General features: G+C 34.3%; 7 protein-coding genes across 8 annotated transcripts; 3 read left to right on the forward strand and 4 right to left on the reverse strand.

The window, feature by feature from the left end:
- The first annotated feature begins 2,147 nt into the window (after positions 1-2,147).
- LOC140825789 (transcription factor bHLH35-like) lies at positions 2,148-5,740 on the forward strand. Its single transcript, XM_073187749.1, has 5 exons — positions 2,148-2,300; positions 2,424-2,583; positions 3,014-3,241; positions 3,874-4,044; positions 5,561-5,740. The coding sequence occupies exons 1-5, from the start codon at positions 2,227-2,229 to the stop codon at positions 5,648-5,650; spliced, it is 723 nt and encodes a 240-aa protein (XP_073043850.1). The 5' UTR covers positions 2,148-2,226; the 3' UTR covers positions 5,651-5,740.
- A 312-nt stretch (positions 5,741-6,052) lies between these two features.
- On the reverse strand, positions 6,053-17,880 carry LOC140825788 (DNA ligase 4). Its single transcript, XM_073187748.1, is given in 29 exon segments — positions 6,053-6,697; positions 6,700-7,067; positions 7,622-7,777; positions 8,117-8,281; positions 8,384-8,514; positions 8,658-8,763; positions 8,851-8,924; positions 8,926-8,951; positions 9,050-9,175; positions 9,527-9,724; positions 9,889-9,976; positions 10,214-10,262; positions 10,331-10,426; positions 10,756-10,839; positions 11,671-11,729; positions 11,810-11,844; positions 12,022-12,146; positions 13,162-13,237; positions 13,856-14,011; positions 14,170-14,176; positions 14,274-14,311; positions 14,426-14,505; positions 15,171-15,242; positions 15,538-15,629; positions 15,805-15,879; positions 16,657-16,793; positions 16,906-16,991; positions 17,158-17,249; positions 17,408-17,880. Coding segments are annotated over 29 exon segments (3,627 nt in total). The 5' UTR covers positions 17,747-17,880; the 3' UTR covers positions 6,053-6,206.
- A 1,126-nt stretch (positions 17,881-19,006) lies between these two features.
- LOC140825790 (uncharacterized) lies at positions 19,007-20,828 on the reverse strand. The gene is made up of 3 exons (XM_073187750.1): positions 20,513-20,828; positions 19,397-19,597; positions 19,007-19,299 (listed from the first exon to the last, which is right to left on the reverse strand). Exons 1-3 carry the CDS (start codon positions 20,621-20,623, stop codon positions 19,264-19,266), a joined length of 348 nt encoding a protein of 115 aa, XP_073043851.1. The 5' UTR covers positions 20,624-20,828; the 3' UTR covers positions 19,007-19,263.
- A 5,854-nt stretch (positions 20,829-26,682) lies between these two features.
- On the forward strand, positions 26,683-33,812 carry LOC140825791 (cadmium/zinc-transporting ATPase HMA3-like). 2 transcript variants are annotated; one of them, XM_073187751.1, is made up of 10 exons: positions 26,683-26,954; positions 27,556-27,778; positions 29,854-30,111; positions 30,204-30,301; positions 30,413-30,668; positions 30,760-30,897; positions 31,117-31,444; positions 31,525-31,727; positions 31,868-32,070; positions 32,175-33,812. In XM_073187751.1, exons 2-10 carry the CDS (start codon positions 27,580-27,582, stop codon positions 33,762-33,764), a joined length of 3,273 nt encoding a protein of 1,090 aa, XP_073043852.1. In that variant the 5' UTR covers positions 26,683-26,954; positions 27,556-27,579; the 3' UTR covers positions 33,765-33,812. The 2 variants fall into 2 exon arrangements, with proteins under 2 accessions (XP_073043852.1, XP_073043853.1); XM_073187752.1 differs by having other exon boundaries at positions 31,150-31,444.
- A 2,869-nt stretch (positions 33,813-36,681) lies between these two features.
- Positions 36,682-37,851, reverse strand: LOC140825792 (uncharacterized). Its single transcript, XM_073187753.1, has one exon. The coding sequence runs from the start codon at positions 37,783-37,785 to the stop codon at positions 36,826-36,828; it is 960 nt and encodes a 319-aa protein (XP_073043854.1). The 5' UTR covers positions 37,786-37,851; the 3' UTR covers positions 36,682-36,825.
- Positions 37,852-40,274: 2,423 nt separating this feature from the next.
- LOC140828121 (AT-hook motif nuclear-localized protein 16-like) lies at positions 40,275-41,261 on the reverse strand. The gene is made up of 2 exons (XM_073191104.1): positions 40,948-41,261; positions 40,275-40,663 (listed from the first exon to the last, which is right to left on the reverse strand). The coding sequence occupies exons 1-2, from the start codon at positions 41,256-41,258 to the stop codon at positions 40,318-40,320; spliced, it is 657 nt and encodes a 218-aa protein (XP_073047205.1). The 5' UTR covers positions 41,259-41,261; the 3' UTR covers positions 40,275-40,317.
- Positions 41,262-58,247: 16,986 nt separating this feature from the next.
- LOC140825793 (glycosyltransferase BC10-like) lies at positions 58,248-63,658 on the forward strand. Its single transcript, XM_073187754.1, has 11 exons — positions 58,248-58,640; positions 59,574-60,070; positions 60,268-60,366; positions 61,014-61,114; positions 61,215-61,286; positions 61,656-61,746; positions 62,018-62,098; positions 62,727-62,786; positions 62,898-63,020; positions 63,112-63,150; positions 63,231-63,658. The coding sequence occupies exons 2-11, from the start codon at positions 59,675-59,677 to the stop codon at positions 63,369-63,371; spliced, it is 1,203 nt and encodes a 400-aa protein (XP_073043855.1). The 5' UTR covers positions 58,248-58,640; positions 59,574-59,674; the 3' UTR covers positions 63,372-63,658.
- The last annotated feature ends 6,787 nt before the right edge of the window (positions 63,659-70,445 follow it).

Genomic DNA, 70,445 nt, shown 5'->3' on the forward strand with positions numbered 1-70,445 from the left:
ATAGTTTTTTGAAATACAGATATCTTATTTGGGTCATCCATAAAAAAATAATATTTTTTAATACTTTTTATTTTGGTCATCCTGTTTTTTTTTTTTTTTGAAGTAGTGAAACTCTATTTAATTTGACTTTATAAAATGATTTAAAAAATTTATTTGAGAAACGATAAATATTTTTTAAAAAAAAAATTTTGAAATAAATACTTGATTTATTTTAACAAACGTGAATCACAGAAATACCCCTGGTCCTAGTCACTTGTGTTTATCACGTTGTACAATGTTCCTACTGTGTGCTTCATGAAAGCGTTTGACTCCCAAAATTCGGGAAATTTGGGTTCAGTCCCTGGCCGTCATTTTTTTTTGTGTTCAGTTCCTAGGTATTTTTTTAGTACCATATTTCCACATGAAGTGTACCACATTTCCACATGAAGTGTACCACATTTTGTATGACATAGTACCACAATTTTGTGGGTAGATGTTTTGATTGAGGATTTTTCACCAACTTCCCCCCAAAATTTGCCCATCATATTCCGTTAATTTGATCATCGGTTTAATCGAATTTCATGAAACTCAATAAATCGAATTCTTTAACCTAAGCGACCAAGTTTTTCATTATAATTGAATAAAAAATTAAATGGATTGTTTCAATCAGTAACCGAATTAATCGAAATTCCAAACTAGAAATTATTAGAAAGACCGAACTTAACTTCGAAAGACAGGACCGAAGAGAAAAAAAATTATTAAATTTTTCAAAAAAAATAATAATCGAAAGCAAACATATTAGAGTTAAATAACCAACTTTTTAAATCAATTTAATATGCTATTTTGGTTAATAAAAAGTTGAGTATCTCTTCTATGAGATCTTGTCACATATTTTTTTTCTGATACGAGTATCAATACTTTCAAATAAAAATAATACTTTGGATAAAAAATAATATTTTGTCATAGATCGAATTACATATTTTTGGCACAAAATTTACACATGAGACGAGATCTAAGAGATTTTTTTTTTTTTTTTTGAAATTGTGGTCTCTCGTCGGGCAAATATATTGAGATACCATCACAATGTTTGGCGTGTTTTTTTAGTCGTGAGCAGTCAAGCCTTAATGTGTGGACGAGCTGACTTTGCGTGGAGCCGCATAGTTCAGAAGGAACATAGCAAGTGCATTAGTATACATACTAGTCATTTTACGGTTTTACACTTAAATTTTTCATTTTTTTTTGGAATACCGATTCAGAACAATTTTAATTGTAGGGAGTATAAAATTTTAGAACTATTTTTTACCATATATATTTGATATATTCAAGTTTTTTTTTTAAAATAGCATATATACCCATATATATTGTACGAGCATGCACGTTACGTTATGCGTGTGTGACATGTTTAATTAATTTTTTTATACCAAAATTTTAGTACTGTTCAAAAATTACTCAACTCGGGCCCGAGTCAACCCGAAAACTCTCAACCCGAATCAGAACTCGAATCAACTCGATCAATCCGATTTTAAATTTTTTTAATGAAGATTAAATAAAATTTAAAAAAAATAATTTAAACAGAGAATAACAAATTCTCTATCATTTAAATGATTTTAATTTGAAAATCTAATTATAGAAAAATAAAATATATTTACCAAATCAAATAAACAATTATTTAAAAAATAAAAAATATTTAAAATAAATATTAAATTATGAAAATTTACGATATAAATATATAATAAATATTTTTTCAGACATACAATATATAAAATGTAGGCAATATTTATTAAATATATATTTTTTAAAAAATTAAAATTTCCGGTCTGACCCGAACCCAACCCGACCTGATCATTTTTTTCGATCAGCTATCGGGTCCAACTCGATCTAATCCGAACCCGAAAACCCAAACCCAAACCTGATTATTTTCTGGTCGGGTGAATGAATCGTGTCTGATTTTAACACTCCTAGTCTCAAATTGGCCCATTCATGTTATGACTAATTAGGCATTTAATGTTGCTATCAATAAATATGAATCAAATTATTGCTATATATTAATATATATTGTTTCCAAAAGAATATATATATACACACACACGTGTTTTTTCCCATTTAAATATTATTGAAGACATTAATAGTCCTATAAATACCCACACCTATATTCAAAGCTTGCCTCAAAAAATATTCCCGACACTCCTTCAATCTCCCAAGGAGGAGGCATAGAAAACTCTCCACTTTTCTTTCTAATAAATCAATATGGAAAACTTTCATGATGATGAGTATAAGCATTATTGGGAAAGTATGTACCTACAAAACGAAGAACTCGAAAGGTACGATACACTCTCGTATCTTATCTTATTTTGTATATATCTTGTTTTAATTATATCCGATTTTTTATTTTTTTTTTGAAATGTTGGTTCGATGGGGGTTTTAAACAATTCTATCAAATATAGTTACTTCGATGAAGTTCTTTCTACGTATTACGACTCGAGCTCGCCGGACGGAGTCCACTCATTGTCGGCTTCAAAAAACATAGCTTCGGAAAGGAATAGGAGGAAGAAGCTCAACGAAAGGCTGTATGCACTAAGATCAGTGGTCCCTAATATCACTAAGGTAATGTTACTTTATTGCTATAATATTATTAATTCTTAATTATTGCTTCAACTTGCAATTATATTAATATTTCAACAATTAATTAAGTATATATAATGTCGAGTGAAGCATTTATAGCTGTTCAAATCTTTCATCGACAATGGTATTTTATACGTTATTCTATGTTCACCTTGAAGAAAAAAATTATATAATTTGATCATGATCACACACTTATTATCCATTTAATTATATACATGAAATATAAATATAATAAAATAAAAATACATCCATAACATAAAAATAATGTGATGGTTGATTATTTCTTATCATATTTTTATGACCATATATCACATATTTAATTCAAATATTTAATTCAATGAAAATATCTTAATTTAATGAATCCTCAATAATTGCAATGATCTTTATGATTGGTGAGAATGTGTTGTTGTAGATGGATAAAGCATCGATTATCAAAGATGCGATTGAGTATATCCAAACACTACATGAAGAAGAAAGAATACTTCAAGCTGAGATTTCAGAGCTGGAAAATGGGAAATCGTCAAATTGCCTCCCCATTTGTGATTTTGATCAAGAATTTTGTTCTGAGGCAAAGAGACCAAGAATGGACCAATATGACCATGGATCAAGATTCAATCCATCCCCTCTTGAAGTTCTTGAGGTGGGTTTTATGATTCCATCTTTTAGTTTATTCCCGAAACACGTAAATCCCATTCAAAAAATAAATAAATTGGACTCTAGTAAAAGATTTAATCATTGATTTTTCGCATTAAATATGGAAATTAATAAATTAGCATACAAGAGAGTTTTCTTCACATGCTCATAGATTTTGGTAAAATAATCAGCATAAGAAGGTATGTACGTACGATTCTCATAAGCTTGAAGGTATCATTCAATTATTGAGAAGAAAATTGTTTTGAAGAAATAATCAACTTTACCAGGACAGTGATCGCAATTCGACGCTTGAATTACTATATAATTTAAAATATTTGAATTGTTTCAATATTATCTTCTTAATTTTTAGTAGAACAACAAACATCTAATCCTAATATTAATCTCCCGTTAGCCTATCCCTAGCTACCAAGCTAACTCTCATAAATATATATGATTATAATTTATAGATTTAAGAATGGATATATATGTGCAATTTTCTTGCTTTTAATAAGATGTACTAAATTTTTTATATTGTCATGCGTCTGTGGATAAATGTAACTTATTCAACTATTATTATTATTATTATTATTATTATTATTATTATTATGAATTTAATTTTTATTAAAATTATGGGGGCAGTTGAGGGTATCGAGCATGGGAGAAAAGACAGCGGTGGTAAGCTTGACATGCAATAAAAGAAGAGATACCGTTGTAAGGCTTTGTGAGATGTTTGAATTGCTGAAGCTCAAAGTTATTACAGCCAATATCACTGCTTTTTCAGGAATGCTACTGAAGACTGTCTTCATTCAGGTACGCATTTTTTCCACTTTATATCGTTTAATTCAATATTCTCTATATATTTCATCAATTGAAATTGGTAAATGTTTTTTTAATTGAAAGTAAAGAAATAATCATTGATTTATTTTGAAACCTATTTTTTCCAAGCTTACGCACGACATGAATGAGTCAAAATTATAAAATTACGTTCATAATATATATCATTATCTAGAATTTTATGATATCGTCTCTTAAAATTAACCTTATAATTAATGACGAAAATTTGAGCAGAAAAATCGACATTTAATAATAAAAACAATAGCGTGTCAAAAGAGTTGCTTATATATATATATAAAATACAAATTCGTGCGTGTGTGACTGACTAACTCTGTGCGTGTGTGAAATCTTTGAAAAAGTGATAAATATTTTGTTCGTTTCTGTTCTCGTGAAAAAGATATTTAGGTGGTTTAAATTTATTATTTTGTTCCAAAAAATATATATTTATTATTTAAAATATATATTTAAGTGCATAATATTTTTATGAATCGAAACTCACTCTAAATTCCAGATCTCGTATGATTCCCGTTTTCTTTTAATTATAATCGAGTTTTTCCCCCCCTAAAAAAGGAAGAAAAAATTCCTCCAAAATATCGGGTATAGGAAATTGCTGTACTACAACGTGCCTGTGGACCCTTTTGTCCAAAAGTATATGACCAAAATATTTTTTTAAAAAAAGTATATGAGACACTTTATAATTATATAATCTTAAAAATTCTCCATTTTATCTTATATTATGTCATGTGCGAGTAAAATAAATTGTATCCATGAAACAAAATTTAAATTTTTAAATAAGAAGATGAAAAAAATAAACAAACAATATATAATTTATATGTGTAGTAATTCCATTCATTCTTAATTTTTTTCCTTTGAAATATACCATTTCCCTCTTAATAGTAAGAGTCAGAAGCAAAATACTTTGAATTAATGTAATATTATTTTATGTGATTTGCTCAAAAAAATAGTTTGTGTGACATAAATCTGGAAGATTTAATTTCATTTATGTGGTGATAGTTTGCTAAATTAGATAAAAAATATGAAAATAATTTTTTTTTTTTTATGTTTTATAACTTTAGAAATTGACCGATTAAATTTGTTGCTAAGATTTTTTAGTATACATCTAACATTGATATATTTGATTTGAGTTTAATCCATCAACAGTATTTCACTTGCTATCTATAATTTGAGTGTGTCTCATGTGAGTGAGACGGGTCAACCCTACCCATATTAACAATAAAAAGTAATACTCTTAGCTTAAAAGATAATACTTTTTCATGGATAATCCATTTAATAGATCTGTCTCACAAATATGACCCGTGAGACCGTCTCACACAAGTTTTTGCCCTATAATTTTTCCAGATCAATAATCAATCAAGTATTGTTAAATCATATACATTAAATATACGCTATTTTTGTTATCAAATTTATTTATTTAATATATTTATGGAAATAAATTAAAGTTTTGATTCGATTTCATATTTATAAATTTCAGGTTGACGAGGAAGAAAAGAAGCTTCTGAGAGCAAAGATAGAAAGTGCCATTGCCACAATGAATGATCCAGACAGCCCTATGAGCAACTAATTAAACAATATATATTTAATTTTATGCACAAGATTCACTGTTGAAATAATTTCAGGGAATACTCGATTTTGTCATCCTTAACACACAATTGAATATCTCTACCTTAGAACTTGCATAGTTAGAGAGCCATGAGTCAAAACACTTATTTTTTTCACTATTTCGAAACCTGTAACCTTAATCGTATGGATATGGAAAATATAGAAATGGAAGGAGCAGAGAGTGAGTTTAAAATGATATTAAACGGAATTCAACACAGTTTAACCAAATTAAGAGCTGGTTTAAAGCTGTCATCGATTATTCAATTCTACTGATAAGTTATCCAGATTTTCTAACACCCAAAGTTATACAACATTTGCAATACCTTCCAAAGAGTTGATGGAATAACATGTTCAGAGTGAAGCAAACAACAAAATGTCCATCTTGTTAAGAATACTAGTCAAATTATCTCAAACTCAAAAGACATTAATTAAAAATATAATACAGTGCATAACATATATATAGCACAATACAACCGCAGTCTCAAACAACAATACAGACTTCAAACCGCTGAAGTAGTTTACCAATCTTTAAGCAGTTGGTTAGCGACATCCTTGTAGCTGACTTTCCTTTTCGTAACCGGCTTTGTATCAACATTCGAAGGCAATTTTTCTTCATCTTGAGTTTGATCAGCATCTCGAAATTTAACCTCTTCGACAATGGCAGTAGGAGTATCGGTTTTCTGGGTTGAAAGAATTGGTAACATGTTTAGCAGCATGGCTTGAACCGGATCGAGCGTGTCGGCAACTTGATTGTTGCACTGTGTTCTGCTCCCACTACATTCAGCAACGGCTGGTTCAACAGGTTGGCCTCTTTCTGGTGCTTCAGACTCTTCCACTGTTGCTTCCATTTGAATATCAGGAACGAGCTTTGCTTCACTGACTTCAAAGTTTTTTCTGATAGTTGGCCGATCTGATGAATCATCTAGATCAAACGCATTCTCGTCAATCTTTGCAGGCTTGTTCCTAATCCGAGCCCTTGTTCTTCGAGGAAGACTGCAACCCGATTTTCTTTATCTTTAACCGTCTCAGGAATCCCACAATTCATGTCACTGTTTTCGGATGTGTTTTTCTCATCTAAAGAAGCACCTTCATCTGATTCATTTTCAGATATCTTAGCAGGCTTGTTTCCAATCCGTGCAATCCGTGCGCTTGTTCTTCGAGGCTGTTTAACAATTGCTTTTTCCTTTCTCGTATTATTTCCACTTGAACTTCCCCGTTTCATTTTTATACTTCTGGCAGGCAAGTTGACTAATCTTGGCTTATCTGCGGTAGCATAGGTTTTGCTCCATTTCTCACGTTTGTCAGAAGAAGGAGATGCATCCCTATTTCCCATATTAGAATAGCTACTGTAATCTTCTCTACCAACGTTGTGTTGATCGCTGAAATACCACAATAAATACAGTTTAACATGGAATTCTAGCTGCGAAACATAAATTTTGAATTGAAAATACCTTCAACTCTATTGGCAGAACATATTCACGTATGAATCTGTATGCTTTACATGATCTCCACGTATAAATTTAATTGATAGATGATTATCACATTTTACACTCGTGGTGAAAGTGACGGGTGAAAAATTAGTTTCAGCTAAGATAACCATATGCATTAGGATAGATTACATGCAATGTCAAAAGGTGAGGCTAAATTTAGCAATTTCACGAGATGTGTTTATACTGTTGGATATATTACTGAAAGCTATCCCTGAACTCATGGATTTGACGGAAATTTCCCCTTTTATAGGAAAAATTTTAAAACTGCAACAGATACTCAGGGCATTCAACTCTCACCTTTAAGCCTTGCTAAACACAAGATGCAGAGAGCATAAAAAACACGAGGTAAGAAACACATCAAAGTATTTTTGGTAATCACGAATTTCCATGATTATAAGATAGTGTCGTGCATAAAACATTAATTAGACTATTTCAACACTTACTCTAACTCTGATAAAGACTGGCCAAAGCCCAAGGGTTTCAAACTGTAACTCTCCTCTGGCAACTTCTGGCGCTTCTCAAAGCAGTTCTCCAACCACTCTGACTTGACAATTTGCAAATTTTTACTGCGCAAGAGAGCCCTCTCTGCCTCCATGAAACTGAAAAAAATAACTAAGTAATAATAATATGATAAAAAAAGGACCCATCTACTTAAGGCATTAATCATTATTTTGAACCTCTTTTAAAATTGAATCTCCTACAACTGTTACATGACCCTGAACTCTCAACTCATTTTATGAGGCTTGATAACTGTAATGCCAAGATGCTGTATGGCGATAGTAAATAGCAGTAGTAACTGTGAAGAAAACTTGGAGTTGGGGAAATGCACCGAAACAAATAAGACGCTGAATAATAAGCTATATGATTTAAAATAAATTTATGCAGCCATCAACCGAAAAGTACAATTAGCGTTTATCCTGGCATAAAGTACTGCTCACCTACTCAATAACGTATCAAAGTCCACATCAAGCTGTGGATAAGACACGACTACTAAATGAGTAGCATGGCGAAGAGTCTCAGTAACAGTTCCACCACCAATGGAAACCTCAATTTTCATCCTTCTCATTGCAAGCTCCAATGCAGTTTTCCAGTTCATATTTTTTCTACAACATAATAAAAGAGGATCAAATCTCAACTTCAAAGCAGCAAATACAACTGATATCTAGCTTGGTTCATATTCTAGTGTAGAGAGATAATCGTCTTACAATAATTGCCTTGGGAGATGAAAGTGAATGCAGCAACCATGAAAGCGTGTCCATTCTTCCTTCGGACAGAGCTTTTTCTTGTAATACTCAATTGAGTTGGGATATTCGATCTTACCTATGTCTTTTAGGATCTGAAAAGCAACAAATAAAAAAACAAGATAATTATATAATTTTAATTAAGGCATCATCCATGCACATTTTACTTCCAGTCACTAGTGATAGAGCATGATTGTCAACATAATAACATATAGGGGAATTTGGCAGATTAATATACCTGTTTGAGATCAGCTGTATTAATATCCAAATAGTAAGAGTCAAAGAATTCATCGATTTCTTCTTGCAACCTTTTCTTCGTAATGTCGGAGAGGAAAAGATAGTATCTTCACAAAAGACGAAAATCTTGTAAATAAATAAAATCACAGGGTTATAAATCAATATGGAGGTAAGTGAAACAGTGTTACGCTAACTTTGACTGTAAAGGTAGAAGCATCTTCTTTGAGCAACAATCAATGAACCAAGAGCAATGAATAACATCTCCCATGGTGCTTTGCAGCCTGAAACTTGATTCCTGCAAGATATTTGTACAAAAACGTTAGAATTTTTTGGGTATATAAAAGCACTTGCTTTTTCTGCGTGTTCTTGTGAGAAGAGGAGTGAGAAACTGACCTTTACTCTCAGAAGCTATACAGTGAGTAACCGAACTGTTCAGATTCATGGAGAAAGCACCACCATTTTCAACCACCATTTTGTGCAGAGAATCAAGGGAATGGGACGAAGGTACACTTACAAAGTCTAAAAATGTCAAGGAGGTTCAATTAACGAATAAATTCTTTCACAAAAACTAAATACGTTAATTCTGGCGTAGATGAACCTAAGGAAATTGAAACAGATAAATAATCACTAAATGATTGAGCAATCACACTTTTGGACCCACTAATTATATGATAACAGCCAATTGACTTTCAAAGATTACTATTTCGTCAGACCAGTCTACGGTATTCTTAACTTGGAAGATTATCCCTTCCAAAGTAAAAGATTTCTGATGTATTATATTATCAGTGAATTAACCACACAGCTGTACGAAATATCTAAATCCAAATATATTTCAACACTGGCCATATTTAGCATATGGTCATAGGATACAGAACACCATGTTTGAAAATATTGAAGTCTCTCCCTTAACTTGCGAAACATCTGTCTTTATAAAATGGGAAGGAACGGCAGAAACATTCTTTTTCGCTCCTCTAGACAACTTTGCACGTTTTGGCTTGTTATCCTCAACTGCATTATCTGTCCACTTTTGGGTGGTACCATTGCTTGAATGTACTAACTCAACAAAAGCTGCCATAAGTGAAAAAGAAAATAATCCCTCTAGACAGCTGGTTGAGAGAGTCAAATAGTAATCTGACTGTACATGAAACATCGGATAACGTAACAAGAAATAAAAAAAGATCGATATCATCCATTGAAGATGATGAAATATTAAAATGCAGGGATCCACTGACATTGCACATCAAGGCATTCGTGCCAAGCCTTGTCATGTCTCACTCGATCAATTCGTGGAAATCTCAAGCTATACGGAGCAGCAAAAACCTGAACGCATAAAAAATTAAAATAGGATCATGACACTTGAAACTAGACTCTGCAAAGATGTACTAAAAATGGTTGGAAACCTAGGGAATAGTTACACAATCAAAATGCAGAAACGTAAAGGTACGAGTGATGAACAAATCCAAAGTCGGATGCCACTCAAAGTTCAATATCATTTTAAATGACTTCAGATGACGTGCGTTGCGAGAACGGCAAAATATGTGGTATTTACAAAGGTACCTCGGATCTGATTGTTCGAATGTCACTAGTGATGGAAAGGACAATAGATCTGCAAACAAAAGCACGAAGGTTGAGAAACACAAAGAAAGAGCTGCAGTCTAAACAATTTATGCTAACTTTTCTGGGCTTTCAACCCAAACATCTGGTCTCTCCTTTGAGTTATTCGTAACTTGGTAAAAGCTTGGTGGTGCCTTTTTTGAACTTTCATATTTCCTGCAAAAGGCATTGCTTCGAGATTTTACGAAAAGAAATAATTCAATAACGATCTATGTTGCAAGCAGAAATAAAAGCCTGAAAAGTTTTTTTGTAAATCAAACTTAATTTTCCGCGTAAATACCTGTTTGCTTGCAAATGCCCCACCCATGAATATTATCAAACTTCATGCAAGTTCCATGTTAAAATGTACATTTACTAATCCAACAAACTAAACCAAAGACCAAGAGTCAACCTAAACATTTTCTTTCCAGCAGTCATCTCACCAATTGGCAGCCAAAAAATTGTACAACAATTTTAAGATTCAGACACTATTGATTAACAGTTACCTGAAATATGGCTTCAATTTAGTCACAACAGCGTCAAGCTCCTCGTCAGAGAGCCCAGTACCCACTCTGCAGAAGGAGACAAATCTGCAGGACCACAACAATTAACTCATAACTGAAAACAACACCTGTCTCTGCAAAGGGCTTATCCAGTTTCCCACAACAGATGTCATTAAAATGCCATGGGATGGTCAAAAGGGAAATTATGACCACTGAGACCCAAGGACTGGTGAAAAGGATAAGAAATTAACATTAATACCACAGGTAAAGCACTTGCTTTTCCACTAAGTGACACATTGATTTAAGAATCTGTCAGATATTACAAGTACAACCTCGTAACACAATGATTATGCTGGATGCTTACCAGCTGATTGATGAGTTAAAAATTTACTAAATGCCAAAAAAGATAGAAAGCTACCACTGAAAGATTCTGATGCTGAAAACAATTATAGGTCAGAGACTATCAGCTCGAAGAATAAATACTGAATTAAAAATCATATTACAGACTTTTTCCGCAAGCCATGTCGCATCTGAATCAGTTAGTCTACCCAGTCCTAGTCAAGAAAATGCTATAAGACACTAAATAAAACATAAACAAGGAAGTAATTTCATTAAAAAAAAGAATAAAAAATAGAAGGTGAATACTGAAGGCATCTTTTGCCAGTTCTAACATGCATGTACCTAAGTGCATGGAATGAAAACAAATTCCCAACAGAAATGTGATATAAAGTACAAGTAAATATAAACAAGTAAAAATCACAGTTCTCTCTCGAATCTCAATAGATGAATTATATGTTATATAACAAAAAAAATTTATGAGAAAGTAACTGTAACTGTATCATACTAAATGTTTAAAACACATTCAGAGGGAATGATACATTAAAGAACTTTAAGTTAAAAATTTACAAAAAGACGAACCGTCTAGGATACGTGTTTGGGGCAGGACGCTCTGCCAGACCAACAAGGAATTGAGCAATCTTCAAGCATGTAAGAAAAGCAGAAAGTTTAATTACAGAATATGAAGAAAAACAAGCACAAAATCAAGTATTATCCTCACATCTCCTCCACGACGCCCAGATCCATAGTATCCCCCTGCATAAAATGGCTCAAGTATTATTATTATTATTTTTCGATAGAAAACTAACTTTATTATAATATTTAGAGGTTACACCAATTCCGCGGATGAGTAATCCGCAGCAACGTTACAAACAAGAAAAATAAAGTGCAGCTCTACTCCTCTGTTGAACAAGTTAAAGGTTAGTTTCAAACCTATGATAAGAACATCTAAATCTGAGCCAGCGTGAATATAATCAGGCTTCAACTTCAGCCACTTCCCACTTCGATCACTAGGTTCCCATTTGGAGCCAAGATCTTTCAGAACAATTCCTTCATCTCTGACATTGTGAAAATGAATATTGTATGTGTAAAAAACTAGATGATTTGAGGGGAAATCATGGTTTAGGTACTATCACTGACAATAGTTCATGGATACAAACATGAGTATCATGAGAAAATCAAAGTCCCTACAACACCCCACAATCTCACTTCTGATCCCATCCTTTCATTTATCGCATTCTTAAACGTTTTATTTCAGCAGCATCTATCACTCTTGGCATGCAAGCTGTATTTGTTTATCTATCAGAGTCCACCAAGTGTAGATTCGTTTAAATAACCAACAAATGTTTTCCTTGAGTTGATACAAGTGTAAAATACTTCTCGTTACATGTAGCAAAGACCAGCTGCATCTAAGGTTGAGACAGCGTCATCTTTGACCAGTTTCAGACTGTCAAAGCAGTTTAGAAAACCACCTAGGAGCATCCAGGAACACACATACACACGCATTTTTGAAAGTAACAAAAACATGAAAAGAATCACTACCAAGCTTAATTTGTAACATACAAATATTTCATAAGGTCAATTAACCTCACGGAAAAAAACCATGAAAATCCTCTAACAGGAGTTCAACAAACACACTTGCAAGCAGAAAGTGAGCACCACACTAAGTGTCTACACAATATGAAGGTGTTTGATGTGCTTTAGCATGCATCCATTACTTATCTAGCCACTGGAAGATAAATTTCTTAAAAACAGTAAGAGGTGGGGGAAGGAAGGTAACACAAGATTTGTAAATTTCACATAAACGTTGCATACTAGATAGCATCAACAAGAGGGCACACTATACCCACAGCAAATACAGAAGTATTTCTACGTCAAGATGAATTCCAATGGCCATAAAAAAATCGCATTGTTAAATATGCACAGCAAGCTGCCACGGACATTATAACACTTACAAATGTAGATAAACATATTTAAAGAGAATATTGAAAATTCGTGAACATAAACACCAATGAACTTCTAAAAATGGGTAGTAATTATAAGACTGGACATATAATTGGAAAATTTTCTGACCTGTTCTCAATGGTTTCTTTGAAAAATCTCTCAACATCATCGACATTATGAGCAATTCGTGACCAACAAGGTTCCCCTGACAGATAGAGTGCAGTTAAACAGAAACATACAGCAGCAACCACAAAACATCTAGCAAACAGTGTCCAGAACTAATGAGAAAGATGTAAGGACAAAAAAACTAGTTCCAAACAAAACACCATGAAATTGAGAAGTGAACCGCCAAGACCTCAAGTGGTCAAATCACAACACAGCTCTCATCATAAGAGCAGGTCTCAGGTTCGAGAGAGTTACAAACAGCACTCCCCTGTTTGTAATTTTAAAAATTTAAGAAGTGAACAAATCCTTACCAGTTTTTAAAGTACAGTTTGGCTGCATTATTTGTCTATGTTAGACTGATGGATTTAGATTTTCATTATGGATTTTGAATGGAAGAATTTGAAATAATAATTATTTTATTATAAATTTCACATGCAGCCAACATGGCCTAAATATATTGGGTTTGAATATGTATTTCAAATTCTCCATTTTTTTTATTTGTTGCCAAACAAATATGATGGATTTGCATCTTAGAAGATCAAATCCATGAACCCAAGTGCAACCTTAAGGTACTAGTATTTGTCAGTATGTCTACCAGAAAGAAGTATTGTTACACGAAAGAAAACGTCAAACAGAAGCAAAGCAAAGTATTATATACCAGCAGGGCAATGAGCATTGAGACCGCCATTAGGAACCAAAATCTCCAACCGACCTGCTATAGGTTTGACAATTTTCTTAAGATTCTGGTGTCTCTCCTTCAAGCTTTGGTGGATAACACTGGTATCTCCAACGTAAAGAATGTCAAATGCAACATCTAGTTACAACTTATATTAAGGAAATTTAAAAATAAAGAGTAAGATGTCTGCAAATATAATGTTTTATTTTATCTTGCACGTCATAAATACAGACCAAACTGGAGAATGGCATTCAGGCCTGAATTGCTTGGGGAATTCAGGCGCAACAGAAGGATACAGCACAACTGCATCAGAAGGAAGTGGTCATCAAAACCGAGAATGGAAGCTTCTAGTTTTAAAAAAATTATCTACACTTCATACTTCACATTATATAAAAGACACCTGCCGATCACTATCAAGCCCCTCCTTTGCAGCCTTGGCTGTGATAACAAGAATAAGAAAGATGGAACAGTGAGTATTAATATAGAAAGATGGACCGAGGATACTACATTAGACAGTAAAACAGCAAGCGAAGGCAGGATGCAACAATAAACCTATTTCCTGATTAGAACCAAACTCTGCAAATCGATTCGCTGATTTGTCCCAAACCAACATTTCACCATCAAGAATACACCTGCAATAAAGACGTGCGACTCGTTCATCCAGTTTAATCTCTCTACCTCGATAGTAAAGGAAGCATTAGACAAACTATGGCTCACTTTAAAAAGCATCCAATGGTCATACTTCAGCTGAGGCCAATAGCTTAAAAAAATTCACAGGATACATGTAAATCTTTTTCCTAAACAAGCATAGTGGTTCTCAACCTAGAGGGTGAGGGTGGTAGATGAGGTAGCCGGAAGGTTATATTCATACGTACAGCCAGGAAACAGAGAAAGTTTGATGGCATATACTGAAGACAAGATATATGTACAACTAGGTAGAGAAAGTTCATTAGAATATGCTATGGATCCTATAGTGAAAATGATCTCAACAGATTTTACATGATTCATGGACTATATATCAGTTACAAACTAACAAATTTTGGAGATATAAATTGTTTTTCCAAGCAGAATTTAGCATTTTTCCCCAAACCAAGATGACAACAAAATGTTTTTTCAAGGAACTACGAAAAAAATAACCGGCAACTCTGGCAGCAACAAAGATTCTGTAAGTCTAACTCAGCGTTTTCATAGTATGCTATTAGAAACAGTGAATGACAAATAGTACATAGGGAGGGGGGATAGAGATTGCTCATGGGGAAAGATTAGGAATTTGAAATATGTTTTCTGAAACTTTCACCTGTCAACGAGGATATTCTCATTTATAATATCTGACATGCCATGTATGTATTCCGGGTGATCAAGAAAGTTCCTGCCGTGCAAAAACAGAAAAGGAAATTTCATTCAGGCATCTGACATTGTTTTAAGTCACATATTAACCAGTAACATTAGATGTCAAGCAGATAAAATACACAAGCTATTAATTCTCTGAACTTAATAGTACCAAGGAGCAAAGTACCGTAAACAAGTTAACACAGGCAATTTATAACTACCTAGATTGATTCACCATAGAAAAATATATTCCATTCAAATTCGAGTAGAAACATATATTAAGTACCAATATATATTGAAAAGGAACAAAAAGTTGATTTCAGGAAAGCAACCACCTCGAGAAGAAATTTATCACTGCTCCATTTTTATGGATTTGGATGCGATCACCATCAAATTTGCACTCAACAACTACTTCCTTGCCATGAAGCTATTTGCTTGTAAAATATAAATAAAAATTAGCAGGATACGTAAGGATTTTCAACTTCAATATAATTGCAAAAAAATAAAAGCACAAACATGTGCCTCAAAATTTGAACCAACCATCCAAGTAACAAAAAGTGCATTGATTCCATGTATTTGAAATCAACTAAAAACATGCAGACCTTTTTCCATGCAACAGCGGAATTGCTGACTCTCATAGCTAGTTGAGGGCGAACAGGTTTGCCAACTTCAATATCCTAAACAATTCAAATAGCATTATTTGGGTGGGAGTGTTATCAAGCAAAGAAAGAAGAATCCACTCCTCAAAAAAGTAGTTTGAAGCAATGGTCTTAACAAGAAAGGGTCTGAACAGACACCACCAACACAGGGGAATGAGGTGGTAATGATTGGAGGTAGAAGCAAATCTAAAAACCAATTTTCAGCTACAAGGTGAATTCTCCCAAATTCAAAATTGCAAAATTAATCAAACAAGTTAATACCCCGTTATATAGAATTATGTATAATAAGCCAAGACAGACAAGGAATAATCCATCTTGGCAATTCAAATAATCGCATGCTACAGTTCAGAACCACAAATAGAAGTACCAAGAAGAATACCTCCATATTCCGAGTATATGTTTACAAGCATCCAAATGGCAGTGCTATGATGTAATACAATAAACTAAGGTCCTAGACTGAGGAAGTTATGATACATACATATCATCGTTTAACACTGCTTCATATAAAGGTAACAAGGAGAACAAAACCAAAATGGTCTACCTAAGGCCCTTCAGCCTTGATGTTAAAAGAACTATCCAAACATATAATCCAGTTTAGAAGTTTTGTAATATTACTAAATTAGGTGTACATTCACTCAATACTGACCATGATCAATGATTCTGGTGGTGACCAACCCTAACATAAAGATTGTTCGATATCAAATGAGTTAAGAAGTGTACTTACCCCTCCAACATGCGCCACAGTAAACAAAGTCAATAAAAAAAGGATACATGATTTGGGCATCTGAAGCAAACCTGTCGTTTATGTCTCAGATTTCGATCTCGCAACTTTTCACAAACCAGTTTTAGGTCACAGGTGACATTAAACAGGTCCTCAGCATCAGGGTGAAATTCATGAAAGATGCTCTTCTCACTAATTCCCAGCTTGAGATCTAAAACATTGGGAGAATTGCAGAGAAATAATAGATAAAAGCAAAATTGATACATCAAATCAGTTATAGATTACAAATGGCAGTATCAGATTAAGTTAGTAACCAAATATACCTTTAAGAATTATCATAATTATCCATTTCATTTCCTGAGCATTTGTTTTCCTAATCAATTCAGAAAGAACCAATGTCTTCTCTGCCCTGTATCAAGATTCAAAAACTTAAGTATATTCAGAACATAAAAGTTAGGAACGAGCAATTTCCACGAAAGCAAGATCTGAATGCAAAAACAAGTCACAGTACTGCTATTTCCCGAATTAAGATAGAATCTTTGATAAGTCTACTCAAACTTCACATAAAATTCAACCTATTTTCGCTGGAAGCCAACCGATCAAGCAACTCATTCAATTCGTTAATTGTAAGCCCTCCTGACGCCATGCCCTGCCTCCTTTGTAGCACCTGAAAATATATGAAAAACAGTGGGATCATTCAGTTCCAGTGATAACGCCAATATAACTAATAGATTGCAAAAAAGATGTCAACTTGATAGCAGGATTCAACTCGTGTTTTTTTCCTGACCAGCCATTTGATCATTAAAAACTGGAGAAAGAAAAGACCTCAGCTGCGACAAGAGAGAAATTTCCTGCAAAGGTGCCAGATTTTGGACCTCCCTTCCTCCAGTTGAGGAGACGTTGGGAGTCAGAAGCTTCACGGGACATTCCAAGGGCATCGATAAGGCTTGTGGCAAGGACGTGCTCGCGGAGGCCGTAGGATCCGCGCTCTCGGTCAAGGCTTGGGAGTATCAACCGAATGGCGGAGAAGTAGTCGTCGCCATTGCTGGGGCGGCAGAATGTGTCGAGAAACTTGCGGAATTTGGAGCGTTTGACCGACGAGGATTTGCTCTTCTGAATCCAATTGAACAGGCTGACCATCACACTAAACTTCGTTTCGGCCATTGTCGGCCGACGGAAGAGGGTCAAAGAGGGGGACGATCGTACTACTTTTTATGTGTGATTGACAAGCGGTGACTGCTTCAGTTTATTGAGAAGGAAGCTTGCAGGAGACGACCTCTGAGACGAATATTTAAAAAACAAAAAAAAATTAATTCACACTAACCTTAATTAGATGAACCTCTGGCTTTGCTGATATTTTACCTATTTTAAGAGAGATTTTTATTGTTTTGAATATTTAGTTCATCTTATAATTTTATTGTTTCATATGCTGATATTGGATTTACTTTAATTAATTAGAAGTGATTCACTCTGAATTACGATATTGAATATTTTGATTTTTTGTTGATATAGAGAAGACTGAGTAGATTGAATTTTGAGGGTTATGCTTGAAATTTATAACATGATAATGTGATTACAATCAATAAGATAGATGCATTTGGTGTCTCACAGAAACAAAAAGAAGTTCAAACAAACGACAAGAGGTGAAATCAATGACAAAGCCGAATTTTATGATAGTGAGATTGATTTTGTGGAAGTTGAAAATTTTAAAGTGAAATAGAAAAAATGTAGTTGTTTATGATAGTATTTCCAATGAGTTATTTGAGAGGATGGATATTGATTGTGCATAAAGTGATGATTTGGGGAGTGCTCTTGTTTTTGAAGATGAAGATTTACACAAAATTTCAATATAAGACTTAAATGAGGATTCCAAAAATTCTGCTTTGAACTTTGGATTTGTTTTTCTATTGTCTTGGGTTTGAATTAGTGGTTGTGGCCATATTATGACATTTGTCTTGGGGTTTTGACGGTTATGGAATTAGTGGTTTTGATGGTTATGGATTTTGGGGACAATTAATTGTACTTGGTTTTTAAGTCTTTGGACAGTGTCCTGAGGTAATTCCCAGTTTTTTTTTTTTTTTGACAAAGGTAATTCCCAGTTTTTAGTGTGCTTTCTCGTCACTCTGATTTTGTTACAGAACGACGCTAATTTTTTATTTGCACAATAACTAGTTTTTATAGAAAAAATTGATTTTATCCTCGTCTCGTCAAAACTGCAAAGTCACGTATAAACAGTTCGAATCGAAAGAAATCGAATATACAATGCTTGTAAAAAATAAATTATGCCGGCTTGATGTAAATTTTAAGACACCCCCCTCCCTCCATTGCAGTCTGAATAAATCTTTTAAGGACAGACATCCATTGTTTGCCTGTGTCCAAGATACTGAGGTTCCCAGTAATTGCAGGAAATGAACTTATCCCCAATGAGCAACAAGTGCAATACTTCTGTTTAGTCAAACAAGTTGAGAGAAGAAAACAGAAAGCTAAATAGATATAATTGTAGGCAACAAGTCTATCTGAAAATAGGAGTAAATTACTGGAGACGAGAATCTGTTCATACAAGTCACAACCATTGTTTCTGGAATTTTGCATGATTGTGAGGGCTAGCACGGCTACTCTAGCTAGAGAAGCACGATCATTCGATTTTTAATACGGTCTTTGTGTGGTAACTTCTGTTTCACTCAAAAAGTTGAGCCATTGAATCCGAAGAATGAGCGCTAGAGAAAGAAGATAGCAAGAATCTCAGTTAACATTTTTTTATCGACAAAATATAATTTCATAGACCAAACTATCAGTGTTAGTCAGAATGATTACCTGAACGTCGTAAAACTTGATGTAAAAGCGGGAACTATCAATGGAAAGCTTGGTTTGCAGAATCTCGGCTATAATTGCACTGAGTTTGCCGTTGACACTGGGGTCAAGACCGCCAATGGATATCAATTCCCCATAGGCAGCTGGCCCTTCAGTCCCACCAAATGAAATGGGGACTCCTCCATTCACCAATATCATCACATACTGCAAAACCAACAAATCCACCACACAAAAAAAATGTACTAAAGTCATGAGTCAAAACAGCATACAAAAAAGAATAAGCCAAAGCATCTTCCAATCACCGATTCCATCACAAGTTAAAAACCACTTCTTGCGAAAATGACCAAAAAAAGACCCAAGTCTAGATTCTATAAGACGTTGACACAAATTTATTTCAAATCTTTTCGCAGCATTGATCATCTTTTCCCAGTATCGATCAGCAACATAGACCACGTATCTTCTACATGTAGCGAATGCTCATTGCCTTGTAGGCACCTCATAGCAACACAATATCAAACTTCCATCTTTTAAAAGGTAGAGATGTATATGGCTTTTCAGGTCAAGGTGGGATGAACATTGCACAATCACGCACAGAGCGTAAGAACACAAGCACGACTAAAATCACAAAACATCACCTCATTGGCCAGTGGACTCGAATTAGTGTACAGACAGAGGCAAACTCAGAAAATTGAAGACGGGGCCGAAATGAGCTGCAGGGCGATGTAATATCGAAGAATTATTCGAATTTGATACCGTGAAAAAACACTTTTTTAAAATGTTAAAAAAACGCATTTTTTATGTCGTGTATAACATGTAAAATCACAAAATATATATACATACACTGTGATATACACGCGTATGAAACTTTTAACAAGGAGGGGCAACAGGCTTTGCTGGCCAACCGTCCCTCCGCCGCTGTCAAGCAGTAAAATTTCGTGCACAAATAAAAAAAAAAATGTAAGAGCAAAAATTAGCCCAATGGGAAAGTTAAAAACGGTAGCAAAGACACTGATAAACTCAACCCAGCCCGCAAAAAATGCGAATATCATCAAACACATAGCAGACAAAAGCAAACTTGCTTAATCAGCGTATAACCCGCAAGAAAAAGAGAGGCTTTACGGATTCAGGCTTGCCAATGGTTTTGGCAACAGCTTTGGTGGCATCTTGGAGAATATCAGAAGCAACAACTCCATCAACTGGTGCATTGATGAACAAATTCAATGTGGGCATTTTCAAGCTTCCGCTTTTCTTGATTAAATGTACCGTTAAATTGAGGAACACAGGCGAGATAGCCAATCTAACGAGTGGTACTTAACAGAATCGTTTGTGGATAAGAAATATTTGAAAAGAAGATTAAAAAGGGCTGAATTTCAGATTAAAAAGGCTGGGCTTTGTTCGACCCGTGCGACGATGACTCCTTATTCGGAGTATGAATCCATTAGTATAACCAATTTAGTACACTCCAAATATTCATATCTCGCTATTGATAAAATATCTCTACAATTAAAAAAATCACAGTGAATTAAAATTTTCAACAAATTCTATTACATAAGTTTTTATATCATGTATTATCAACAACGATTATATGATAATACAACTTGTTTGCGACAATAAAATAATCATATAATATCTTGATAAAAAAGAGAAAAATATAAAGATATCAATTATTATTATGGCGATGTCTTTTTTTTTTTTATTCCTATGGTCCCTAAGAAGTCATAGAAAAAAGATTTGGAAATAAAGATTTATTTTTTTGAAGATAGGGTTGCTAAAATGCTATCACTATAATATATTGAAATATTTAAGCATAAAATAAGCTGAGTTGTTAAATTGTCAAGATCAAGCTCTTAAAAATCAAAAACATTGAGAAGTTACAATGAGCTATCCATATCACGTTAATTTGTAAGACGAAACTGGTGATTTTTCTCGAAAAAGATATATATGTCGACCGAAAATAAAAATTACAATTCGTGGTATATGAGAATTTATAATTTGTAAAATATTTTACATATTATAATATCAGTGAAATTGTGAAAGATATATAACAAAGACAACTCGATGTCATGTAATAATCGTAATTTTGACCATATTTCGCTAGCATCAGATTCCAGAATACAAATCGATTCGAGTGTACTCTAATTGTGTAAACTCGACGTAAAATCTTGAAAACCTGAAGGGACCTTATTGCTAGACCATACCCTAGGGGAAGGTGTCTTAATTATCCCGTCGTGCTATTTCCCAAATCTATTTTTACTTTAACAACAAATTCCATTTAATATAAATTTTAAAATCCGTTCAATGAAATAATAATAATAATAATAATAATAAAAATAAAAGTTGTTGAAATTGAATTCGAACGAAATATTAGCTTTCGTCACGGAATTCAAAAATACTAAAAAATATTGAGGTAATATTATTCGAACACCTAAAAAATAATCGAGAGGTAATTTTTCACAACAGTGTGATAAAAAAATAAAAATAAAGTGTGATTAGTAAAATATTAGCACACATCTCTTATAAGATTGTCTTATGTGTCAATTTTATGAGACGAATCTTCAATCCGACTTAGTTCATAAAATATTTTTTTATATAAATATAGATTGGCTCAACTCGTCTCATGGACATAGATATAGAAAACTATTTCACATGACACTTGCTAGTTGCAAATATTTTTATGAAAAAAAAAATCATTCCTTTTAAATGTCATTTCGTTTTCTTCAGATTTTATTTGCAAACTTGAACATTAGGTTTCACTTTTTAGCATGCAACTTTTAAGGCACGGCCACAGATTCGAAAGGTCGTGTCTCTTCCGAACTTCCAATAGGCAATTAAATATTAGCCTTTTTATGGGGAAAATTATCATTTTTCCATCCATAAGCTCGGAACTCGGAAATAACATTATTTGTTTTTATTTATTAACAAAAAATTATATTAATAATAATCATAATAATATTGATATGCAATAACAATAAATAATATTTAAAAAATTGAAATTAGCAACAAATAGTAAAATGAATAATAATAATAATAACCATAACAATAGTAAAATTCACAAAACACTAAAAATAAATTATATCAATAAAATTAATAATATTAGTAATATAAATTAACAAATAAATTAATTATAATAAGAAATATTACTAAAAAATAACAAATAAATTAATGTAACTTTCATGTCATTTTTCTAATTTGGATTTTCTCAGGCATCACAAATAAAATATGGTAGGAAAAACCACCAATCGATTGATATTAGGTTTTTTTTTTCTTATTTTTGTTATTTAATTATCTGATTTTGAAAAAATGAAATGATTAATTATTGAAATATAATTTATGTTTATTAACTTAAAAATATAAATTTGTTATTTAAAATTTTAAAAAATAGTTTTTTATTTAGTGTTGTTTCTTTCACTTTTTAAAATTGAATTTGGGTAAAAATGCGAAAAAAGGAGGGTTTTTTCGCTTAAATTTAAAAAACACGGGGTTGTAAATGATCATTCATATTTCATAGGGGATTTTATGCTTTTTGTTTTTCACAGGGTGCCGAATGATATTTTCCCGCCTTTTAAGCTCAGAAATGAAAGAGGAAAAAGAAAAAAATTAGTTAAAACTTGAACTTGATTTTAATTTGTGGTTCAGATAATATATTGTTCAGGTGTATAAATTTCACTCGTGTACGTACCACATTGTTCTCAAATTATTATTGAATCCTTTTAAGAGAAAACAGTTGCATTGTCTTGTAAATTGGTTAATTATTTTGGGTTTTGATTCTGTAAGTAGTCAAAGTTTGATCTTGATATAATACTGATACATTGTTAATATACACTGATCATCGGTGTTGTGTTTTAAGTCACGACAATACTTCGTCGAAATATGACTACAAACAAAATAAGACCAAGTTGGAAGTGTTCGTTATAAAAATAAAAAAAAAAAACACAAAATATGATAAATTTGAAGACTAAATTGACTATATGTTATTTTTTATGTGAAGAACAAATGATCCGGAATTCATGTGGCCTTCAGTTGCGTATAGGAAAGAAAGATCACATATCTGCATTGAAAGGTGCCTGTGCGGCAGCCTCACATGTGTTTGACATTATGTCAATACCACGACGAAATGGACATATATATATTATTATATTTTTTAGAACACCCAAGAATAAGATTTAAGATTGAAATTTGAATTTAACTCAACCCTAAAAGCTAGTTCAAGGGAATGATTGTCTAAGTTTATATATGCAACCTCTAGATATTTTATCCAACCGATGTGAGACAACTAATATACACCTCCCACGCCCAAGAATGAACATTTGGAGCATGTAGTTTACAAATGACTCAATTATGAGCAGAACGGATGGCCTAATTATAGGCAGTCTAACATATAACGGTGGAACTTAAGCTCTGATATCATGTTAAGATTGAAGTTTGGATCTAACTCAACCTCAAAAGCTACTTAAGATTGGAACTAGCTAGGGCCTAACTCAACTCCAAAAACTGGCTCAATGAGAGAGGATTGTCCAAATCCATATATATAATTCGACAAACAAAGATTTTCACAGTCCTTGCGTGGGATCCATTCCAAGACTAAATTAATAATGTGAGCACTCGATTTTCACAAATGGCGACAAAAATATTCATAAGGAGCACAAATTTTTAGAAATTACATGGAAGCATACGTCTACCTCCAAATCTTTTGAATATGGAATCTATTTGGACATCCATTTTGTGCGACGAAAATCAGAATATTTGAGACTTTAATCATTGGATTTTTTTACCAAATTTTGGAACCTTTTTAATTTCAACCCTCTCGCCTTTAATACGGCAGAGAGTGATTCTGCGCTGTACCCGCACTCATTTTCAATTTTTATTATGTCACAAGATTTGAAAAGGAGCGATCATGTAACCATTGGGGATTGACTCACCACCTTTTATATTCTAATATTTTTTCCCTGTGGTACTGTGGTTACGTACACACACCAAAATTATAGAAAAAAATTACCAAAATTGACATAAAATGAAATATTAGGAACTAATAATCATATTTTAATGGAACCCTCAATCAAATCTCTATACGTTAAATATGAAAGTTATCATAGGACATGTTGCAAACTTATTAATTCTCTCACGGCAGGTAAAAGGACACCGCTCAAAAAAGAAAAAAGAAAAAAGAAAATCTGCACAAATTAAGACTTTAATTTAATAAATCAAATATTTGCTGACGATTTTTATATGATTTGTACTCATCAGTTCGCATTATATTTCCATTTCAATGGTATTATATTATTTGTTGGCTTTTCCCAGAAATCGGAACCAAAGAAAAATTAAAATTTGTCTCTTCAAAGGCACTTGGGATTGTATGTTGCTTTTGACTCGTACAAAATTAAAAAAAATAAAAAGACATTTGGGACCTATACTTTTCATGTTATGTATAGGTCGGGTCGATCATCTCACAAGAGACTTACTCTGAAACAATATAAAATATTTTTAAGTGTGGATGGATGATAGAATAATAGATACTCTGAAACAAGATACATGAAATAAAATCTCAATTAATACATAATGTTGGGTTAAAATTGGAAGATTGGGGTATCTCACAGTCCCTAGGCTTTGCAGATCAAATCTTGAGCTAATTCATGCAAGCTCCGAAGACATCAGATACTGAAATATTTGAAGTCTTCGGCTGGATGTTTGATTTTATCATCGGCTCAAAGTTCTCTTACCTTATCCGCATTTTGTGATTCAGATTGGGCGTCGTGTCTTCTGAGTAGAAGATAATTAAGTGGTTATTACATCAAGCTGGTAGACTCCCTGATTTCTCGGGAAAAAAGAAATAAACCACGGTTTCTAGATCTTTGGCGGAGACAGAATATCGAGCAATGGTAAATACTACATGTGAAGTCGTGTGGATTGTTGGTGTTTTGAAGATACGGGAGTGTGTTTGTCACGGTCCAGCAACCTTATATTGTGATAATAAGGCTGTGATGCATATAGTCGCTAATATCTTGCACCACGAAAGAACAAAGCATACAGAGATTGATTGTCACTTAGTTTTTAGGGAAAATATGAGAAAAGCTCATAGAAACATCACACATTGCTACCAAGGAACAACCTGCGGACATATTTTCTAAGGCGTTGGGGAGAACCAACACGATTATTCTTTGTCTAAGATGCACCTATTACAAGTTAGTTATTTAGAGAAAATGAGAAATATAATTTTCAACTGCTTCATGTCTTCTTCTTCTTCGCACAAGTTCTTGATCTTAACACAATGCTTTATTTTCTCAGTAATTTCATTCTTTTTTCAAATAAATGTAAACGATGTCTTTCTATTTTGCGACTAGCTTAATCGATTCAAAATTTAAATTTTCTAAAAGATTAAAACTACAAATCTTATCGCACGATTTAAAGTTTACTATTATTAAAAAAATTAAAATATTTAACCTTATTATTGAATATTAATAATACTTTAAAAAATCGGTCAAATAAATCCGTGTGTCATTTGTGATATTAAATTTGAAACGAAAAGTCTTAATAAACTTAGAATATATTCAACTATGCGCTTCGCCTCTGTATCCACTTTTACAAATTGGTAATTTTTAATTATTATTTGCACTTACCATATTTATAACCAATTATACATAGACAACACAATTTTAATCACAAGATAAGATAATATATAATATATATTAATGTTGGACTACAATAATTGTTTACTTAGGGTAGAGCGATCAAAACATGATGATCGGATTGTTGTACGAATTAAAAATTTTAAATTGCACCGTTACGATTAGCTATATCTTTTGGCAAAATAGTAATCACCCGATCCTATAAATATTAATTGTTTTCGTCACTTTGGGTATATTATTCTTCTTTTTTTGCCCTTTTCGTACATTGGATTATAGAAATTAATTATTTTATATATCAAAATCAATGTATGAACAAGGAAAAGGCATATCTAATACACTATATATATATATACATATAAATATATATATATATTTATATGTATGTATATATATATATATATATATATATATATATATATATATATATATATATATATATATATATATATATATATATATATATATAAACCAATGTAAGAAAAAGTAAAAGGCAGCATATCTAATTAAAAATCTAGCTAGCCTAAAGTGAATAAAATTAATAATTCTCCCACCAATGATCAAATCTTGAATTTTTTCAAACCAATAAAAATAAAGCAAAAAACGTTGCTTTTGGGACATAAAAACTCTATATATAGTTGCACAAATCTCATGCCATCTCCGAATGCACCAAAAGAACAGAATGTGTGCCAACTGATATAAAAAAGAATGCAAGGATAATGCATTTTACATGTGGAACCAACCATATATTATTCTTAACTATTTATCTCTCACGTCGATATATTACACTAATTTCATATATGATTTATCCTCTCTATCGCCGACTGATTTCATATTAAATCTCTCTATCTCCGTATATATATTCATGATATGTAAAGCCTATTCCTTGCTTCATTTCTCGCATTTTTTCAGGAGACTTATTCGGGTTCATTCATCGAAAGGTTAGTTCAATTTATCTTGCATAATATAATTCATGCATACAGCATGTTGGCGTGTGTAACATCCACGAGATGGATTCGAAATTTCGAAACAAAATGAGTTGGTATGTATTTTTTTTAAAGGACAAATTTTGTATTTTTCCAAGAAAATCACGCATAAAATTTGATGTTTGCTTTTTATTCGAGTGACGGTTTGTAGTTCAAGAAAATTACGCATAAAATTTGCAGTTTTTTTTATTCGAGTGACGCAGACCTTGTCTAAGCTAGTGTTATCGGCATGCATAACAGAGCTGGTTGGCAATTACATATAAGCAGTGGTTTAACAAGAATTCCGACCCCATTATTATAAGTGTGCAATGATGGAATCTGTCACTTTAAGTGAATAGATTGTGGAACAATGAAGTAATTATCCTTGTATTAGTTGTCCTTTTGCCTCTTTTATCATATTTTTATTTGAAAATGATAGAGTTCTCAAACATTTTCTGATTTAGGAAATAAAATTAAATTTATCAAGAATTGCATGCCCATATTATACATCATGAGTAGGAACATGCATGCATGTTAGTTGACATGTTTCTTGAATTTTTTTTTGGGGGGTTTGCAGGAGAATTGAAGAAGGATTGTTATTATGGATTCTACCAAAAATGCGGGGAAACAATTGCAGAAAAGTTATTTCGATGTGTTGGGGCTGTGCTGTACATCTGAGATTCCAGTAATAGAAAGAATTTTAAATTCTCTCGAAGGAGTCAGAGATTTCTCAGTGATTGTTCCAACTAAAACTGTCATCGTCTTTCATGATCCTCTCCTCGTTTCCCATACTCAAATAGGTAACTAAACTTATTATTATCAATAATGTCACTATCGTCTTGTAATTTGCTATAATTAAGTTTGTTCGCGTGTTTATGTTTATATGATATATTTTTGGTATGTGTTCATCGATATGAAAACATGAGTATGTTGAATTATTTCAGTCTTTGCCGTTTATTTTTGCTTTTTATTGTAATATTTTTTCATGATGTCGCGTTATTGAGATCATGTTGATATGGTGATGAAGTGACGCATAGTTCTAAGAAAAAATGACTAAAATTGTCAAAATTTGAAGATATAAAACTAAGACTCGATTTTGACAATATAAACTACTAAAAGTAAGTGAATTATAGTTTTTTCTTACATATATAAAATATGATAGAATTGTTTTTATGGACTTGTATGGTTGCTTCATTGCATTTTTTATTTTTTATTTTGTCAAATTTTAGTGTTAGTCTATTATATCTGTTTTTCACAATTTTAGTATTTTTTTCTAATATAGTATCATTGTAGTGCTAATGTTAAACTAACGTGTATAATGTTATATCAGCACTCTCGATGAAAATTTATTAAAATTGTAAAAAAAAATCGAAAATATATGACTAAGATATAAGTTTGATAAAATAGATTATCAAAATCACAAAGTGACAAGATTAATTTATGGGAAAATTACCTAGAAAATCACACAATTATCATTTTCACTGTTATTTCCTTTGTGTGAAATCGATCATGTAAATTGAACTTCGATATTTCTTCTAATACAATAAATGGTTTTCCTCTGGATTAATTTTATTTATTATTTATTTATTTCATCTGACATGATGTTGAATATACTCTACGAATTAGTTATATAACCAAAATCCAATTTATGCCATATATATTAATTACATTTTTCCTTTTAATTAATTAAATATCGGTAAATGCATTCAGCGAAAAAGGAGAAACCAAGGATGGTGTGTTTCTCGCTGGAGCACATGAATTGTGCTTACATTAGTTTCACCTTTTTCCCCGGTTGTCGTCCCCAGGTGGTGGGTGGGCGAATATTGGACAAATAAATCAATTTATCAAAAATAAATAAAGTTATCCATTATTGATATTAATAATATGAATTTATAATATGGCATAGATATTAAAGGTGGCTTATACTGCGAATTATTATGTTCGCCACTAGCAATTTTTATAAGAGAAGGGAGAATTTTTTTTTATAAAATCATCATTACTAGAATTTGGGAAAATCTAATAATGATGCGTGCAAGTCTTGTTGTTCTGGAGCACCCTCCCAATTCTCATCTCTCTAACCATGTTATTTTGAAAAATGGTGGGATTATATGCTTTGTTTTGATATTCATCTTGATTAAGTTTGTTTATACCTTTAATTAACTAGGAGGAACTAACACAAGAGCAACAAGGTTTATGTAACGTCTGATTCGATGATTGTCATCATTGTACTAATACTGGTCTTTCCAGCGTATTTATATTCTCACTCGCATGCATCTTAAAAATTTCTCAGGAAGTTACATGTCAATCCCATAATTGATCTAAATAAAAAACGTTTAACTTTGAAATTTTTAAGTTAAAGTTATCGAAAAGAATATTTATGTTGTTGGTACGAGACTAAACTATCAAATCTTTTTTAAAACACTCTTCGACTCTACCTACGATCACATATAAGTATTTCTACCCCAAAGAACCCTTAATTATGAATAACACATATTTCACAATTTATTTCTTCCAGTCCTCCTGGATAGTTCAGCTAAAATAATGGAAATTACGTATTATAATCGATAAAAATAAAAAAAAAAAAAATTGGAGCATAATTGAGACAAGATCGAATTGGAAAACATGATACGCATTTGAGATGCTTGCTGATTTGTCAAAAACTCTTACTCGTTTAGTAAACAAACGATCTTCCTGTCTATTTATTTAATCATGTAGGATTTGAGCACTTTAGTACTTACAAAAAATTCAATGTATTCAACATTTGACTCGAATTTTACAATTATTTACGTCGTGTTATAAGCCAATAATAGTTGTCATACGGTCGTCATTGGGTTGCGACATAGCCTATATGATTGTAGTTCTTAATTGATGACAGTTAAGGCATTGAATCAAGCAAGATTAGAGGCAAACGTGAAAGTGCATGGGCCAAGTAATTACAAGAACAGATGGCCAAGCCCTTATGCCATTGCTAGTGGTGCATTGCTTTTGCTTTCATTCCTTCAATTTTTTTATGGTCCCCTCGAATGGTTAGCCATTGGTGCCATTGCTGTTGGGATTATACCCATCTTCTTGAAGGCCGTTGCTTCGGTTCGAAACGTGACACTTGACATCAACATCCTCGTTCTGATCGCGGGTATGTTATTTACTCGAAATGTTCCCTAAAATTATACCATATATTCGAAGTTGAGAATGGTGGAATTCGCTAACAAGTTCTACATTTTCCAGTTTCAGGATCAATTGCCCTTCATGATTACTGGGAAGCTGCCACAATTGTTTTCTTGTTCACAATAGCTGAATGGCTCGAATCCAGGGCCAGCCACAAGGTAAGCAAATCACTGCACCAGCCCTTCTGGTCGTAAACTACTTTTTTCAACTAAATTTAAACGTAGAGCATCGATGACATCCAATGATGAAGATTTCTCGCAACCTTGTAGGCCACTTCCATCATGTCATCCTTAGCAAACGTCGTCCCACAGAGAGCCATCCTAGCCGAAACTGGTGAAGAAGTCAATGCAGATGAAGTCAAATTAAACACACTTCTTGCTGTGAAGACCGGTGAAACGGTACCGGTAGACGGGGTCGTTGTGGAAGGCAACTGCGAAGTAGACGAAAAAAATTTGACAGGGGAATCTTTTCCTGTGGCTAAGCAGAAAGACTCCACAGTTTGGGCTGGCACGATCAATGTTAATGGTAATAATATATCTGTCTTTCGATTTAGTATTGATGTCTAGTTTGCGATATAAACGATCATGAAATTTACTTGTTTCGGGAATGTTTGTAGGTTATATTAGTATTAAAACAACTGCTGTAGCAGAAGATTGTGTGGTGGCAAGAATGGCAAAGCTTGTTGAAGAAGCTCAGAAAAACAAATCCAGAACGCAAAGATTTATAGACAAATGTGCAAAGTATTATACACCAGGTAAATGCAATCTTTCTTTCTATTTTTTCGCAATTCTAAATTTGAAAGATGGAGCGTCCTCTACTACATCAAAACTATCTCATGATAATGATATTATTCAAATCTTGTAAGTCATACAGCAGAATAAAGATATGTAACAATCATTTTGCCACGTAAGGAGTCTCTCAGGCGATTGATACAAGAAAAATGAAGTTAACTTTTTTGTCGAATTTCTTGCAGCCATTGTGGTTATATCTGCTTCTTTGGCTGTAGTTCCCTTGGCATTCCGAGTCCACAACAAGAGAGAATGGTATCATTTGGCTCTGGTGGTCTTAGTGAGTGGATGCCCTTGTGCGCTTCTTCTGTCCACACCAGTAGCCATGTTTTGTGCGCTTTCGAAAGCTGCAACACTAGGAGTTCTGATTAAAGGGGCGGAGAATCTCGAGATATTGGCTCGGATTAAAATCATGGCTTTTGACAAAACTGGGACGATAACCAGGGGAGAGTTTTTGGTGGCGGATGTGAGATCATTGCAGGATGACATTACCTCGAACACTCTGTTGTATTGGTATTGATTCTTTAGTCAAATTGTATCGTTTTGTGCATCTAAATAATGGGATCGTGACTGTCTTCCTGTAAACAATACAGGATATCGAGCCTTGAGACCAAATCAAGTCATCCAATGGCAGCTGCTCTGATAGATTTTGCTAGAGAATATGGCATTGAGCCAAAGCCTGAGAAAGTGGAGAGGTTTCAGAATTTTCCAGGAGAAGGGATTTGTGGAAGAATTGATGATGTTGAACTATACGTGGGAAACTCAAAAATTGCTTCGAGAGCAGGGTGTACTGCTGGTAGAAAAAACTAAACCTCTTCAATCTTTGTTTACACAAAAGAAAAATTGAGAGAGCAACTTAGAATTTAAAAATTTATGGACTTACCCCAAATGGATCATCTTTTCTTGATCTTTGCTTGCATTTTTTCTCAAATCCAGTTCCCAACTTAGAAGGTTACGACGTTGAAGGAAAGTCCATTGGCTATGTTTTCTTGAAGTCATCTCTCGCTGGTGTTTTCTGTCTCTCGGACGTATGCCGAACAGGTGCAAAGGAAGCGATCAACGATATCAAGTCATTAGGCATCAAAACTGTAATGTTAACTGGAGATAGTCATGCAGCTGCCAAGCATGCACAAGCTCAGGTAAGATCATCGTTTGTTACCGAGAATGATTTGATTTCTTTTCAAAATTGTAAATTGAGGCGTATCAAGAAATGGAACAAGCTCACAAAGTTTTTTTCCATCAGTTAGGGGGTTCTTTAGATGTTATCCACGCCGAACTCCTACCAGAAGACAAATCAAGAATCATTACTGAATTACAAAAGAAAGGTCCAACAGCGATGATTGGTGATGGTGTAAACGATGCCCCTGCATTAGCCACAGCAGATATTGGTATCTCCATGGGAGTTTCAGGCTCAGCACTTGCAACAGAAACAGGAGGTATCATCCTTATGTCAAATGACATCCAAAGAATACCCAAAGCTGCACGATTAGCCAAGAAAGTGAGAAGGAAAGTCATTGAGAACGTGATAATATCAATTTCAACTAAGGCTGCCATTGTAGGATTGGCTATAGCCGGCCATCCACTCGTTTGGGCTGCAGTGCTTACTGATGTTGGAACGTGCTTGTTGGTGATCTTCAACAGCATGCTGCTGCTTCAAGGAATGCCTACACGAGGGAACAAATGGAGTCGGTCAAGTTCTCACAAGCACAATCACAGACACAAGTGCCATGCTACACACGGTTCATCTCATACTCGTGATTCTTGTTGCTCTGATATCGTGTCTCAGAAGAAATGTGAGCCTAAATTGTGTTCATCCAAGAAGTGTGCTTCCAAATGTGGTTCAGGTCATTCGAGTTCAGCATCTTGTGGGAATAAGAAAGGCCCCGTTTTGGCTAAAGAGCATGGTTGCAACTCGCATAACCATCCAAATAATGAGGCCAAAACTATAGATCATCAATGCTGTGACAAAGTTTCTCAAGATTTGTTATCGCAGAGAGCACAGAGACAAGGTTTTTCTGAAAATGCAGTGTCTTGTGAGAGTAAGAAATGCTTGGTTTCTGCCAAAGAGCACGGTTGCAATGCATGTTTCCACCCACACGACGAGACAACAATTACCAATCATGTCTGTTGTGGCAAAGACACTCTAGATTTGAAATCTGAGAGTGCGCAGATGCATGTTTGTCCAGATAACTCAAAATCCTGTGGGAGTAAGAAATGCTCGATTGCAGCCGACGAACGTGGTCGCAATGCACATAACCACCCGCACAGTGAGACCAAGGATGTAGATCATCAAGGCTGCGGCAAAGTTGATCGAGATTTGGAATCACAGATTGTACACCATCATGTTGGTTTTGGAAATGAAGAATCATATGGGAGTGCAACTCCAGCCAAAGAGCACAGACGAAGTACAAATTTCCATACACACGAGGTGACCAAGGTTATCGATCACCAGTGCTGTGGCAAAGTCACTCAATGTTTGGAATCAAAGATAGCACACAACCATGAGCACTCTGAAAATGCAAGCTGCCGCAAGAAAAATGATCAGGTAAAATCAGCTCACACGCACAAGGGAAGCCATGAGACACATAAATGTGAGCAGGACAACCGGAACTCACCCATATCACACAAGAAAGAGACGTCTCACTATCATCACGAAAAGTGTTGTGCTCATACATCAAGAAACCAGGAAGCTAGCCATTCCGAATGCGAAAACCGAGCTTTTGAAGATAATAAACATTTAAGCTCTACATTAAACATGTTAGCTGCGAAGGCTTGTGAGGCTTCAAACAGGACTAATCTAAATGGAGGCTTATCAGAGATTGTAATCGCGTGATATAACAAAAGTGTAAGGATGATGACCAATAATATTTTTATCAAATTTTTCCTCTTCCTCCAACAATGTATCCCTTGGAAGAGATTTTTTTTAAAAAAAATGAGATGGATTTTCTACTCCCCAAGGGAATCGTTTTCTGTCTTCTAAATCAGTTTTGGTTTAAAATTTTGTTTTCTCATTTTTTAACCAAAAATTCTGATGATTACATAAAAATCAAAAGGCATGAGCATGATATGGTCTAAATCAGAACAACCGAAAACTGAACCTAGCCGGTTTTCTTATTTCGGTTTTATGTTGATTATGTTTTATGTTATTAAAAACCGAACCGTCTGTTTAAATCATACTTTAATAAAATAAATATTTTATTTGTATTTAAAATATCAGTAACTAAATATAAATTTAATAATACATAAAAAAAATTATATTTCTATTTATTTTTATTTTTGTATTAATTAAATGTGTATAACTATTTATTTTACTAAAAAGTTAAATAAAAATATTTGTATATATTTTAAAAAAATTAAACTAATTTAACTTATAACTCACATAATTAGCAAAATTATGAAAACAAAATTTAAATAATTCAACCCTACAAAAAAATTAAACTGAAATATTGAGTGTGTCTCATATGAGACCGTCTCACGGATCTTAATCTGTGAGACGGGTGAACCATACCCATATTCACAATAAAAAGTAATACTTTTAGTATAAAAAGCAATACTTTTTCATGGAAGACCCAAATAAGAGAACCGTCTCACGAATACGACACGTGAGACCGTCTCACACAAGTTTTTGCCTGAAATGTTTAAAATATATCATAATTGAAGCTACGAAAATGGACATTGTATTTTGTAGCTAGTTAACTTATTTTAAAACCGGAGTTTTAAACTTTTATTGTATTAATTATTTTTATTGGAATACAGGTGAAAATATCATAAATATTATACTTTGTGCGTCCGTATCGACTATTATAACTTATGAGAATTAATTAAAAAAATTATTTTCACCAAACTAAATTTCTGTCGTCTCCGTCCACGTTGTTTTGCATCACAATGCGCTTGAAAATTATATTTGAAAAAATCAGCCACAGCCACTGGGAGGGGAAACTATTCCTCCTACATAGGGAATGGATACTTTCCTCGCATGAATTCATTGAATATATATCTACATTTATAAGCATTAGCAAGAATATTTGGAATGGTCGTATGGAGTCACCAAGACCAATCTCTTTTGACAAAACTCTATCTCAACTATATAAAAACAGGAGTAATATGCTTCATGAAACTGACAATAAAATCAGTTCAGGACATTCAGTCATGCGCTTTGTCATGGATTTGTAATTAGCCAAACTCCGTAAGGCAATACATACTAGCCTCACTCGTGAAGCAGTTTTCGCAAGAGATCCATAAACTATTACTAACCTGACACAGAACAAACAAGTTGCAATTTCTTTACTTTGTAAGCACCCTCGCCCATGTCATGCTCTACAATCGGGATACTCCTTCCACAGATGCTGAAGACTAAACATAGAGCCTACAATAGTTATAATTCAAGCCAAAATTATCATCCAATTCATTTATCTATTTTTTGAAATCATATTTGCCAAGGTCAATGCAAAAACAAAAGGTACCATATCAACAAGTTTCTCATGAGAAAGCAATTATCTTGATGAGAAATGTAATATGTATCTGTAGTGTTACAAAATACACGGTATTGAATGGAACGAATCCTGAAACGAGTTGAAGTAGTACTTCCTTAACTCTTTGGTAAGTAATTTTCAGGCTTCTACCATCTATGTAAGTTGGGTCAAGTTCATGTCTGGTACATCATTCACTCACTTGGAAAATCTTACCCCAAACAGAGAGATGCACAAGAGTATGGAAACAAAAATCTGGGAAAACTTCGAGCCAAAATTCCAAGGTTACTCAGAATAGTGGGCTAAAGTACATTACACCTCACAATATCAAGAACCATGTACGGGATTAAATATATTGGGCCTATACCATTTCCTAATTGTCAAGAATATTCCAGAAGCGATGACGGGAAATTGGCAATGTTCTTTGAAAAGGGAAATAATATAAGGCATAAGTCATTAGAGAAATAGGATTCTAGCTTTTTTGTACTAGCTTAGGCTAGGGCAAGGAGATTGAGTATTTCCTTGAGAGAGGGGGCAGGGTAGTGGAATATTCTCTTCTAATCTATTTAGTGTTCATTGTAACCTGCATTATCATCTTTATTTCAGAATGTAATGTCAATATACCTCAAATTTTTCTTTACTGCCTGTTTTGTGGCGGTATCATACCGTGTATAGATGAAGGTTGGTTCAGAAAATGCAGCATCTTGCGGGATAGCAAAATCAAGTACTGCTTATGCAAGAACTGTAAATCAAGACTAGTTTAAGACAATAGCACATTGCATACGTCATACTAGTTTCAGATAATAGCATACCGATTCTCCAGAACAGATCAGAGAAGACCAAAGTAGATAACTCGTATATCCATTCTCAACAGAGTATGGTACAGTTAACTTGAGTATTCACAAAACACAGGGAACAAACTGAGAGATATTTGACGAGATACACAAACTTAAAATGTACTATAGAAAAAAAGTGCAGAAAATTTGACCCGAAACAAAACAACAGACATATCCAAGATATGAAATTGCCAACATATAATAGTGAAGTAAATTTGAGGTCAGGCTAAAGAAATAAGAATCTCTGCGTTGCAATATTATATCCGAATACATGATAAAGTTGACTACTAACAAGCACATTAATACTTCTTCAATCCTGAAGTCAAAGAATTTCATGCAGATCTCCATCATTTGCCGAGAAACCGTGTTTACTAAGCATGCCATTCCACCATTAGCTCTATTTTAAATCAAAACGCACCAATTATAACAATTCACAATGAGCCACTACGAGGAAAATCATAAATTTTATAGCATGATAAAACATGTTACAAGCACAAGGTATGTTTCTTCCTTTTGCGGCAAAAAAAGAACTCAAAATTAAAGTGTTGAATCCTAATTCATTTTTGAAACCAGTAACCCCGAAACACCTTCACTTCTGAGAAATGTAGCTATCTTTCCGGCCCTCGAAACCGGGCCTCATCAGCTTCTTCTCACGCTTGGCGATCTTCCGCATCTTCTTGTCCTTGATCCTCCCCTCGATGTTCTCCTTCCTCTTCTGCTGCCTATGCTCCTTAACCTTCTTCTGTCCCTCCACCCTCTCCTTCCACTTTTCGGAACTCTTGTCCTTTTTCCTCTTCTCCCTTTTGATGCTATCCTTGATCAACCTCGAATTGTCGTGCACCTTCACCCCCATTGCCCTGCTGGTGGCGGCCATCCACGATTCCCGCTCGGCGACTCCCGACTTTTCCCTCTTCACCTCTTGCAATCTCTGTGCTCTCTCCAATTCCTTCACCTTCGAAAGCTTCCCCTTCTTATTTTTCCTCCTATTTTTCAACTCCTCCTCATCTCCCAACCTCACTTTACCGTATTCAATAATTTCTTCCCCATCTTGGGACTCCACAACCTCCTTCCCAGTAACTCGTCCGGCAGATTCGTCACCTCTCTTCCGCTTCTTCCCGTTATTCTTCACATCCCTATTATCGATTTTTTTATCATCGCTCACCGCTCCACGGTTACCTCGCATCACTTCAATCTTTCTCCGTAACTTCTGTCGCAGTTCCTCGTATGTAACTGATTGATTCTGTTGACCTCGATCCAATTCCTCTTCGGCATTCACGAAACTGTCCTGGTTGGCAGCAGAAGACGAAGTTTTGCTTTCTGGGTCGAAGCGCTGGCGCCTGGAAAACTTCAGATTTTGTTTCGATTGTTGCTTCAACGAAGCCTTGGCTGCTTTAGAGAGGCCCTGGTACCATTGCTTCGAATCTTCATCCTTTGCCTGGTAAAACTTTGCGGGTATCAGTTCTATAAGGTGATCGAAGAACTCTGCGTTTGAATGTATAAGAGATTTCATGTCATCTGTGGCCTTGAAAGCGCGTGCTTTTTTCCTCATTTTCGCTGGAGGAACGACGGGTTTGGCGGCGGCGCTCTGTTTGTTCACGGTTTGAGTCGTGAGGTGTCGGGGTTACGAAATTATAAAGGAAAATGAAACTTGGGCTTTAGAATGTATTCGGGGCTTATTTTATTTCGGCCTCGGAATGTTATTTGGGCTTCTTTTCAGTTTTCCCCGGAAATTGTAATTTGACAGTGTTCATGTCCAACATTATATTATAAGTTTAATAAGCACTGGATCTAAATAAACTCCGTGTTAAATAATTTTTGTGTGAATTTAGATATCATATTAAAATTAAACCATTAAAAATGACTTTTTATATTATAAATGATATGATGATTTAATAATTTTTAAATACAGATAAAAAATTATATTATAAATGATATGATGATTTAATAATTTATAAATACAGATAAAAAATTTAAATAAATTATGACATCGTATATATAGATTATATACACATTTACTAAAATAGGTTTTTATGATTTTTTTTTTAATAAAATGATTTTTTTTTTAAATTTGAGAAGAATTATATTTTTTTTTCCTTACAAGATAGAGATTACCCAAAATTGAATGATTAATGTATTGTTATTCTTCTACAAGATTTTATTATCATCTTGTCTTCTTCAATGAAATCGTATTTTGTAAGACCGCCCAAACCTCTGGTTTCTCAATCGAGCGCCACCCAATGTTGTGCCTGGAACCCATAATTCAATCACCAAGTTCGTCTCGCAATATTATGCCTCCCCCGCCGGCCTTTCGAGCTTTGTGGTTACAACTTCCATCCAAATTAAGTGATCTTCATCCTGTACGTGAGGTATGGCCATTTTACTATGTACTTAATCAGTATATACTATGTTGTTGATTGGGATAATCTTTTTCGAAGCAAAAGCTGATTTGATTTCTCTAAATTGGTTCTTGATCCACTCCACTTTGCTACCCACGTCTATTTTATTATCTTCGAAAACCGATTTGTTTCGCCAATGCCATATTCCCCAAAGTGTAATAACAAATAGATTGTCCCAATCCTTGGCCATATTATTATGATGTTCCAGGCCCAGGTTTTCCCGCAGCCACTAATCAAAGCTCATATTCAAGCCTGATTGAAATGCAATAGCAGTAATATAATTACTCTATACCAGACTCTTCTTACTTCCTTACACTTACGAAAAATGTGTCAAAAAACACACCAAAATTAAATAATTTAAGGCCCTCAATTTTAATAATATAGTACAGATATAATATCGATACATTGGTGCTCGAACTCGAGCAGCAACTCGACCTAACTTGAAACTATCGGATGCTTTGCATTGAGGCGGAATGCGACGACGTTCACTTCCGACTACTTGCCTAGCTAGGATGCTAAAAAAATAAGTAATTAACACAGATTTTACTTGTATTTGTTTTTAGGCTCTCATATATATAATTTTATGTACACTTTGCCAAGTGTAATCATACTGAAGCTATTCTTTCCAATCAAATTTTGATTTTGTTGGGTGCAATAATTGTCCTTGCTTGGTAGAGCGATCGAACCGTGATGCTTGAGCTGCTGTGCGTTTAAAAGATTTGAGTTGCACCATTACTAGCTATAGCTTTTGGTAAAGCGGCAAGCGCTCGGTCCTACAATTGGTATCAGAGCTAAGGTCACGGGTTCGATTCCCATTGATTGCAAGGAGTGCAACTATTGGGAGGGAGATTATTGGGTGCAATAATTGTCCTTGCTTGGTAGAGCGATCGAACCGTGGTGTTTGAGCTGTTGTGCGTTTAAAAGATTTGAGTTGCACCATTACTACTAGTTATAGCTTTTGGTAAAGCGGCAAGCGCTCGGTCCTACAGATTTAAATTTTTTATTTTTTCAAGTAGAGATTATATAATTATATCTTCGGAAAAAATGTTTGATATGGTTTAAAAACCAAGGATAACATTACTTAAGAATATGTCACAGAAAAATGAGAGGCAAAAATTGAAATTGAGAAAGTGATTTGTTTAATACAATTAGGATTTGAGGGGGAATTAAAAGTACTATTCCATTTACAAATACTGAAACAGGATAAAGAATATAAATGTATTTCAAAAAAATTTGCAAAAAGACTAACCATAAGATTATTAAACTCAAACCAGTATATTTAAATTCAAAAAGACTTTATGAGTCTATTTCACAAATTAATTTTATGAGATTGATTTTCTATCCGACCCGATCCATGAAAAAACTGTTTTATAACAAAATTATTACTTTTTAATTTAGATATGGACGTCCAATAAATATTGTTTTATTTTTTTTTCGAACTTATCCTTTATATTTCTAAGAATATAGATATATCAATAAATTACAATCACATTCCCATTAAAAAAACAATTGAAATTTAAATATTCCTTTCTCTTTGCAACAAGAATAATGATAATTACAACATAATTTAAGGAAAGAGTAATAATAACAATTGACATAAATAATTATTATTTGTATCATAGTGATTCAACTATAACATACAAACCCCTCTTTATCACTTCTTTAATATAAATAAATCAATAAACTTACGTAGACTTTGCTAAAGCCCGGCCTGACGGCCATGAATAACCCTCGGAAGGCAAGTTACCGTTGGTGATCAGATTCTGCGGAATCCCATAAACGTCGGAGACGTCGCGCTGATTCACAACAGCGACGTTAACCTCGTCGTCTTCGTCTGAAGGCAGACGATCAAAAGTTGCATTCATGAAAGTTGCAGCCATGATCACCACTGGGCCCGAAGCAATCAGTGCTCCCACCACATTTCCTCCCACGACTTGCCCCTGAGCTCCGGCTAGATAGATGGTCAGACCTGTCACCCCTGGCGGGGACGGTGGTGGCAGAATTGATCCCAGCAATGAAAGTATCTCAAACCTGCCATGGAATATGTGGTTTTATGGCTTTATTTTGAATTTATGTCATTTATGAAGATGCATCTTAAAGAAATTTAAACTTATAAAATAAACTTGTATCGAAACTTTAATAGATCATTTCAATCTTGATTTCTTGAAAATTCTATATAGTATAGTATCGTGTGTGTATATATATAGTCCAAATAATGCAATGGATATATATTTCTGTAATGACTCCCTCATTTTGAATAAATTAAACGAGCTAATTTGGATTTGCAAAGACGTTGTTGGTGACATAATGCAAACCTGCCATGGAGTGTGACGATGGATCCCGAAGAAGATGGTTGCCGCAACGCAACATTTGTGACACATCCCGTAGCACTAAGCACGCAAACGCCACGCTGCTTTTTACGCGCAAAATTTATCAAACTCTCACTCAAGTCACAACCCGAAGTCACCTCCATTGCATGTGCCTTCAACGCATTAGCACTATCCCTGGTGATGATTATCGGGGGCTTCGGCTTGTTCTTGGACCCGGCGGGCCTACCACGGGGTCGCCTTGTTGCTGCATCGATTCGTTGGTCATTTTCGAACGTGGGTTTAGTTGCGGGGAGCATGAGATCTCCTCCTCCAGCCATTTTGTTAAACTTGTTTTTCTTGGTTAAAAATGGTGTAATTTTGAGTTTGCGAAGTGGGGTTTAAGTAGGGGGAAATGCAAGATAATTATATGATGAAAAGGTGAATGAAATGATTATAGATTAGGACACGGTTAAGTGAGTGAAGTGATATAGTAATAGATTATAGCTTAGGTTTCATTCCTAACTTGCAACAAATTTTTGTTTCATGTCAATTGCCTTCTCCAACAAACATTAATTTCACCATTAATCATAAAAGCATATCATGACATAGTTTAGACGATTTTGGCTTTTATACTAGATAAATTTGTCGCAATTTTATTCAATTTCTAAATGGAATAGTACTTTTAATTATGGCAAGTAATTGTTGCGAATGGCTCAAATAATTATGGCAAAAATTTGTGTGAGACACTATCACGAGTCTTATTTTGTGAGACGGATGTCTTATTTGGGTCATTCATGCAAAAATATTATTTTTTATGTTAAAAGTATTACTTTTTATTGTGAATATCGGTAGGGTTGACCCGTCTCACATATAAAGATTCGTATTATCGTCTCACAAAGGACATACTCAATAATTATACAAGTACTCAGGTTCAAGCAAGTGCGACTGTGAAGTGTGAACAATGACTCCATTAATAATTACGTTTGTATCTAGTTCTTGAAATATCAACATTGCTTTTTTTAAAACTGCCTTTCACAGTTTCACGTCCCAATTTCCCAATTTAAAAAAATTAAAACTGGACCTTTTTTGTACTTTACAATTAACTAAATCGCTAAAGAAAACATATATAATCGACTAAAACCAATTTCCCAATTTAAAAAAAATTAAATAAGTGAAATTACTTTTATATAATATTAAAAAGGATTGCTAAAAATAAATTTAAACATCCACCATTTTCTTTAATATAACTTTTAGAAATATCTAATTTGGGTGGTAATAATTCAGGTTACTGTATCGACCATGCATGTTCCACCGAAGAAGAAGGTTCCCATGCCTTTCACGTCCCAAACGAGGTCATTTAATTTCCCAAGCTACGGCGGCCGATGCATCCTTTGAACTGGAAATGCGCCAACTTAAGTCAAAGATTTGTTATTTAGGTATTACGAGATTTTTCGATTGATACTAGATTCTGTATTTTGCTGGAGCATTAGGAGGATCTTATCACTTTAACCTTGTCTATTTAATTTGAATTTGCATATACTTTTTGTTTCGAATTCATAATTGTGTGGATAAGTTCAAATGATCTTATCATGATTTTAAAATAGTATAGGATATAAAACGGTGTAAACGAATTGAATCTTAATTGAATATCACGAAAATTCCAAGATCGTTCGAATTCGAGTTCTCTAATAAATATAAGAAGGCAGATGATACATATTTTATAAACCAATAAAGAAAATATGACTAGTGAGCTTCTGCATTTTATAATCTCTTCTCCTTGACTATGCTATTGAAATAAATTTATTTCCTGTTTTTCCTAAATAAAATAAAAAGGTCATATTTAATCAAATGACTTTTTTAAAGAAGTTAGTTATGCTTTGCTGCATCTAAAAATATGGTAATATGTCTCAAAAAATAGTAGTTTTAATAATTCAGGGCACAGAGCCCAACTAAGTTGATCGAATTTTACTATTGGGCCACTCCTCCAGTACCCATCTTGCCTACGCGACTTTAAAAATTTTTCTAATCGTCTTTTTAAATATGTTATGTAATAATTGAATTTTATATCAGAATGTTGAGGATTTATTAATTTTAGTGTCCAATCTCTAAAAATATTTATATATATAGTTTTGATAGATTATCTACTAACTGTGTTTACGTTTGTGTATATAGTTAATGTGATACTTACCCAATAAATAAATAAATAAATAAATATATACATATATATTGCGTGTGGGACTAGAAGGGAAATGGAGATTCAACCTTGAGTGTGGATTGGGCTTAGTTATTCAAATTTAAATATTTGAAAAGTCGTAATTATAGATTATATAAAAAAAATTGAATTGAAATTAAATTCCAATAATGGTGTACATATATTCTATCACAACATAACTATGTTTGAAATTTTAGATGATTTTGTCACTACTATCGATGTTTTTTTTTTATCAAATCGACCTTGTTTTTATACAATTTTCGCCCCCAAACCAGAATAAAGCTCTACACTAACCCTTTTACATTTCTTTTTTATATCAATACTTTCTAGTTTAATTTTGTTTAGTGACGTTGACTCAACTAAGTCATGCACATTATATTATGTATCTCAAAATTGGACCTTCCTGTTTGCATAATATTTCGATTTGCGGACGTGCTAGATGTAAATATACACCAATTTGTGTAAAAATTATAAAAATCTAACTTCTAAAATTCACGACGATGTGGACACTAAATTTAACCGTTTGTTATAATCTCCTAAGCTAATACAACACTAGAACGAAAGAAAAGACAATAGAAATTGATGAACAAAGAGAGTCTCACGGTCAATTTGTGAGACATCCTTATTTGGGTCCCCAGAAATATGCTAGAGTATACTTTATTGTGAATAGGGTAGTTGACTCTCACACAACGTCTCACTGAGACCCTCATTGATGAATAACTCCCACAATTGTGCACAAATCAATAGGAAATCACAAAAACATGAAAAATATAACAAAATAGTGCTAAAATATGCCTGGAAAAGTATGAAAAACTTGACTAAATTTATGAGAATTCTGCAGGGAGTTGCTTGGAGTTGTGCGAGAGATTGTTGTTTTTGTCTTATGCCGATTGCCTCCTTTTTCTTCACTGTGCGGTGCAGTTTCTTCCACTCCCTCATGACTCACGATCTTCTCTCATTTTCTCCCACGGTCCTTCTCTGTCCACGATCTCCTTATTTTGATGTTATCTGCTCATTTAAATATATTAATGGACCTCTTGTTTTTCTTTATTAATTTAAACTTTTGAGCTTAAACAATTAATTGGGACCAATTTATTTTTTTGGTGCAAACACTTCCTTACTAGAATTATCAACCAAATTGAATTTTTTTATTTGTAAAATCACGAGTCCAATTTTGGTTTTTGTTTTTCATTTTTTACGTATACATGAATTACGACCTGAAAATCAAATATTCCACCTGTAATTACTAATCAACATAAATTAATTGCTTTGAATATATATATATATATATATATATATATATATATATATATATATATATATATATATATATATATATATATATATATACCAAGACTTTGAATCCATGTAAATTACTCTTTCCAAATTTAATACATTGAGTCTAGTCGGGCCACGACATGTGACAAAGTCCGATGAATTTGGTTTCAATAATGTCCTGATCCTTTTGGCACCACATTTTGGACCATGTAAAACCTTGTCAAGTGGGCAATACCTATATTTTGTCTTGTATAGTTGATTGAATATACTCTATACTTTTTTAATGAACTAATTTTTTGTTATATGCCCGTGGTATTAAAATATTTATGTAAAACGTCTTTAACAGCTATACCGTCGCAATATTGTCACGGTTTTTGAGTATATGTCGCTTGGCTAAGACGACGAGCCATTCTGTTACGGATCAGGAAACTGTCGCTAGAACCGTCGTCTTACCCGTTTTGTGACGGCTAAAACCGTCGCAAATCGTTTTTTTTTTTTTTTAGTGAATGGATAACTATTGATTTTGTGAAAATAATTGTTGCTCCAATATAAATATAAGTACTATATGATATATCTTCGGCTCTTTGATTATTAATAGAAGAACAACTGAAAATTCCAACACAGATGAAATGTGAGAGCATTAATATTTTAAAATTAAAATAATTTTATTTTATAACGCTGCTTTATAATTATATTGTATATTTTGTTATGAGTTGAATATAAATTAATAGATTTTTAATTTATGATAATATTTTTTCCTGTATATTAAATATAAATTTAGAATGTGATATTAATTATTTATTAATTTTTAAACAGTTTTTATTGTGTAATGACTAAAATTCAAAAATATTTAATTTTAAACGGATCTAACTCGAATTAGACCTATTGAATTTTAGGATGGAGGGAGAACGAGTCTAACATGAGATGGCATAGGTCCCGAGTTTGGTCAAATCGGCCTCACACTTGTCTCGTTTTCATATCTAAATGAGAGAGTGTCAGTATATCCAGGGCCTCCCCTGCATCAAAGCTCGACGAGTCCGGGTCCGGGTCCAAGTTGGACGCACAAACCTTTACAAATTAAACATATTTTTAATTCTAGGAATTACACAATAAAAAAAATCAAAAAAGTTGATATATTTATAAAAATTATTCCAAATCATAATATTTTAATAATAAATTTAAGAAGTGATGAAAAAATCTACTAATAAGGTTAAGTGTCATAACATCTATTATTAATATAATAAAATAAATACTTTAATAATATATAATGGTGTGGGTCCACTGAAACCCGTTAACTTTCTCGGACCCACTCTTAGATATGTCTCAAACGAGTAGGTTTAATGTAAGACTGTTTTATTATCAATCTAATAATAAATTACTGACTTGATATCAATCAAAATAACTTTAACGAGCTAGTCTAATGAAATTATTTAAAATTAAAACTAAAACAAGTCACAATTAATTAAATATTTTAATAATTAAAATTTAACCAAATAAATAAATAAACATTCAACGCTATCGCTATTTCAACATTGTAGTGTTTCTCTGACTTTCGCAGAAAATCACGCCCCCATAGAAGTAAGAACTCTAAAACAAGGTATTTGTAAAACAATAAAATATTATAATTAAAACATAGGAGTAGTAGTAACACAGGTATGTGACCCACTCGGCCTCTCACGTCCTTTACGAATTTTTATATAGACATCTTTTTTATATATATCGTAAGTCAAAATAGAAATTCGTGCACTAAGTAAATTCTTGGGCTAATACAATGTCTCCAGACTACGCTAATCAGATAAATTACGTTGGTAAAACTAATTGGTTCGAGAAGAGTTAATAGAATGAATCAGAAATTAAGCACTAACCTATTCTCAACCACAAACCATATACTTTCTCACAAACAAATCCGTCCCATTTACACTTCAATTTTGGGAGTTTAATATTTAATTAATTAAAAATATATGATTTTAAAATATCATTTATTCTCCATAAGAAATTCCAAACGCCTTTTACTTTTTTTAATAGTCAAATGCAATTTTCTTAGGAACAGAGAAGAAAATAAATATATTTATCTTGATATTACATTATGACATTTTTAAACTTGATTAGTTATTTTCCGAATAGTAGGTCTAATGTGAGACCGTCTCACGGATCTCAATATGTGAGACGGGTCAACTCTACCCATATTCACTATAAAAAGTAATACTCTTAGCAGAAAAATCAATACCTTTTCATGGATTACCCAAATAAAGATCCGTATCACAAAATATGACCCGTGAGACCGTCTCACACAAATTTTTACCTTTTCATAAATAAATTTAGTAGTTACATAAGATGCATACATATGACAAAGAAAACAGGTTTGAGGTATCAATTTAGAAACATGGTGGGATTTGATACTTGATATTTTGTCTGTATCCCTTCAGTTATTAAGCCTTTTCCCTTAAGTTGACCTACCTATTAAATATTTACAACCAACACAAATTTATATCACTTGAAGTCAATGTTTCTTATGAATTTTTTAAATATTTCGGATCAAACTCGAACATCTACTTAATTTGATCGAAGTTCAAGATTAAACATAAATATATATGATTCCAGCTTTAATTATTATTATTATTATACAAATATATTCAATTCGATTCTGTTTAGTAGTCTGATAAATTAAAACCATAAGTTAACCTCGTACGCGGTTGTGTCAACTGTCACGTGCGTATTCTTTTTTCCAAATAACACGCGCGATTGAACAGTTCATCGTCCCTGTAGTCGATGGCCCATGCTTGACCAACTTGGGATCATTTGCTCTAAGTGGGCCCATTTTCCAAAATCCTGGATTTTATATTATTTATTTTCTATTTTTGACCATATTTTGAAACTTTTATTATATATATATATATATCCATTTTCTGAAATATCTATTTTCCACGCCATGTCACGACCTTATCCACAAGGCTTCGACTCAAAAGGGTAGACCACGCACAATTAAAATAATTGCAATTACTTTTTAGCATCGCAAGGTTTTGAGGATTAATTTATATTTTTTTAATATTTAACTCAAATTTTATAATTGACTAGTGTCGTACATCATTATATTATCCATGAGTCAAACGATGCTAATTTTAAAAATTAAAATTGAACACACGATAATTGTAAGCTGTGATATTCGATTACCTTACTCAAAATTCATTGTATTAATTAATTTAAACGATCTAATGAAAATTCATCCGAACAATTTTAATATTAATATAAGTTTTCAATAATTTATTTATTACTTGATTTGAATCCAAAAATCACTCAAAAAATTATGGAGAAATTGCAATTTCTATCTTTTATATCTGATTATTTGGGTTTTTGATAATTTAAGTTATCAAAATCATTTTATTTTGTTTTTGCTTGAGATTTTAATTATTTTCCGATTTACATCTAACGTGTGGGGACCCGGGCTCTAATTCTTTTTCTTGGGATTAAATGGATTGTTATTAAAAACGTGGGTCAAATTTTTGCTTTTTACATTACATCTAATGTAAACAAACCAGCATGAGTTCTTTATTTAAATACAACATACAAACATCAAATACATGTATTGTTCTGTATGTTTTCCCTAACCAGTAATAAAGGACAGTACATAATAAAAGACGACTACTGGTCCATCTGCTACGCCCGAGATCTCCACGCTAACACGATCATCTCTGTCTCGACCCAAATCCTGCCCCACCTGTTGTTATGCACACATACAGACATAACAACAGCCGGAAAACCGGTGAGAACACATCCCAGTATAAACATGTGAACATGCATATAAATACTATAAAACATGAAACATGCTGATATGAATGTCATTCATATAAAATCATGAAATGCGAGCCTAATCATGTCTAGATGCGACTCGACTAAAACTCTAGGGATCCCGGTGTGAATAAGACGATCTATCACCTACCCTCCCAATCGGGGTGACGGTACGTCTTATTCCTAGACTTCGGCCTGATCTGTATCCACGTCTACAATAGGGGGGTGATCTTCCCCTAAGCTGGGATAGAACCGAACGTCTAGAAGTCTGCCTGATCTCCAGACTGTCCTATCTTAATGCATGAATACAAAATCTGTAAACAAGCATAATCATCTAATGCAATGTAACATGATCTGTAAACAAAGCATAATAGGAATTGAATATAAGTTCTAATAAACATCTAATGCAATGTAACATGATCTGTAAACAAAGCATAACGAGATTTGCATATAAACAAATCTATAATAATACCTATATCAAGATATAAACAATAAAACTCGTATGTGATTTTAGTTGGGAAACTCAAATGTGATCTCATTTGAGTCGTGATTCCCCAAAACAAAGCATGTAGTATACCTTTCGTCGTAGAATTGCTGTTACAGTCGTGAAGATGAATCTGCAATAGAAATGACTCTTAACACTTCTACTTCTACTGAGAGCTCGTAGGAATGACTCTAAACTGAGACCTCGCGTCTCTATTTATAGACAATGATCGGAAGATCCGATCCACTTCGGACGCTCCGATCTGACACACTTCGGACGCTCCGAACTCACTTCGGACGTTCCGAATCCTGCATGTCTTCCACGTCTCTAGCCAACTGTCTCGGATGATCCGAACTACGATCGGTCGATCCGAACTCTGCATGCCATCCATGTGTCCAGCCACCTGGCTCGGACGCTCCGAACGCCGATCGGACGATCCGAACACATCGGACGTTCCGATCCTGGTTCGGTCCTTCCGGTCTCACCGAAATATAAATAAGCCAACATTCTCGATATCGGTCAATCTAATCTCAATAGATATCATTTCTTATTTCTTATGGTTATGTACAATCTTCACAACATATCTATGAATTCGTACATGTCAATCATTGCTCTGGGCATTACATTTCTCCCCCTCTAAGACAGAAGTTCGTCCTCGAACTGAAGTAACCATACAAAGTATCTAAAACAGTTTGATAATCTAAAACTGAATACATACTCATATCATATAAATAACTCGGGGTGTTTCTGCCTCATGTTTTCTTCCGTTTCCCACGTCGCTTCCTCAATGCCATGTCGACTCCACTGAACTTTCACAAGTGGAATGGTCTTCGTTCTGAGCTGTTTGTCCTTTCGATCAAGAATCTGTATCGGTCGTTCTATATAGCTCAAGGTTTGATCAAGTTCAGCTTCGTTCGGTTGAATAACATGAGAAACATCTGGCATATATCTGCGTAACATTGATACATGAAATACATCATGTATTCCGGATAAAGAAGGAGGAAGAGCAAGTCGATAAGCTCGATCGCCAATCTTTTCAAGAATCTCGTACGGACCAATGTATCGAGGAGATAGCTTCCCACGTTTGCCAAATCGCACAACGCCTCTAAAAGGAGAAATTTTCAAGAATACTCTATCTCCTGCCTCAAATATTAATGGTCTACGTCGGATGTTGGCGTATTTTGCTTGTCGATCTTGTGCTGTCTTCATTCTCTTCTGAATGATCTTTACCTTCTCAGTCATGTCACGAATCATATCTGGCCCAAGTTCTGGTACTTCTGAAACATCATTCCAATATAGCGGAGATCTGCACCTCTTGCCATACAAAGCTTCAAACGGTGCCATCTCAATGCTTGTTTGATAGCTATTATTGTATGAGAATTCGCAAAGAGGTAGGGAATCTTGCCAACTAATGCCAAAATCTAGCACGACGGCTCTCAACATATCCTCTAATGTCTGGATAGTCCGTTCTGACTGTCCGTCTGTCTGAGGATGGTAAGCAGTGCTCAGGTGTAATGTCGTACCTAAGGCCTGCTGTAAACTGTGCCAGAAGTGAGAAGTGAATCGTGGATCACGATCTGATACGATGGACTTCGGCACTCCATGTAATCTGACTACCTCTCGAATATAAATCTCCGCCATCTGATCCTGTCTATACGTCATTCTATAAGGGATGAAACAAGCAGATTTGGTCAATCTGTCAATAATGACCCAAATCGCATCGCAACCTCTGGATGATCGAGGTAACTTCGTCACGAAATCCATGGAAATGTGGTCCCATTTCCATTCTGGAACGGATAAACTCTGAAGTAAACCCCCCGGCTTCTTCCTCTCGGCCTTCACCTGTTGGCAGTTCAAGCATTTAGACACAAATTCGGCAATGTCTGACTTCATTTGTTTCCACCAGAATTGGGTCTTCAAGTCATTGTACATCTTCCTGCCACCAGGATGAATGCTGAACCGACTACAATGTGCCTCCGTCAGAATCTGCTGTCTCAAATCTGCAACATCTGGCACAACTAGACGGTTATTCACGTACAACACATGATCTCGTACCTGATATTCTGATACATGCCCTGATCTGACCATTTGGATTGATCTTTGCACATTCTGATCAGTTCTTTGTGCTTCCTTAATCCTCATAATCAAATTGGGCTCAACTTGGATCGTAAAGAGTCGTAGTGGCTTACTATCTGTATCAAATTCTAATCCAGATGTACAGCAATTTTCAACTAACTTGTTAACACCTATCGTCGATAAGGACAAAGAACATACCTTACGACTCAAGGCATCGGCTGCTGCATTTGACTTTCCTGGATAATATTTGATTTCACAGTCAAAGTCTTTCAGAAGATCTAGCCATCTACGTTGCCTCATATTCAATTCTGATTGAGAAAATAGGTACTTTAAGCTCTTGTGATCGGAAAAGATCTCAAATTTCTCGCCATAGAGATAATGACGCCAAATCTTTAATGCAAACACGATAGCCGCCAATTCAAGATCATGAATGGGGTATCGAACTTCATGTGGCTTCAATTGTCTCGAGGCGTATGCGATCACATGATCTCGCTGCATAAGAACACATCCCAAACCTCTATGAGAAGCATCACAATATACAACAAAATCACCTGTACCTGAAGGTATCGTCAATACTGGAGCACTGGTCAGCCTTTTCTTCAATTCAACAAAGCTAGACTCACACTCCTCTGACCAAACAAATGGTGCATTCTTTTGTGTTAATTGAGTTATTGGTTTTGCAATACTGGAGAAATCTTTGATAAATCTTCTGTAGTATCCGGCTAAGCCCATGAAACTGCGTATTTCTGGTACAGAAGTCGGTCTCGACCAACTAATCACAGCTTCCACTTTACTCGGATCAACAGAAATACCATCTCCAGAAATGATATGTCCTAAGAAGACAACTCTATTCAACCAAAACTCACACTTTGACAATTTAGCATACAGTCGCTCGTTCCTCAACGTCTGCAAAACAATTCTGAGATGCTCTGCATGCTCATTTCTGTTCTTCGAATACACCAAAATGTCATCAATGAAGACAATCACAAATTCATCTAGATATCTCTGAAACACTTGGTTCATCAAGCCCATAAATACCGCAGGAGCATTTGTTAAACCAAAAGGCATGACAATAAATTCGTAATGTCCATACCTGGTTCGAAACGCTGTCTTTGGTATGTCTATATCTCGAACTCTGAGCTGATGATAACCAGAACGTAAATCAATCTTAGAATAGACCGAGGATCCCTGCAACTGATCAAATAGGTCATCGATCCTAGGCAAAGGATATTTATTCTTGATCGTTGCCTTGTTCAACTGCCGGTAATCGATACACAACCGCATCGACCCATCTTTCTTTCGCACGAACAGCACCGGAGCGCCCCAAGGAGATACACTAGGTCTGATATATCCTTTGGCTAGAAGATCTTCTAATTGTGCTTTCAATTCTTTGAGTTCGATGGGTGCCATCCTATATGGAGCTCTCGAAATAGGTACGGTACCTGGCGCAAGTTCAATGCTGAAATCTATCTCACGAACCGGAGGTAATCCTGGGATCTCATCTGGAAAAATATCTGGAAATTCCCGTACTACTGGCAGATCTGCCAATGCCGGGCTCGACTTCTGCATATCTACAGCATAAACAAAGAAACCATCCGCTCCTTTCTGTAACAGTCTGTTCATAGTAAGAGCCGAAATCAAGGGAATCCGAGATCTGGAACCCTTCCCGTAGAATTTCCACTCGTCTGTCATCTCGGGTCTGAATCTGACAATCTTGTGGAAACAATCCACGGTGGCTCTGTACTTCGTTAGCATGTCAATACCGACTATACAATCAAAATCAGCTAGACCCAACACTATACAATCTAGGTCAATCTCATGCCCCTCAAACTGTAGAATGCAATGTCTAACCGTAGTTACAGATATTAATCCACTTCCCAACGGAGAATTAATAGACACAACGTCTAACAAAGACTCAACAGGCAATGAATGCAACAATGCAAATCGTTCTGAGATGAATGTATGCGATGCACCTGTATCTATCAAGATATAAGCAGGATAACCATAAAGGAGACAGTTACCTGCTATAACATCATCTGGTGCATCTTGTGCTTGCTCCTCTGTCAACGCAAACACTTGGGCCTGTTGCCTCGGAGGTTGAGTCACAGTCTGACTACCTCGGCCTCTGGGTGGAGTCGGTGCTGGTGGAGGCTGAAAAGAGTGAACCGACGATGCCTGCCGCTCAAACTGAGGTACTGAACCGGATGCTCTTCCACTCTGGCCTTGCTGTACACCTCTCTGTGGACAGACTTTGGCAAAATGCCCCGGTTGCCTACAAATGTTGCATCGACCTGTAACTCCCTGGCACTGTTCAGTCGCATGCTTCCCTCCACAGGAACTGCAATAAACACCTGTATACCTGCTACTCTGATCAAAACCAGTCTGTCTTGATCCGCTGGAGCTCGACGAACTGCTCCCTGGTCTTTTAAACTGTTTCCCCTTCGCCTTCAGCTGTTCTTTGCGTCCACTACCACTACCACCACTTTCGAATCGAGGAGGAGGCACTTGGGATGGAGGTAGTGGCGGTCTCGGACTCGGTGCAACATACGGAGCACTCCGTTGTCTAAGCAATCCTGCTTCAGCTCCTTTGGCACGATTCAATGCATCCGAGAAGTTATCGGGTCTCCCAGTATTGACCAATGTAAAGATATCTGGATTCAGGCCATTTATAAACTGATCCGCCATGGCCTCGTCATTTCCTGAAACATGGGGTGCAAAACGAAGCAAAGAAGAGAATTTAGCAACGTACTCTTCAATGTTCAATGGCCCTTGCCTCAGGTTTGCGAATTCAGCGCCTTTATCTTTACGGTAGGATACAGGGAAGAATCGCTGATAAAACTCGGTCTTGAATACCTTCCAAGAAATTTCGGTACCCCGTTGCTCTAAAGCTCTCCTAATGTTCAACCACCAATTCTTTGCTATATCTTGCAATTGATGGCCAATTAGCTTGATCCTCTTCTCATCACTGTACTCCAACGAGTCGAATAGCATCTCAATATCTTCAAGCCAACTTTCGCACTCGATGGCATTCTCGGTACCTTTTAAAGTGGGAGGTCGAAAGGATTGGAATCGCTTCAGCAACGTCTCCATAGGGGTCGCTGTAACATCCATAGAATCTCCGGATGTACTCCCCTGCTCTGGCGCTGCTGGTCGTAGAGGTACGGCTGCTCTTCTAGGAGGCATATCTAATAATCCAACTGATTAGTAAACAAGATATACAACTGTCTCAGCCATCATCTAGTCAGTTACCTCTGATCTAGAATCGGTTCTGATTCAGTCAATCACATGCTGAAATTAATCAAATACCAAACAACATGTAATAAGAAAGCAATAATCATGCTAGCACATCATCAAGCAAGGAAGAAGACTCGATCTACCCCGCTCATTCTATCCTATTTCAGTCTAACGGAACTATCGGCCAGTCTAACGGAACTATCGGCTCTGATACCACCTGTTGTGGGGACCCGGGCTCTAATTCTTTTTCTTGGGATTAAATGGATTGTTATTAAAAACGTGGGTCAAATTTTTGCTTTTTACATTACATCTAATGTAAACAAACCAGCATGAGTTCTTTATTTAAATACAACATACAAACATCAAATACATGTATTGTTCTGTATGTTTTCCCTAACCAGTAATAAAGGACAGTACATAATAAAAGACGACTACTGGTCCATCTGCTACGCCCGAGATCTCCACGCTAACACGATCATCTCTGTCTCGACCCAAATCCTGCCCCACCTGTTGTTATGCACACATACAGACATAACAACAGCCGGAAAACCGGTGAGAACACATCCCAGTATAAACATGTGAACATGCATATAAATACTATAAAACATGAAACATGCTGATATGAATGTCATTCATATAAAATCATGAAATGCGAGCCTAATCATGTCTAGATGCGACTCGACTAAAACTCTAGGGATCCCGGTGTGAATAAGACGATCTATCACCTACCCTCCCAATCGGGGTGACGGTACGTCTTATTCCTAGACTTCGGCCTGATCTGTATCCACGTCTACAATAGGGGGGTGATCTTCCCCTAAGCTGGGATAGAACCGAACGTCTAGAAGTCTGCCTGATCTCCAGACTGTCCTATCTTAATGCATGAATACAAAATCTGTAAACAAGCATAATCATCTAATGCAATGTAACATGATCTGTAAACAAAGCATAATAGGAATTGAATACAAGTTCTAATAAACATCTAATGCAATGTAACATGATCTGTAAACAAAGCATAACGAGATTTGCATATAAACAAATCTATAATAATACCTATATCAAGATATAAACAATAAAACTCGTATGTGATTTTAGTTGGGAAACTCAAATGTGATCTCATTTGAGTCGTGATTCCCCAAAACAAAGCATGTAGTATACCTTTCGTCGTAGAATTGCTGTTACAGTCGTGAAGATGAATCTGCAATAGAAATGACTCTTAACACTTCTACTTCTACTGAGAGCTCGTAGGAATGACTCTAAACTGAGACCTCGCGTCTCTATTTATAGACAATGATCGGAAGATCCGATCCACTTCGGACGCTCCGATCTGACACACTTCGGACGCTCCGAACTCACTTCGGACGTTCCGAATCCTGCATGTCTTCCACGTCTCTAGCCAACTGTCTCGGATGATCCGAACTACGATCGGTCGATCCGAACTCTGCATGCCATCCATGTGTCCAGCCACCTGGCTCGGACGCTCCGAACGCCGATCGGACGATCCGAACACATCGGACGTTCCGATCCTGGTTCGGTCCTTCCGGTCTCACCGAAATATAAATAAGCCAACATTCTCGATATCGGTCAATCTAATCTCAATAGATATCATTTCTTATTTCTTATGGTTATGTACAATCTTCACAACATATCTATGAATTCGTACATGTCAATCATTGCTCTGGGCATTACATAACGCAACGTCGACATGATGTTAACATGAAATGTATGATATCATATCAACACTTTAATGAAAAATATCCGAAATTTATAAAATAGTGAAGATATTATACTAGGATTGAAATTAGATATATACATTAATAAAATTGCAAAGAAATAAATATATACGATCCATCAAAATTATGAGTAACACGATAATACTATCGAGAGAATAAAATAAATCAATGTAGACTACTATATATTGATCATATTAATATGGCAAAAACTTGTGTGAGACGGTCTCACGGGTCGTATTTGTGAAAAAATATTATTTTTTATGCTAAGAGTATTACTTTTTATTGTGAATATGGGTAGGGTTGACCCGTCTCACATGAGACTCACTCTATTAATATTTAATACATTAAATTGTTATGATGTTGTAATATATATAAATCTTAGGGAGTGATCACACATATGTAATCCTTTTTCCATTAAAGAGAGAAACGTGTTGGCTAACCTATGTTAAAACATTGCTTGCATGCATGAGTTAGCAAAAAACAAACAAAAATACTTCATGAAAATATTGTGATTCGCTAATGAGTTTTTCGATTCTACGTACTTCATAAATTTAGGTTATATTTGAATGAAACGTATTTAAAACGAAAATTAATAGAAAATATTTATTCAGCAATCTTTATAACTAAAATAAGCTTCACCCAAACCCAAGGTTACAATGTGGTCACGTGATAGTTCCCTATTTTATTTGTAAAATGGAACAAATGACGTCGCAACGTGGAATAGTTTGGTATATGGGATAATAGAGAGATTGATAAATAATCATCTTTTATATCAAGTTTGATACCTTTTTAGAAAGTCTGTGATTATATCATGGGCCCTTGATAAATCATTTTATATAGGGATAAAATATTTTTTTTATGAGATGTGATAATTTTAATCTAATGATAAAAACACCACAAATAACTTAATTGCCATCAATATATAAAAATCTTAAACCCTATTGTTCTCTCATTTTACTTGTAGGTAGAAATTAAAATCAAATAAATATTTGTGTTTTTTTTATATTATATAATATAATATGATAAATATATAATTGAACTCGAGATAATTATATAAATGATTTGTATAAATATCAATAAAATTATTAGTATCACTCTATTAACTTAAAAATTTATATTTGACTTGACTCACAAAACCAAAGGCTCAATTATCATATTATATAATATATAAAATTAGGTAAAAAAATAAAAATAAATCATGCAAGCACTATCGGCGCATGAACATATAAGAAATATGAACTCAAGCAACAAATTCAGGCTAATTTTATCATTACAATCTAATATACAAATTTAATCACACTTATTAAAATCATATCAAACATTAAATATAATATCATACATCTTATTTATCATTAATTTATCCATATATTATATATCACATGTTTATCTTATCATGTGTATCAAATTATGCCTAAATATATTATAAATTTTGAAGTAATTACAGTAAGTACTTTGATATGAGCTTTAATTTTAGCTCAAAACATTCTATATAAATATATATTTGATTTGATGTACTTATCAGAACTTTTAACAAATACACATAAATAAATATTATATATACATGTAACGTGTATGTCAAGTTACAATTTGGAGTTATTAATTCTCTCAATGAAAATAAAATAAATGAATATGTTATATAATATTCAAATATAAAAAATCATCCGTCAACCTCACGTCATATATTCGAATCCAAAATATAAATAAATTTAAGAATTTAGAATATTCGAATTTGAACTCGATTATTCAAAGAGTATGGCATTTGATCAGACATGGAATATTAACGGAAAGTCTACTTCTTGTTTAACAAACTAATCATCCGCTAATATTATTTAATAACGATTATTAGCACATGATTAATGGACCGCCCCTCACCTACCAAATTGCGATACCGCTTGACCTCATTTCCCACACGCGCGTTAATAATTTTTAGATTTTTATAAAATATTATGATTACCGTTGAATTATACTAAATGAAGGACTATCATTATTTTTTTGAAAATATGTCCCACATTAATGTACTTATTATGACCATTCTCATATTTTTTTTTATGCATGACTAATAATAGAGTGGGTCTCATGTGAGACCGTCTCACGGATCATAATCTATGAGACGGGTCAACCATACACATATTCACAATAAAAAGTAATACTCTTAGCATAAAAAGTAATATTTTTTCATGAATGACACAAATAAGAGACTCATCTCATAAATACGACCCATGAGACCGTCTCACATAAGTTTTTGTCCTAATAATAATATACAAAAATTTCAATGAAATCGTATACAAATGTCTTTATCTTATTAATGAAAATATATTATAAAAAAATAAGAAGTTAGATTTGAGAAAATAAAATAGATAATAATATTTATTTTTTTAAACGAAAGAAAAATAATTTCCACCAAGAAAAGAACTAATTCATATGGAAAGCTAACGTTTGCCGTCCAACGCCTCCCTTCCAATTACGAGTCTTTGAATTTTCAGCATTAATTAATATGCACCAAATACACACACACACACACCGCGCAGCTTCGAATTCTCCATCTCCGAAATTTCGCTGCAGTAAATCCAATCTACGTTTCGATTACGGGTGAACCCATCTGTAGCCCGCGCTTCTCTCGGGTTGTATACAGATTACATACGATATTTATGTGTGATTATAAATTTATTGGCCTTCGTTTACTATTCACACTCGCTTCCTGATTGGTTCTTTTGTCCTAGATCTCACACACACTTACCATAATAATAATTATTTATACACAGCCGTACGTATATATACAAATATGCAGATGATTCTGCCTCAAGGCTGTAATCTCCGGCTTCCTTCTCCTGCTCATATCGTGTTTGACTGGGGTCGAGGTGTTGCTCGTTGATTTCACCGTGGGAGCGCATTCTTGGAGGTGGGCTCTGTGAATCGAAGAGTTTCTGGGTGTTTGAAAGTTTGATTTTATTTTTTGGTTTGTGTTTTTTGTCTCGTTTTTTGGTGGGAATTTGAAAGGGTGTGTTTCCAATGCTGCTGCGGGGAGGCTGTATTCCATTTGTTTACGTGTGTGTGTATGTGTCGTGTTTTTCGGTCGGCTGTGGGAGTTAGCAGAAGTTGAGGATGGGGTGGGATGTTTTGTTTGATTCTGTGTGTTGTATGCGTGTTTAAATGCATGGACTGGAAAAGTGATTTCGAGAGGTTTTGGATTTGTGGGCTTGATTCAGAATTTGGTTCAGTTTGACTTTTGGATTACTTTGTTTTCCTCGGATCGTTTGAATTCCTTGGCCGTGAATCTCGGCGAGTTATGTTATTTGAGGCGGCTGAGGAAATTGTATCTGCCGACTGCCATTGTTTCTGGGCACTACAGACTAATTGATTTAATTCTCCAGTGAGCCCTTTTTTTAGCTTCAAACTTTAGGGGATCTATACAGAAGGCCGTTATAGATTTTTCCTTTCACTCTTGGACATATTTAAAATTTTGATCTATTGTTTATTTGGATTGAATACTTTTTGTTGACTGATTGTTTCATGTTAACCTATGATATGAAATGTGCTTCCCAATTCTTTGATTTGTCCCGGTAGGGCATCAGGTTTGAGATGGATTTTCCTTGTTCGCGAGTAAAAGTACCCGTTTTCTGTGGTCAAATATGTGCGATCTTGTTCATTTGAATCATGGATGTGCATTGTCTGTGTGGATTCTAAATCTTTTAAGTAGGCTGTCAATCTATAGTTTCGGAAGTTTGATCAGAAGGATGTCTTATCCTTCCATTGTACATCTATATTTATTTATTTATTATTGATAAAATTTGTTAATAACAAAAGAACTAAAGTACATCTTTCTGCACTGCAGGTTCAAGTTTTTGTTTGATCCGATATATCTGGTATGCTTTAAGATGAGACATTAGAATATCGGCTGTGTTTCGGGATTTTTGGTGTCTTAGGATCCATCAGATGAAGTCAGCTAAGGCATGGCGTCTAGGCATGAAAGAAGTGCGATTATTAACTGCACCTCGCCAGCGTGGTCAGTTGAAGAAGCCAACATGGATTCTTGTATCAGTTTCTCTAGTCAGCTTGTTCTTAATTTGTGCCTATATTTATCCACCTCAGAATTCCGGACCTTGTTATTTATTCACGTCTAATGGCTGCAAGTCATTTCAAAAATGGCTTGCACCTGTACTCGTCAGAGAACCCTCCAGAGAACTCACCGACGATGAAATTGCATCTCGCGTTGTAATTAGAGATATTCTTGATATTCCTCTCACTATATCTGTGAATGCCAAAATAGCCTTCCTGTTCCTGACTCCTGGAGCTTTACCTTTTGAGATGCTATGGGATAAGTTTTTTCAGGTACTTTATTTTTTCTGCTGCTTATTCTTGACAAAATCATATTCAATAGATAGTTTCATCTATGGTCTGCCATGTTAAATCATGCTGCAGTTGTTCAAATAAAGGGAGAATGCCTATCAATGTTAAGTGATATTTTTGCACCGTTGAATATGACAATTTGTTACCATACAGTTTTTTAAATTTCTCTTTATTGGCAGGAGCATGAAGGTAGGTTCTCTGTGTACGTGCATGCGTCAAAGGATAAACCCGTGCATCTTAGCCGTTATTTTATCAATCGGGAAATTCATAGTGACAAGGTTGGTTTCCCATTTTGTGGTTCTTGATTTCTGCATTCTAAGCTACAAGCTACATGCAATTCTGCTGTAAGAATTGAAAAAATTGTAAAACAAACAAGTGAATTATCTTTATAGATCCGCACATTCTTCCTATGAATGTCAAAATATAATCTTTGGTGGGATTCTTGTTCCTGCTATGCTCTTAACTGGACCTAACTGTGTCCTTATCCCTCTAATTTAGAGTTGAATCAATTGTCAGGGATCATATGATTGTTTCACAGCTAAACTTTTATAATTGTTTCCATTTTATGTCATGTCCAGATTATCCTAAATGTTGAATTCTATGTAAATGTCCAAGTTCATTTTCCTTGTAGATTTATCTTTCTGTTGTTTAGTGCACCCTTTTTTCTATGGTGAACGATATGTTATTCTTTTAGAAACCAGAAACAGTTTCATTTTCTCAACAGCTGTATAATTTCTTTGTTTTTTTGCGTGTGCTAATTACATTTATTATTTCTCACGCTACAAATTTTGAACATTCAAAACTCCCAGTTTCTCAATTTCCTAATCAAAATGAAGCCATTCTAATAGGAAGCGTAAATATGCCGTGTTATGCTACTGTTGGTAGACTTCAAATTTTCTGTTTAATTAGTGGTTGAAAGTTGCAGGTAGAATGGGGGAAAATTTCCATGGTTGAGGCTGAAAGGCGGCTTTTAGCAAATGCGCTCAAAGATACAGATAATCAGTACTTTGTGTTACTTTCTGACAGGTTGCCATATAATTGTGTCTTTGTTAGTTTATCTTCACAAAGTTTACGGAACTCGTCTATGCAGTGATAAACTAATTAAAAACTTTTTCTTGGGCTGCAGCTGCGTACCCCTTCGTGATTTTGAGTATGTGTACAACTATCTCATGTCTTCAAATATTAGCTTCGTAGATTGGTAAGTATACATTTTTGGTGTAGACACCTTTTTCCTAGCGGGATTTTTTTTGTGAACGCTTTGTAGATAGGTTTAAATAAACACGTTGGAAACCACTTTTGTGACAGATAAAGAACATGTCTTCAATAAGGATGAACATTATGATACTGTTTTTTAAACTTTAGAAAGACATCAAACGGAGCCATTTTTAGATTTTATTAGCACCATGAGTGATTTCATTACAAAAGTGACACGTCTACCGATCTGTCTAATCATTAATCATTGATAAATAAAATTCATTTATTTACTAGCCTTTTTTTAAGAACTAGCATTGTGGTAGTTTACATCTCTCTTTGGTTTTATATAAATATGGGAGACATGTTTCTGCAGCTTTGAGGATCTTGGTGTACATGGAAGTGGGAGGTACATTGAATATATGTTACCTGAAGTCGAGAAGAAAGACTTTCGAAAGGGTTCACAGGTGTGGGTATAATCTTTTGTTCGTTGGTTCATCTATCACATTACGGATTTTCATTCCACACAATTTAGGATCAATTTATGGGTAAAGAAAGGAGATAAGATAGTACATTGTTGTTTATCAGGCGCAAATATGATTCTTCTACAAACTTTTGGGGGGAGTATGTCTCTGCAGTTTAGTATCTAGAAGTTGCTCTCATTATCCAAGCATTAACTCATTGTGCTCAATATCTTTGATTTCTCTTATGACAATGCATTAGTTTTAAATAATGCAGTGGTTCACAATGAAGCGGCAGCATGCTATCATAGTTATGGCTGATAATCTCTATTATACAAAATTCAGGAATTACTGCAAGGTGATCATAGTTTGTTTCTCTTACAAGAAATGTACGACTTTGTTGTTATTATTATTATTTTTACTTGATACTTTCTTATTGCAAGGGTGAGGACAAGTAGGTGATGGACTCAAACTCTTCTAAGGTTCAAACACATTATAATCTATATTGTGGTGGGTTCATGTGTTTATCAGTTATTCTCACTTTAATGGGAAATGTGCCTAAGTTTCACGACGACTTGTTCTTTATTTTAGCAATAGGTGGAAACCTAATGATCCTTTTTAAGAAGTAGATTATTCAGCTCTAAATCTGAACTGTCATCTGGAAAGAGAGATGGTGTGAAAATGATATTACGAACCCCATTTTGACCATTCTTGTGACCTCCTGGAAAATATAAAATCCAGCTTGGCAAGAGTATGGGTTGGTCTGGAGCAACATTTCAAGCTTAGTTAACACTCATTGGGTGACGAGACAAGGAGAGTTACCAGCCAAGTCGTGATTGAAACAAAATTCCCTTCCAATTTATGATGGACCACATTTTATCTCTATCCAGTTGTCCAAATTTCAATTACTAATTGCAAACTTCATTATTTTGCTGGTGTCGCACGGTCAGTTCATTATACAGCTCTGTTTCTTTTTTGTTGAACAGCCAGACATGGAGGGACGCAACTGCTACTCGGATGAACACTACCTACCCACATTTTTCTACGTGAGCCCAGTAGTACCTTCTGTTCTCAAGTTCTTACTCGGATGTTTTCCTCATTTTTGTTCCTGGTTTTTGATATCTTTGTTTTCATGTAATCTTCCCTCGCCTATTCAGATGCTGGATCCTGCTGGAATCGCCAATTGGTCGGTAACATATGTTGATTGGTCTGAAAGAAAGTGGCATCCAAGATCGTACCAGGCACAAGATATAACCTTGGAGCTGATGAGAAATCTTACAGTACGGCTATCGAGTTTTTACATCATACATTCATGGTTTTGTTTTGAGTTTTCGGAAACCTGAAACTTCTTTCCAAAACTTCTATTTGCAGTCTATTGTGGAAAGTGCCCATATCACAAGCGAGGAACCGGTGAAAATCTATAACTTTACACTTAGTTAGAGTTCTGATTATCTCAACATTCTGATAAAAATTCGTCTTCTGACCTGTAGAGCGAAACGAAAACGGTCCCTTGCTTGCGGAATGGTATCTTGCAGCCATGTTATTTGTTTGGGAGGAAATTTTCACCCGAAACTCTTGATAATTTATTACAACTTTTCCCAAATTATACATCTAGTGTACTGGTGTCATGACTCAGAGTATTTATTCTTTGGTTGTATTCGATCCCCACCTTCATCCCATTTCTTGTGTAGCTTCTGGTGTTGTAAAGCGACTCCGCGTCGCCTCGTGTTAGACGTAAGATCTTACCAAAATGGGTTATTTTTGAGTTCAAAGGAAACTGGCGGAGACTGAAATGTTCAATATTGTATTCATTGATATGTACACTATTTACCGTTGGCTAGTGGCGCCTCGTGTAATAATATTGATATAAATTCGAAGTTGCGATATTGAAAATTGAAATGCATATTTTGTGTGTGTATATATGTGGTTTAAACATTCATGGAAATATAAGGTGGAGGAATGTAGATTAAACTTCAGTATTTTCATCCATTGATTTTTTAAACATCTCTATGATACTAATTATTTTACCTAATAATGATCGACAAAACAATTAACAAAATAACTAAATGTCAGATTTTTAAAATACACAACATATGTCTATTATAAAGAGGAGAATTCGGAGGAAAGTGGGAATATGTCCGACGACTCGAAGTCCGGGGAGGTATGTTTGGTGTTAAAGAGGTGACTGGGGAAGCTCGACGACCCGAGCTCCCAAGGTATAGGAAAATCCGTCCGGTTTGGTGAAGAGATCGAAGGGTCGGTGAGCGAGGGAAGCAGAGAGGATCGAGGGAGAGAATCGGAGATTTGATTTGATATTCAAATTTCTTCTGTATACATAATCTTATTGGGATAAGAAAAGATATATGGAAAGAATTCTCAACGAGGAAATAACCTTTTTCTTAATTCTTGTCGCGGGTCAACTCTACACATTCATAATAAAATTTTTGTCAAGGCTCGTTCGTCTATAACTACAAATTTTATCTTGCACTTTTATTTGGTCTGTATTCATAATATTTTCAGCATATCTACATGAACAAGAGTTTTTCTCTATTTTTCATGAACTCTGTTGTGTCTGGAGCGTAGAATTAGTTACGTTGGAAAACTCTTCCGATACTCATTCACGGATTTGTCAAGTTTGTGTAGGGGATCAGATTAATAAGATGGAAAGGGAAGCACCTCGAGAACTAAACTACTACGTACAGTATCTCTAGGGACTAAAAGTCACTAAGAGATGACAATTTTACGAGGTCAACCAAGCGGTTGTCTCAACCGATCTATTAAGAGGTCCAAATTTATATATATATATATATATATATATATATATATATATATATAGTATATGTTATTTGTTCTTTTAACTCACTTCAAATCTCAACCTTGATTTTCACATTCAACAAATAAAATTTATGGTCCCTTACTTCTGTTAAGCCTGAAGGTAAGTGATTTTCTTCATGAATTATGCTTTATTTTCATTTCAAATCATCTTTATGTATATACATTTTTATTTATATTTGTAGATTAATCTATCAAAAGATACTCACTGAAAATGAAATCTACTTGTGATATGGACAATATAATGTGCTTAAAGATCATATTAATTAAATATATAACAAAAGCACACATCGCATTATTTAAAATTTTTAATGAGTCATAATTGAATTATGAGTTTTATATAAATTTAATGTGTGACTTGTGTAATTAATAAGTGGATAGTCTAAGGAAATAAAATAAATTGTGAATAGAGCTTGAATACATGGACAGTTGAAAGATGATATTTATTATTTTTTGGGATTTCTTTGTCCTTTCATTTTGTGGTTTGTTATTTCGACTCAAAGAATTCTTTGATTTTGTAGTTTCTACAATCATATAGACTAAAAGTGTAATTTCTACAAGAATTATCTTCGATCAACAATGTCGCAATATAGACTAAATGAGCTAACTATGTTGTCGATTGAGAAATAAATGGTCTGACATTTGGATTACACAGATTTAATAAATATTTTCGCCTCTAAAAAACTAGACGAGTAGTAGTTATGTAGTTATTTTAAATATTTATTGAGTTGTTATTGATGTAATATATTAGTTTTGATATATTTATGTATTCATTAGTATATTTGTTATTTAGTTTTGATATATTTATGTATTTATTAGTATATTTGTTATTTAGTTTTGATATATTTATGTATTTATTAGTATATTTGTTATTTGAAAATTGAATTTTATATTTATTAATGTAACAAGAAGGCCCATTTTTCAATTTCGTTTCAGGCATCATTCAATACGGATACGGCTATGCAAATAGCTAACTATTTTTTAACGTTACAACTTTGATATCTTTCAAATAACAAAATTCCGTGCATCCGAAAGTTTAAATATCAAATATAATTTTATTTTATTTTACTTTTTTGATATCAAGGGTAGGGGTTTACAAAATATGTCTCATTTGGAACACATGGTGTCACCGGACAAGAGGTAGTGGCAAATACCAAGTAAATATCATAATTTAGACCAAACTTCTATTTTACGGATTTTTAGATCTGAAATTCTGTAAAATGATTTTTTTTTTTATTTTTAAAATAATCTTCTAGCTTGAAAAATTAAAATTATCTGGTGACGAAATTGCTAAACTTTCGTACTCAGGCACAATCAATCTTCCAAAAGTTTTTCCTTTTGTCTCTCTGCGTTGGCTTTGAATTAGTCTTTTCCCTTCAAACTCTTCTCAAAAGAGAGTGAGTCTTATGTGAGACCGTCTTACGGATCTTAAGTTGTGAGACGGGTTAACCCTACCAATATTCACATTAAAAAGTAATATTGTTAACATAAAAAATAATATTTTTTCATGGATGATCTAAATACAGATCTGTCTCACAAAATACAACCCGTGAAACCGTCTCACACAAGTTTTTGCCCTCAAAAGGTGTCCCGCAGGTTCGCTTTCGAGAATTAATATGTTTGAAAAGTGCATTGTTTCGTGTTACAATAATTGTGTTCGATCGATGAATTTTAAATATATTCATTTCAAATTTTTATCTTCTTCGTATAAACAAAATGAAGTGTATTTCAAATTCACCGTATATCATGTTGTCATATTTCAATAATATTTTAATTGAAATCAAATTCATTTAAGAAAGATATCATTTGAAATCTATCGTCAAATCAAATAATTAAATAATGTAATCTGTCACACTGAAAAAGAAGGTGAGATTTGATGTAAATAATTAAATAAACACACTTGATTTGGGCTGCTACAAAATTACCATAATAAATCAGGGTAATGAATTATGCGCTTCTTTTTCAACTCAAGCTTTTGCTATCATTTGTTTTTTTTTAAATATATTGAATTAATATCACTCGATTTTCAATTTTCTTCTTTAATTTTAATAAATTTCCTTAAATTTGTGTTGCTTGACTTTTTTCTCCAATACTCTCCAAGTCAATGAGTCGATTTTGATTGGCAATCAATCAATCCACTGGACCTACTTCTACGTGACAGTGCATGATTGGTCACTTATTTTTTAAAAAACAAAACAAAAAATTTTGTGTGGTTGTGGGCGTGCCACGTAGACAGACAGCCACAGGTGTGCAGAAGAAAGATGTACAGAGTATCATTACTCACATATATATATATATATAGAGACTTGTTACCCTGCACCCCTTGGGTGCAGGGTAACATGGGCGCCTGCACAGCTGGCGCTGTGCTGGCGCCCAGCTGGATGCAGAGCTTGCATAAGATTACATAACGAAAAAAAACGTTTAGCGACGGTTTAGAATATCCGTCGCTATTAGCGACAGTTTATTAGATACCGTCGCTAAATGTCTAATTTTTCAAAGAAATAATTTACATTAGCGACGGTTTTAAATCCAGTCGCTAATAGCGACGGTGTTATAAACACCGTCGCTAATTGTTAAAATTTTTTTTAAAAATAATTTAAAAAAAAAAACAAGAAAATGAAACATAACCCACGTATGCCCAAATTTCTTCTCCCACCTTCGCCCAAATTTCTTCTCCTACCTACGCTCAAATCTTTACGTTAAGAAGATTGAGCGTAATTCTGGAGATCTCGTGCGGGCAAATATTCCGAAATCAGAAGGTAAATCGATGTAGTTCTAAATTTCATATTCCGAAGAAATTTTCAATTTATGATTTTGAAGGTTTCCGGTATATTGGCATACATGTTCTTTAATGTTTGTGTACAGTGATCCTGCTATTTGTAAAAGCCGTCGGATTATTTGTTCCAACCCTTCTCTCAGTTCACATTCTACCACTAACTTGTAGTATTTGTTCCAACCCTGTCTGTGCTCCTACAATTTATTCATTTCTGGTGCATTTAAATCTTTTAGTGTTTTGGCATACAGGTTCTTTTATGTATCTGGAGAAGATGTATGTTTTTTTTAAATATATTTTATACTTGATGTCGTTTCTCATATGATTTTATTGTTACCGTCGCTAATCCACCGTCCTCGGTTAATCCCCAGACAATCCTCGCCTAGCGCCACTGTAGATGAAATGGATCAATATAGTGGAGATGAACAATCGTACATCCCCCAAGTCGGTGATGATCAGAAACCCCAGATTGATATGAGATTTGATTCGTTAGATGATGCATTTTCTTTCTACAACCAATATGCCCGAGAATCCGGTTTTAGCGCGAGAATGAGTAATAGCAAGAAAAGTAAGAAAACGAACGAAATTATATGGAAGAAATTTGTATGTTTTAAAGAAGGGCATACAGATGATATTCGATGGAGCAAACAGACACAAAATGATAAACCAAGAAAAGAAAGAGACCATGGTGAGACTAGAACCGGATGTTTGTCCAAGATTTCAGTTGTCAAGGAACAAACCTGGACCTGTTTGTTCCTTGACAACTGAAATCTTGGAAAAACATCCGGTTCTAGTCTCACCACGAGGCGTACGTGGGTTATGTTTCATTTTCTTGTTTTTTTTAAAAATTAATTGAACAATTAGCGACGGTTTCTATAACACCGTCGCTATTAGCGACTGGTTTTGTAAACCGTCGCTAATTTACATTATTTCTTTGAAATATTAGCCATTTAGCGACGGTTTTTAATAAACCGTCGCGGATAGCGACGGATCCTCTAAACCGTCGCTAAACGTTTTTTCGTTAAGCTCTGCATCCAGCTGTGCAGGCGCCCATGTTACCCTGCACCCAAGGGGTGCAGGGTAACAAGTCTCATATATATATATACACACACACACACTTAACCTATGAGTTTACAACACTTTTCCTTGGTGATTGGCCAACAATCTTCCTAATTCATAGGAAAAAATATAGTAAATGGCATGGTCATCATATATAATATAGCACTTCAATTTCTTCTCACCATTCCATTCAAACATTACCAAAACTAAATATAAAAAAAAAGGGTGCAGAAACTGAAAATGGGCTGCAATTTTTCTTGCAAAAGATCATCAAGAAACAAGAAAATTAAGATCATATATTTGAATGGTTACATGGAAGAGTTGGACTATCCAGTCACAGTAAGTGAACTCACAGGAAAGCCAGCACAAAGTTTTCTATTCACTCAGGCTCAGCTGCTGTCCCCCGCCACGACACCGCTAAAGTCCGACGTCGTTTTGGAGCTGGGCCGAGTGTATTTCTTGCTCCCTCTCTCACTTTTTCAATCCAATGTGTCGCCCGTGGACTTAGCCCCTATAACAAGGAAGCTAGCTTCCATGGCACGGAATAACGGGTCCATGTCCGGTTCGAGGAAAAGTCTAAGTTCATCCTGTTCGAGCGGTGGAAGCCAGGTTAGTACCTCACCAATGAGACGAACAAATAGATGGAGCATGGTTAGGACCCCACCTATGAGTAGTCCGAACCGGGCTTCGTCGGAAGGAAGTATCGGTGTTGTTAGCATGGAAGGTGGGATGGACGGAAGTTCGAATTCGAGGTCATGGAAACCGATTTTGGAGACTATATTGGAGAGGTCATTTAATAGAAGGACCGAATCGGTCGATTTGGTTCTTGATGATCATACGGTTTGATGCGTATTCTTGTACGTGATATAATTAAATTCTATTGTTAAAAAGACAAAATTATTAAAGCTGCAAGAGCTTAATTTGTTTATGAAATGTTCTCGATCCAACGGAGAACCAAGAGATTTATTGAATTCATTTTTAAAATTTCAGTGGAAGACATTCAAAAGTATAGGAAAATTATTAAAATGTTCGTAGATATGAGGGAGAATAAATTTAGCGATAATTTTGTAGAATAAAGTTAAAGAGAAATTAGCAAATCTTAATTTCCATTAATGAGATACTAATGGAAACAAATTAACGCAAGACGGGTCGGTCTTACATATTAACTCGTTTTGACTACTCTAAATTGTGGCCGGACCGGAGATAGCTTTAAATAGCGATTAAAATACCTTTTGGGCTTGGGCGACAATTAAATTCTAACTTATATAGTTATGACCGAGCCCAAATTTATGGGCTGACTTAGAACATATTCATTATCTGCGCTGCATATTACTTAGTAACTACACTACACCGTAAAATATTATTTAATTTTTAAATCTTTTTTTTAAAAAAAAAGAAATGCCAGTTTGTGAAATAAATATTATCTGCGCTGCATATTACTTATCAAACTTTCGATTATAATCTTATTCTCAATTTGAAAAAAAAATTTGTGAGACGATCTCACGGGTCATAATTTATTAGGCAGATATCTTATTTGAGTCATCCATAAAAAAATATTACTTTTTATTGTGAATATCGGTAGGATTGACTCGTCTCACAGATAAATATTCGTGAGACCGTCTCACAAGAGACTTCCTCTCTCGATTTTACTCTTCAAGACCATAATTATTGATCATGTTTAAAAGTTAAACCATCATTTATCATTTAATTGTAATCTTAATCAATCATATCAAACATATTATTGTATATTTATTATCAGTTTACTTCATAAATATTTGAGCTTGAGTACTGATCTATCACTCAAAGTAAATACTTAAATTTGTTGTTAATCTACCAATTAACAAGAAAATAAACTGAAACTCAATCATTTAAATAAGAAATAAATGACCAACTAGAAACTCGAAATTAAAATCAACATAAATTCAGTATTAATTGTGCCGTGGAATTATGTGAAGTGCAACGGTCAGATAATAAAACTTCATAAATTAATTAAAGTTAGTTAATGAATTTGAAATAAATTTTCACGAAAATATTTTATTTT

This window comes from Primulina eburnea, chromosome 3 (genome assembly GCF_022965805.1).
Source record: "Primulina eburnea isolate SZY01 chromosome 3, ASM2296580v1, whole genome shotgun sequence".
In the NCBI taxonomy this organism is placed as follows: Eukaryota; Viridiplantae; Streptophyta; class Magnoliopsida; order Lamiales; family Gesneriaceae; genus Primulina; species Primulina eburnea.

Coding starts and splice junctions, on each gene's coding strand:
- LOC140825792 (XM_073187753.1), bottom strand. CDS start 37,785: ATGAGGAAAAAAGCACGCGCTTTCAAGGCCACAGATGACATGAAATCT.
- LOC140828121 (XM_073191104.1), bottom strand. CDS start 41,258: ATGCTCCCCGCAACTAAACCCACGTTCGAAAATGACCAACGAATCGAT. Junction 40,664..40,947: donor ATCGTCACACTCCATGGCAG/GTTTGCATTATG, acceptor ATTCCATGGCAG/GTTTGAGATACTTTCATTGC.
- LOC140825790 (XM_073187750.1), bottom strand. CDS start 20,623: ATGCCCACATTGAATTTGTTCATCAATGCACCAGTTGATGGAGTTGTT. Junction 19,598..20,512: donor CCATTGGCAAGCCTGAATCC/GTAAAGCCTCTC, acceptor TTGGTTTTGCAG/TATGTGATGATATTGGTGAA. Junction 19,300..19,396: donor TCAAGTTTTACGACGTTCAG/GTAATCATTCTG, acceptor TTCTTTCTCTAG/CGCTCATTCTTCGGATTCAA.
- LOC140825791 (XM_073187751.1), top strand. CDS start 27,580: ATGGATTCTACCAAAAATGCGGGGAAACAATTGCAGAAAAGTTATTTC. Junction 30,898..31,116: donor TGCAAAGTATTATACACCAG/GTAAATGCAATC, acceptor AATTTCTTGCAG/CCATTGTGGTTATATCTGCT. Junction 31,445..31,524: donor TCGAACACTCTGTTGTATTG/GTATTGATTCTT, acceptor TAAACAATACAG/GATATCGAGCCTTGAGACCA.
- LOC140825793 (XM_073187754.1), top strand. CDS start 59,675: ATGAAGTCAGCTAAGGCATGGCGTCTAGGCATGAAAGAAGTGCGATTA. Junction 60,071..60,267: donor TATGGGATAAGTTTTTTCAG/GTACTTTATTTT, acceptor CTTTATTGGCAG/GAGCATGAAGGTAGGTTCTC. Junction 60,367..61,013: donor GGGAAATTCATAGTGACAAG/GTTGGTTTCCCA, acceptor TGAAAGTTGCAG/GTAGAATGGGGGAAAATTTC.
- LOC140825789 (XM_073187749.1), top strand. CDS start 2,227: ATGGAAAACTTTCATGATGATGAGTATAAGCATTATTGGGAAAGTATG. Junction 2,301..2,423: donor CAAAACGAAGAACTCGAAAG/GTACGATACACT, acceptor TATCAAATATAG/TTACTTCGATGAAGTTCTTT. Junction 4,045..5,560: donor TGAAGACTGTCTTCATTCAG/GTACGCATTTTT, acceptor TATAAATTTCAG/GTTGACGAGGAAGAAAAGAA.